We start from the raw sequence: 53277 nt of genomic DNA on the forward strand, positions 1-53277 counted from the left end.
CTACACCCTCCTTGCCATTGATTTTAGATCCCCTGTTGGTCCCTTGCCCCTGATTTTGTTGTCTCCCCACTCCCTTTCCTCTGCCTCCTCCTCTCCCATGTCCCCCTAGAACCATCAGTCCCATTGTGTTGTCCTTGTTTGTCTTGCCTATCTTATATAGATAGACATAGAGAGAGAGAAAAGGAAAAAGCCCATAAATAGTTCCAGGTCTGTCTGTTGGCCTTTAGGAATGTTTTCCAATCGGGTCTGATGAGGTGCCAAACCCTGCCCCCTGAGTCAGAAGTCTATTTTGGGGATCCCCGGGGACTTCGTTACTTTGCTCCCCTTACTGCTCTGTTGTGCTCCCTTTGTGTTTTGCCCTGCTGTATGTTGGACAGACCGGACTGGCTTTCTTTGTAGGCATATAAATACTATTCTATCACAGACAGCACTGTACTTAAAGCTAGATCTTGACATGCCCTTTTTGATGTTGGATGGGATGCCATTCCTACTGAATCTGTCATTCATGACATAGAAAACCATACGGTTTTCTCATTCAAAATGGCCAATACCAGCCCATTTCAGCTCGCTAATACTTGGAATATCGATCTTTATGCATTCCGTTTCATTTCGATAGCTTCCAATTTTCCTAGATTCATACTTTGTACATTTCAAGTTCCAGTTACTGGTAGATGTTTGCAACTTGTCTCTTCTCGGTTTGACTCATGCCCCGTCACCAAATGAAGGTCCCAAAGGCTTTACTCCTGAAGCCTTTTGCTCCATCCATGTCATATGGCCAATGTTACTGTGAGAAGGGAGCGCTTTCTCAGTCTTGAGGGTCTCCCAACCCGAGGGGCTTATCTTCTGGCACGATCCCTTTCGACGTTCTTCCGCTAGTCACGCGGTTCTCTGTGTGTGACAATACTCCACCACTAACATAGGGTTTCCCACGGCTAATCCCTCTGAAGGGGACCCTTACTCCTGCTTTGTAGGCCGTTCTTCTTCTGGGAACTCTGCTGGAATCTGTTCACTTTGGGTGATTCTGAAATCTGATCGTCTGATCCTCTGAAAGCTTATCATCACAATGTTCTGAATTTTATACCCAGGACTAGTTTTACAAAATTATTCAAATTTTGAAGGACCCATGGAGGTCACTTATAGTATCTCAAAAAAGCGATAATGTTGCCACTAAAGGGGCACAGAGGTAAGAGTACACCTCAGGTGTAAGAGTAGATTTTGAGCTCCCACTTGACTGTAAGCCCTAAGTTAAGAACAATCTGTTCTTTTTTTAAAAAATCATTTTATTGGGGGAATCATACAACTCTTATCACAATCCATACATACATCAATGTGTAAAGCACACTTGTACATTCGTTGCCCTCATCATTCTCAAAACATTTGCTCACCACTTAAGCCCCTGGCATCAGCTCCTCATTTCTCCCCCTCCCTCTCTGCTCCACCCACCCTCATGAATCCTGGATAATTTATAAATTATTATTTTGTCATATCTTACACTGTCCGATGTCTCCCTTCACCCGCTTTTCTGTTGTTCATCCCCCAGGGAGAACAATCCGTTCTTATCACGTGGCCCTGAGTGATAGTTACCCTCGTGAAGATCACTGAAGATAAGGTGCTATGGCCGAATGTGGTGAAGAAATCAGATGGTGCCTGCCTGGCTATCAGAAAGAATCGTGTCTGGGGTCTCAGAAACGTCTCTTAAAACAAGCAGGCATCTAGGTGAGGTGACAGCTAAGCCCATGCAGAAGAAGTACATTAACCTGTATGATCCAAGGATTGTAAATAACAAAATGCAAGATCAGAGAAGGGACATGCATTAGAGTTTAAACTCTAAGCACCCAGTTTTCAGAAGGCTATGGATGAGAGTGAAAACCCAAAATCCGTTTTCAGAGATTCCGTCCCATGGGGAATAAGCCTCCATTGAATATCCTCAGACCATTGAGCAGGAGTGGGAAAAGTCCTGTCCACAGACAGAGTAGACCAGAAAGTGAATGATTGCAGATATAGTTATATTAAAATTTAACATCTAATCATTTGTTTTTCCTTCTAATCCATTCTCAAGTTATTCTATTTTTATTATTTTCAGATTTGTTTGGAATAAAAGTAATTTAATTCATGTTACTGAATAAGTTGTTTAGAAATGAAAACACAATAAAATTTTATTTTAAAAAAACAAGCAACCTTTGCGAGAGTGTCCACATATATTGCAAGCAGGCCACACCCCCTAGGGAAATTCTCTTCCAAAGGAACTTCAAGATCTCTTTCAAGGGAGATGTGCTTGGATATGATTACATTAGATATCTCGCCCCCAACCACAGAGAATCCTGGCCCAGCCAAACGGACACATCATCTGAACGATCACAGGCTTCTAATTTAATGAATTGATAGGGTGGCTATGTTGGTCCCATGAGGTCACTTGCTAAGTCAGAGACCCATCCTGGATGAGTTATTAAGGCAGGAAGTCACCCCAGGACCCACCCTGGTTGTGTCTGTCTGGGTGAAGAAACTCACGCACTGTGCCATGGGCAGAGACACCGCTGCCCTCGTAAATGGACAACAACTGGCTTTCTTGCAAAACGGCCTCTGCTTAGAGCAATTGCCGACTTCCACGGTGTAAACACCGTCGCCACGGTCCAGTTGAAGCATCCGGTAGGATGTCAGTGAGCAGAAGTACTCTGTAGTCTGCATTGTACAAACTCAGCAGGCTCAAAGGGGCTCAAGGGCCTGGGTCCTAGGAAAGCGATTAGCAAGTGGTAAGGAATCTTCTTCTTCTTGTCCTGCATTATTTATTTAAGTTCAAGTATCTTCGATGGTCCGGGCAGACAGCTGTGCGCACTGGTAGGGCCCGCTAAGGGAAGTGGTGAGGTTTGAGTGTCTGGTGTTTGCCCGTGTTGTGGTGGTGGTTGTTAGGCACAGTCAAGCTGACTCGTGACCCAGCGTGGTGCCGTGTGGCAGAGTGGAGGTGCCCCATCCGGCTCCCTGGGTTGTCATCTTGATGGGAGCAGCTCACCAGCTCTGTCACCCACGACGGCTGAGTGGCTCGAACCACGCACCTTGGGGAGAGCAGCCAAGTGCACGAGTGCTGTTACCCCCAGGCCTTCTCCCCCCCATCGCTCTTAATGTAACCTAGTTTCTTGCGACTTCTCACTGCCTATTTGTTAATGATTAAAAACCAGGTAGCCCCGAGTGGGTTCTGCCTGGTGGCGATGCGCTGTGTGTCGGAGCACAATGGTGACCCACAAGGTTTTGAGGACCATGCTTTTCTGGTGGAGATTTCCAGAACTTTCTTCTGAGGCACTCTGGGTGAGCTCGAAAAACCAACTTGTAGATGATCAGCTGAACGTACTAACCGTTGAATGTTACCGGAGTCTAAGAACTGGCTCCAAAGAATTCTTGGCATTTGAATAACCAGCTCCCACTAGCTGGTACAAGTTGACTACAGTATGATGCGAGAGGGGTCAGCAGCCACCGGGTGTGAGAGGCTGGGCCTGCGCCGTTAGAGAAGACTACATTTCCCAGAAGCCTCCTCTCCCAAGCCCTGTCTCCGGCTTCCAGAAAACTGTTGCCTGGAGACGGGCTAACAGACAGTGCAAGCTGCCCTTCAAAGGGGTAAGGAGGAAGCCTGTGGCTGCACCAGGCCTGATGGGGTCCTGGGGCTGGTGGTGGTTAAGAGGGCTTTTTCAGCCTGAGGGTCTCCAATCCTAACTTTCTGGGGAAGTGTGTGTGTGTGTGTGTGTGTGTGTGTGGTGTGTGACACATTTAGAAAGAGGCTGCTGTTGGGCTCTGGGGAAATGGGGCAGCTCCAGGGAAGGGCTGATGGGTAGGGGAGGGTCTTGGGCTTCTGGGGAGGGTCCAGGAAACCGAGGCAGGGCTGCTTTACACACCAGCCTGCAGTGAAGAGGCTGCCTGGTGCCGGGAATCAAGACCTGCAGGTTCTGGGATCGGTGCCCTCAAGGCCTCAGCACAGGGCCTGCCCGGTTGTAACTGTCTGCTGCCCTTGGGCACCCCGGCCTCATCCCCATCACGCTTCTTTCTTTGCTCACCCCTCAACCCCACCCCCATCCCTTCTAGGCCTTACCCTAACTCATTCAGCCACTTAGAACATGGCTTTCACAGCTAGAGATAGAGGGGTTCAAATCTCAGATATGCCACTTCCTAGCTCTGTGGCCTGGGTCAATGCACTTCGAATCGTTGGGCCTGAGTCTGGGCCCATCTGCACTCTCCTCGCAGGGCCTACCTCTGAGCAGCCTGGAGGGAGGGGTGAGAGGCTCTGGGTAAAATGCTTGGCATCATGCCTGGCACACAGTAGGTCTTTAGTAAGCGCATGGCCATGGTTACTACCTCTCTCCCTGGACCCATCCTCTCTGTGCCCACAGGATGGGCAAACAGATCTGGTGGCAGATGGACACAAAGTGAGGTGTCCTGCGGTGGTGCCGACCCACCCAGGGCTCTGTTAGCGCTGATCTCCAACAACCTTCCTGAGCCTGGGGGCACAGCATGCCTGAACTTGATAGAAATCATGGGCCCTTCCCCTTGTGTGGCAGATAGGAAAACTGAAAGACCTTCCACCTTGGTGGGATTTCTAGGGGACCAGTGGAGGGGGGGTGCTCATGGAGACTCACTTCCTTCTAAGGTGCAGGGTAAGTCATAGCTCCTGGCCCCTCCTGTAACACTGCCTGGCAGCCCCTCTGGATTCAGAAGGCAACATCTTATTCACCTGGGTGTGCTGCTGCTGCTTTGACCCAGGTGACAAGTGGTCCAGAAAGCTGCTAGTTCTGAGTGGGACCCAGAGGGGCAGAGTCTGTGCCACAGGTCTGGGCTGCCGTGCAAGCCGCCCTGCCCCTGCCCCTTGATTGATCTGTGCCAGAGAGAGAAGTTTCTTGGGGTCTTTAGTACGCTCCTGTTGGCCGATCAGGAGCCCTGGTGGCACAGGAGTTAAGGCTAAGATGCTAATGGAAAGGTTGAGGGCTGAGCCCACCAGCTGCCCCGAGAGAGAAGGATGTGGCCATTGGCTTCTACAGGGACAGCCTTGAAGACGCTGTGAGGGCAGTTCCACGCTGCCCTGTAGGACCACTGTGAGTTGGACTAGATTTGAGGGCAGTGGGTTCTGTTTGTGTTCCTGGTACTTGAAGCACAGTGCAGTCCCCTAGCAATGCCCTGCCTTCCTCTGAAGAGACTTCAGGCGCTTGGTAGGCGCTCTCCTTGGAGAAACAGCCTTGATGTGTTACTGGGCGTTTACAAGATCGGGTTGGGGTCCCGCTATTAAGTCCGCAGCAAAGAACACCTAGGCCAGGCCAGAGAGAAAGAAAAGGGGAAGTCTATTCTTGCGCTTCCCGGATACACAGACTCCAGCTGGGAGTTGGAGAATCAGTGTTTCTGGGTGGGAGAGGAGAGAAGGGAAAAGGAGAGAAAGAGACCGGAACCCTGAACTCCCAGGCGAACTCCACGGCCCCCATTGGGGGGACCCGAGAAGTCATGTTCATCTGTGGTGGAGAGCGAGTTTTCAGCTGGTGGGGGAAGAGTAAAGCAATAAAGGGAGGGGGTAGAAATAGCAGGTGGGCAAATGAGGAGGGAGGGGGAAAGTGTTAAGGCTGCAGGAGCTGTAAACCGCCTCCATAAAAATTCCTCAGTAGGGTGGTGCTCTGATCCTTTGGCGCCCAGGTAGATGGCTCCTCCATCTTCGGCCCTCTGGAATTACTCGACAGGGCCAGGCAGGCGTCTTCTAGTGCCTCCGACCAGTACCTGACCCAACATTAACCTGCCTCAGCCACCAAGCTCACTGCTGGTGGCAAGTCACTGGCACCCCCAAGAGCCTGAGGTGGCAGGACTGGGAGAGGCAGCGGCGGGGATAGCCTTTCTTTCCATCCTGGCCCCATGTGCACAGTTAGTCTCAGCTCCATCCTGCTCCGTTCGCCCCAGTCCTCATTTATTGCCCCTGACCATCCCCTGCCTCACAGCCTGCAGGCTGGTTCTCCTGTCTGGACCTGTGAGGTGGGGTCCAGAGGGCTGTGCTGGGCAGGGCAGATTGCTGGCGTGGTGCTGGCTGACATATAGCCGACACCCACTGAACTCAGCCTCACCAACAGAAGCTTACTGCTCACTTGGAAGTGTGCAGGGGGCCCCTCCAGGCCTGAGAAGGTAGCTCCATCAGGGAGCCAAGCTCCCCCTATCTTGTGTTCTGCCTTAGCAGGCCTCTGGTCTTCAGGTGTGTTCATCCCATGGCTACACAGTGACTGCCCCACCTTCCATCCTACGTCCCTGTTCTAAGCAGGAAGACAGAAGGGTGAAGGTCTTTGCCAGCTGGGTCAGCTCTTTTATCAAGTCTTCCCAGCAATTTGTTCACATCTCACTGGCCCAAACTTGGGGGTGTTACGGGGCACCTCAAGCTACAAGGGAGCATTTTCAACTGATCGCATTGCTCCCCTCCAGCAAGATTGGGGTTCTGCAGTAGGGAGGAGGAGCTGGATTTGGGGCTTGAGACCCAGTAGTCAGCTTTGTTCTGGCCACCCTGGGGCCTTTGAGGGCACGGGATTCCTCCGGATGGCTCAAACATGACAACCAAGTTTGGGTTGACACAGAGCTTGGCTTGCAGAGTGCAGACTGGATCTCTCCACCCCCACGCTGCCCTCAGCCAGGTGCCCTTGCTTGGCCTTTGCCTTCTCTGCTCCTCCGTTCTCAATTTGATGAGTTGGTTATCATTCATCTGTCATCTTTATTTTATTTTGCTCTTTCCTGTATCACCTAATTATTAAAGTTTTCTTTATACCAATTCACGTATCGGTCTTGGTTGGTGGGTGCTGTGAAGTCGGCTTTTGACTCCTAGAGCCCCCAAGGGACAGAGTAGAACTGCCCCATGGGATTTCCTGGGCTGTCTTTTCTTCTTTTACTTATTTTTAAACTGATTGAAAATTGGGTGAAGATTTGCAGAGTAAATCAGTTGTCCATTCAACAATTCATACAGATTTTGTTTCCTGTCATTGATTACAATCCTGAAACTTTTTTTTCCTGACCTCCCTCTTATTGTATATTGCCTTCCCCTTCACCCTAGTACATGTCTATCATCTACTTAATAATTAACCCTCCATCCTCCTCCCGACCCCTCTTGCTGTGGTTTGGTGTCATGCAGTCAGTCCCAACTCATAGAGACCCTGTGCCCAACAGAACGAAACACCGTCCGGTCCTGTGCCGTCCTCACAATGGTCCTTCTGTCTGAGCCCTTCGATGCAGCCACTGGCAATCCACCATGCTTCTTTTAGTGAAATAACCTTTTCTTGATTTTTTTTTACACAAATGGTTTTGTGCAAATGTTTGCCATGTTGTGGTTGACTGGCTTCTCTCAGCACACCGCCCTTCAGTTCCATGCATGTTAGGAGTTGTTTCGCAGATTCATCATTATTCCGTGTGGTAGTCCAGGTTGACTAGAGAAACAAATCCAGAGACACTCATAGCTATGTAACAGAAAACTTTATATCAAAGAGCAATTGTACATTAAGAAAACATCCCAACTCAGTCCGGGTTAAGTCCATAAATCTGATATTAGCCCCTAGGTCCGTTACCAGTCTATAAATTCTTCCTCAGACTCACGCAGCACATGCGATGATGCTGAATGCAGGAAGAAAGATCACAGGTCAGTGGGTGGAAAGTCTTGTGGATTCAGGGGCAGTGGAAGCATCTAAGCGCTGGCGTGGGTCTCCACGTGGCACCCCAGCCCATCAGCGTAGCCCATCTGACTTACCACCAGAGAGTGTCTCCAGTCTCCAGGGAGGATTACAGGAGTTCCCAGAATCCTCAGGAGAAGGCCATGCCCACACAGAGGCCTCATTGGCTATGGCCTGATTGACCGGCTAGACTCTACCCCTTTGCAAGTTGACAGGAGGTGATGAAACTGCCACATTCTGTAACATTGTATTGTAGTCCATTGTATGCACCCTAGTTTGTTTATCCATCCTTCTCGTGATGGGTGGGCTTTCAGGTGGTTCCCATCTTTTTGCTACTGTGAGCAGTGCTGCCATGAACATAGGTGTGCGTGTATCGCCTCGTGGTGCAGCTCTTATTTCTCCAGGATACATACCAAGCAGCGGGATTGCTGGCGTACATTTATTCCTAACTCTTGGAAGGAAGCGCCCTCCCCTTTCCCACAGCGGTTGGACACTTACAGTCTCAGCAGCAGCGCAGGAAGATTTCAGTCACTCCACACTCACCACCACTTGTTCTTCTCCTGTTTTTAGACTTTGCTCGGTGATTGATATCTCATTGTGGTTTTAATCGGGAATCTAATGGCTAATGGCATTTCTTCGTGTGTTTTTTTTGTCTCTTGAATGTATTCTTTGGTGAAGTGTCTGTTCGTTTCTGCCCATTTTAAAATCGGATCATTTGTCTTTTTCTTGTTGAGGTGTTGAAGTTTCCTGTCCACCTTAGAGATTAATCTCTTGTCCAATATGCCGATACCAAAATATAATTTCCCAGTCTGTGAGTACCCTTTTTATTCTTTTGGTAAAATCTTTTAATGGCAATAACTAATCTAATATTTCTTCTGGTGTTTTCAGTGTGCTTGATAGTGCATTTATACCATGTCCTAGGCCCCCTAAGTTTGACCCTGCTTTCCCACTGATAATCTTTCCAGGTCTAGGTTTTACATTTTAGATCTTTGATCCAATTTGAGTTAATTTTTAATACAGCATGAGATCTGGGTTCTGTTTCGTCTTTCTTCTCATGGAGATTCAGTTTTGCCAGTATCATTGTTAACTAGATGGCCTCTTGTCTCCTTTAATGAGCTTTGGCTCTTGGTCGAAGATCATGTGTCCACAGGTGGATGGATTTACTTCCGGACTCTCACTCATTGGTGTCTGTGTCTGTGTCTTTTGACAACCATGACCATGCAGTGGGCTTTGAGATCAGAAAGTATGAGGTCTCCGATGGCTCCTATTTTCTAGAGTTTTGTTTGTGTAAGGTCTCTTTCCTCTTCATATAAAATTGGTGATTTCCCCCCCCCCCATCTCTTTAAAGAAAGTTGCTGGAGTCTGTATCAGAATTGCTTTACAGCTATAGATGGCTTTGGGCAGTGCCGACATCTTCACGATGTTGAGTCTTCCTATCCATGAGCATGGTATGTTTGTCCATTTTTGTAACTGTCTTTTGGTTTCCTATAGTTGTAGGGGCTTTTTTTGGTACAAATCTTTTGTTTCTCGGGTTAGATTTATTCCTACCTATTTCATCTTTAGGGTGGCTGTTGTAAATGGTATTGCTTTCTACTGCCTCTTGGTTAGCAAGGAGGCCTGTTGGTGTGGTGAGTGATGTGTTGAGGTGTTAACCACAAGTTCAGCCACAAGTTTGAAACTGCCACCTGCTCCGCTGGAGAATGGTGGGGCCTCAGACACCCGCAGGGGCAGTTCTGCGCTGTCCTACGAGGTCGCTATGAGTCAGCATGGACTCAGTGGCATGAGTTTGGTGTGTCTGTTTCGGCTAGCAGCTGAGTGGTTAACCTGCACCACCAAAGCAATCATTGCCATCGCGTTGATTCCCACTCACAGTGACCCACGGGAGGGGGTAGAGCAGCCTGACACTGTGTCCAAGGCTGCCATCTTTATGGAAGCACACGGCCACATCTTTCTACAGCAGAGCTTCTGGCGGTGTCAAACCGCCGACCTTTAGGCTCTCACCAGAGTGCTCAACTCCCGTGCAAACAGGGCTCTGCGCTGTACCGCCGGGTCTCCTTCATCGGTTTAATGGATATATTTTGACGGGAGGTTTTGTAGCCCTGCAGTCACTCCTATCGCGGTAGCATCACTCACCAAGAAGAAGGGACTTGTCCTAACTAATATGCCAGAGGAGACTGGCATTTTAAGTCTGGCTCACCTACTCCTGCCCAAACAATGTCTTTGTGTTAGAGTTTTGGAAAGACACTTCTCCTTGATCCAAAGGAATTTAAACAGAATCATGGCCTCCATTAATCTATGATCGATGCCACCTAAAACCAGCTCCCTGCCCCCACCCCTCACCCCTGGACACAAGTGGCCTCGTTGGCTCTCCTTCCTGGGCCAACAGTGACCATTCTGAGTGCTCTTTTCTCATTCAGAAACCCGGAGCTGCCAGCATGGAGGTCCTGAGGGAGAAGGTGGAAGAGGAGGAGGCCGCCGAGCGGGAGGAGGGGGTAGAATACCCCCCCAGGCTCGAGAAAATGACAAAGCCGCCCCGGAAGGAGACAGCCACCCTGACGCAGGAGATGCTGAGAGAAATGGAGCAGAAGTTGGCAGAGATCGAGGTCCCCACTCCAGGGGAGGCCCTGTGAGTGTCCCCTTTGTGGGCTGGGGACGGGGAGGCAGACAGAATGGTGGTGCCTGGGCTGGGCGGCACCAGCCCAGGACAGGAGAGTGAGGGCTTGGCTTCCATCCTGCCCGGTGTGAGTCTCACTAGCTGTGTGACCTTGGGCAAGTCAATCAACCTCTCTGTGCTGGGTTCTTCCAACTGCTTCAAAGAGCGGCGGATAATCACGGTCCCTGTCTTGCACGAAGTAGTGTGGAGTCAGGAGGAAGAGGGGAGAGTCCATCATGGATCAGGGCCCCGCGAGCCACGGGCAGCCTCGCAAGCTAACGTCATCCTTCGTGCTGGCGCAGGGAAAAAGACACCATTGACATCTCCACGCTGCCCCTTTCCTACAAAACCAACACACCCAAGGAGGAGCAGCTTCTACAGGTGGCAGACAACTTCTCCTCCCAGTACAGTCACCTGTGCCCGGACCGAGTGCCCCTCTTACTGCACCCGCTGAATGAGTGCCAAGTGCCCGTAAGGCTGGGGAGGGCATTGGGCAGGGAAGGGATTGGGGCAGACAGTACAGGGAGGGGCAGGGATGGAGTAGGGGGAGGTGGAAAGCCGTGGAGGTGGGGTGGGGATAGGGTCGGGACGGAGGGGAGGGGGAGCCGCAGAGAGCAGGGGCATCGGGTGGTAGTCAGAGGTTCCAAGGTCTCCATCCAGAGTCAGACCTCACCCAGCTTCATCAACTCAAATGCCAGCAGCCCCAGAGGGAAGCGCAGGCCCAGATCAAGAGCAGAGGGAAAGTGGAATCTTGCCTGTGAATCTCTCGATTGTAAATGCTGGCAGCTCATGCATGGGCCGAATGAAGCAGGTCTGTGGACCCCTGCCAAGCCAGTGGGCAACTGTTTTGCAACCTTTAGATTCATTCCATTTAAAAATGGGGAAACTGAGGCCCAGGGAGGCTCAGAGACTGGGGCCAGGTTCACTTCTCTGCCCATCAGTGGACAGACTGGCCTCTGGGGCTGGAGACTGCAGCGGATGTGCAGCTGCTTGTGGCCAGAACCTCCCAATGGCCCAGCAGGGGTGGGGAGGATTACAGCTGGGAAGGAGATCAGCCTCCCTCTGATGGGGAAGCCCAGGAGGCACTTCTCCTATCCCCTTTGATTCTCTCTGCATCTAATAGGCTCTTTTCATCATCTCAAAAGGGATTTAATGGATATGGCCCCTTTAATATAGAAAAAAGAAAACCCTATTCTAAATGGAATCATATCCACAGGAGTAAGGGTCAGGATGCCAGCACCTATTTTGAGGGATCCAACTCCATCGTAGGACCCCTGGTGGCATGATGATTTGCGCCTCGGGCTGCTTATCACAAAGTCAGCAGTTCGAAACCATGAGCTGCCCTGCAGGAAAAAGACGAGGCTTTCTATTCCCGTAAAGAGTTACAGTTTCGGGAACCCACAGGAGCAGTTCTGCCCTGTCCCGTAGGGCCCCTCGGAGGGGCCATCTACCTGAGGGCAGTGATTTTTGTTCTGTTTGTAAACCCCATCTAAACACCAGGTCCGTTCTTTGCAGAAGTTCGTGAGCACGACCCTCCGGCCCACACTGATGTCCTACTCCGACCTCTACAACTGGGACAGCTGCGCCCAGTTTGTCTCCGACTTCCTCACCATGGTGCCCCTGCCTGACCCCATCAAGCCGGTCAGTGCCACCCACCACAGGCTGCACCCTTAGGCCCCTGAAGTTTAAGAGGGGAAAACAGACCGAGGCTGGGAGATGGCAGCTCAGCTGGGCTCAGGCCACACAGCCTAGGAGCCTGTCTACACCTGGGGATGGGGGTTGGGGGCGTGTTCGAGTGGGCGTCGAGAGGGCTGGGCACTTGCCCAAGGTCTGGAGCAAGTCTGGAGGGCGTGGGTCCCCCTTTCATGGTTCCAGCTCTAAGCCTCGGGTCCCCATTAAGAAGGGAGAAGGGAAGGAAACGGGAGAGAACTGATAAAGGAAAGAGAAGACAAGGTTAGCAAGTGACGGGAACCTGGGAATCTGAAAGGCACTCCAAGAGCATCCGGCCCAGAAGCAAGCTCAAAGCCTCTCCAGCGCGGAGGTGGCTCTGCAGTAGCACACAGTCAGGTGTGCTTTCCAGCCAGGGTCCCGGTCTTAGTGGGGTCCCTAACACAGCCAGGCGGGCTGTGACTGGTGGGGCAGCTGGTGCCAGCTGTGCTGACGAGCCTGCTCTGCGCAGCCCACGCACCTGCACTCCCCCACCACGGTGCTCAAGCAGCAGAAGGGCAACTGCTTCGACTTCAGCACGCTACTCTGCTCCATGCTCATCGGCTCCGGCTACGACGCCTACTGCGTCAGCGGCTACGCCTCCAGGGACCTGTGCGCCATGGACCTGACGCGGGAGCTGTGTCCACTCACCACGAAGGCCAAGGAGGTACGGCTGGGCTCAGACCACCCGATGACCCCTCACCAGTTGCGAGTTCCCGCTGCTTCTAATACAACCGAAGGGTGGCGGATGTGGGTGGGAGGTAAGACGGGCCACCCGCGGTTTGGCAGTTCCTTAAGAAGTTGCTGTTGAGGGACTCCATGTGACAAGGGATTTCTTGGCTGGGACAGCTACCAAAGCAGATGGACACATCTTTTTCCCACAGAGCCGTTGGGTGGGTTCTTAGGGTCACCTCCCTTTGGGTTAGCCTAACCGTCATCCCACTAGGGCTCCAAGACATTCTATTACCCGGATGAACCTTGAAAACATGCTGAGTGACGCCAAAGGACCAATGCTGTGGCCCAGGTGTGTGGATTATCCTTGTAGGTAGATACAGGTAGACCGGTGGTTGCGAGAAACCAAACAAAGTTCACTGTCTGTTCTGAGTCATGGAAACCCTACAGGACAGGGTGGAACTGCCCCTGCGGCTTTCCGAGACTAAATCTTTACAGGAGTAGAGTCTCATCTTTCTCTCGAGGAACGGCTGATGGCTTCGAACTGCTGACCTTGCAGCCTCAGAGCGATCTTCTGTACAACAGAACAAGGCCTGAGCCACCAGCACCATGGTTCCCAGAGAGAAGGTGCACGTTATCAAGGATTTCATTTTACTTGGATCCACAGTCGATGCCCGGGGAGCAAGAGATGGAATGACGGAAAACCACGCTGGTTACAACTGCTGCAAGAGGCCTCTTCAGGACGTCCGTGGAGGACCAAGGCACACCTGGTCCAAACTGTGACATTTTGCTTTTTATGATCAGTGCGAGTTTTCTTTTTCAAAGAGCTTTTTATTGTGAATCGGGTGGACGTGTACAGCACGGATCTATTTCCCACTCAATGATTCGGGAAGATTTTGTTTCCTCTTGGTTGGCCACTGACTAGAGAAACAAATCCAGGGAGACTCGTGTGTGTAAGAGAGAACTTTATATCAAAGAGCAATTGTACATTAAGAAACCATCGCAGTCTAGTCCAGATCAAGTCTATAAGTCTGATATTACCCCATATGTCCATACGAGTCCATAAATTCCTCTTTAGACTCATGCAGCACATGCAATGATGCTGAATGCTGGAAGATCACAGGCCGGTGGGTGGAAAGTCTTGTGGATCCAGTGGCAGTGGAAGCATCTCAGCTCTGGCGTGGCTCTTCTATGTGGCTCCTCCAGCTCCAGGGCTCTAGCTGCATCAGCATAACTCCATGTGCCTTGTCAATAGGAACTTCTCGCAGGAAGACCAGCAGAGAGTCTATCAGCCCTCCAGTGAGCTATTTATCTCCTTCACGCCTCCAGATAAGGTCATCAAGCTGCGACCTGATTGACAAGCTCAACTCCACCCCTTCTCTCTAATAGTCTCAACTGACACCAGATGATGTAACTACCACAGCCACCATCCTCACAATGGATCATCTCTCATCTTACTTCCCCGCTGTGTTTTCTGTTTCCCTTCCTCTGCCTCACCGAACATTTATGGACTTTGCCCTTGGGGGAAATGCTGCCCTTCTGAGCTCAAATGGTTAACTATTCCAAGGTGTTCACACCTCTTCCCTTCAGACCTGTTTATTGTCAGGCTGAACACTGAGCCATGGGGGTGAATTCTGCTCCAGACCTGAAGAGTGACAGGGTTCCCCTAGTCTCTCTCTGACAAGTAAGCCTGGTCTTTTCAATCGCCTCGTGGTGAAGGGGTTACCCATTGGGCTGCGAACTGCAAGGTCAGCAGTTCGAAACCACCAGCCCTTCTTTGGGAGAAAGATGAGGCTTTCTGTTCCTGTCAACAGTTACTGTCTCAGAAACTCACAGGGGCAGTTCTACCTTGTCCTGTAGGGTCACTGTTAGCAGCATCGACTCCGTCGGCGGTAGTAAGTTGGAGGGAGTTTTCATGTGCGTGTGGGAGCCGGACCAAGGAGCAAGGAAGACCGAAGAAGAATGAATGCCAGTGGATGATGGTGCTGCAAAGAAGGGCGGCTGTACCAAGCACTGCCGTGGGAAAGACGGACTTGTGTTAGATGAAGCCCAGCGAGAATGCTCCTTCGCGGCGGGGCTGGGGGCACTTCCTCTGGCATACTGGGGACCTGTGTCCAAGAGGGCTCACTCCTTGGAGCGGGCCATGTCAGAAGAAGCCAGCCTCTAACCACCGAAGGGTCCATAGATGCAGTTGAATGGCGATAATGTGGAAAGGTTATAGCAAAGTCATAGAGCATCGGAAAGACAGGAGAGAGGCTAAAATAAAGGAGTCAGACACATTTTATGGTAGCATGCTCACCTCAGCTCTTCTTGGTGGTCCGTGCAGAGGCGGGAGAAGAGAGAAGGGAGAGAGGGGGTGTCTTTACTAACGTGAGATATTTATAGGTAGCCATAAGACGTACATATTCGGTAGTTACATGTGTCACAAGATGGGTGGTAACTACATCAAGGTGAGGAAACCTAATACCTGCATTGGGGGAAGGAATAAGGGGGGCTGGATGCCACAGCGGGAGCAGATGTCTGCTTCTATGGGGAGATAACACCCCCGTGTGCTCACTTCAAGGCAGCATCGCTGGGGAGAATCTGTGGGAATGATCTTTAAAGCAGGATCATGTACTTGGACTTCACCTCTAACTTACCAAAGTGGAGGCTTTCCTACCGTGGACTACCAGTTTTCCAGATTCCCTCTGTGATCAGTTAGGGACTAGCGTCCTCGTCCTATTTCCCCCAGTGTTAGTTTCCCACAAGGAACTAGTACTTGATAAAGCGGAGCGTCACGGAAAAGAAGACCGTCCACAAGACGGATTGCTCCGGCGGCCGACTGATAGCAGTGATTCAACCATCAGCGCCTAATGGGAAGAGCACACGTTGTGCCCAGGGTGCAACTCTGAGTTGGAACCACTCCGTGCACCTAACAACTACATTCTACGGATGGGTGTGTACAGAGGAACGTCGGAGAGGAAATAACATGGCCAAAGTCACCCAGCTGGTCAGTGGAAACCTAGGGAAGGAAGCCTGAGTGGGACCCTGAGCCCCCCTTCGGCAGCCTCCCCAAGGGTCTTTCCGGAGCACTTTCTGGGCACACTCACGCGCACATGGGCACACAAACAGAACCTCATGGCGCTCCCTGCCTGGCGAACTCTTACTTTAAGGTCCACCCGTGAAGCTCTCCAAAGACGAGGTCCGAAAATCTGCACACGCATCCCCCAAGCACTTGCCCTGATGGGGTCACACAGCTCACGGGGCTGTGGACAACTAGGAGGAGAGGCTCGGCCTTCCTCTCGGAGGCATGCGACTGCATCTGCTCTTCAGAACAGCCCTCCTCCTGACCTGGGGGCTCCTTAAGCGCCTCCTCACTTGACAGATGATGAACCTCGGGGCCAGAGAAAGGAGAAGGTCCCAGAGCTCAGAACACCCCGCTCCTGGGAGCCAGAGATTGGCCACCTCCGGTCAGAGGGGCCGCAGCTCCGTGTGTGCTCGGGGCTGGCGGGGCTGGCGGGGCTGGCTCAAAGCCACTGACCCTTCTCTCTCCTTGGGTGGCAGGTGGTCCTCGAGGAGGAGAAGGCCCCATGCAAGAAGTACGCCATAAGACCCCCCAGGGACCTGAGCAGCAGGTTTGAGCAGGAGCAGGAGATGAAGAGGCAGGAGGAGATCAAAGCAAAGGAGATGAAGCGGCTGAGGGAGGAAGAAGAGCGCCTCCTGGTGGGTCCACAGTGCTAGGTCCCCAGCCCACGCTCGCCTCAGGTGGCTGACAGGTGGCAGGGACGTGATGGATTTCATGGACCCCAGTGCAGGTCTGACACTCCTTGTCCTGGACTCGTTACTGGGTCCATACCTACATAACCCTCCCATCCATCCAATCATCCATCCATCCATCCATCCATCCATCCATCCATCCATCCATCCATCTATTCTCCTTTCATCATTCAACCTCCTAGATCCGCTTCCAGCATCCATTCTCCCATCCTTCCAAGAATCCTCACATCTCCTCCCACCACCCCTCCAGCTTTCCCTCTTCCCCTCCATCCTCCTATCTCTGCTTCCATCCCCCCACATTCTTCTCATCCTCGCCCTCTCCCCCGACTCCTTTCCACCTCCCATTGATGGAGTCTGTTCTTTGGTCTCAGGCCCCGAGGTTCCAATAACGAACCCAACACAGTCATCTAGTCCTGGACCACCCAGAGGGAGGTCAACAAGAAAGCCACACGGGATTTCTCATGACCTTCCTTTGGCTGAAATCTCACCCAGAAGTACAGCACATAAAGCCAGTAAACTCCAATTATCCTAGAACCCCAGAGTCCAGTTTGTAACCATATCGGATCCCCCATCTTTAAAAATAACGTTTTCTTGGTACTTCATACACATAGCATATACAATTCAATAGTTTGATCATATCAAGAAGGCTTATCCAACCATTACCACAATCCTCTCATCTTCTTCCTAAGAAAACAGGCTCCCCTGGGGTGATGTCCTCAAGCCAGTGGTGCAATCTAGATCAGGACTCAGCTCTCCCGACCACCCGTCCCCACCGTCTGGCCATGGCCACCCTCTCTCCTATGCAGGAGGTGGAGAAGATGGCACCGGACCCCCTGCATGGCCTGCGTGTGCACGCCTGGGTCCTGGTGCTGTCGGGGAAGCGAGAGGTGCCTGAGAGCTTCTTCATAGACCCCTTCACAGCCCGCAGCTACAGCACTCAGGATGAACACTTCCTGGGCATCGAGAGCCTCTGGAATCACAAGAACTACTGGGTCAACATGCAGGACTGCTGGAATGGCTGCAAGGTGCCCGGGACGGGGGGGTGAGGGGCGGGCAGGCACAGGAAGGGGGTGCGGGAGGGGATGGTGGTCAGCTCTGTGGGGAGGAACCAGCCACCAGGCCCCAGGGCCCCTATATTTGGTCCCCATTGCCACTGCTGTGCCCACAAATAACCCTCCTAACACAACAGTTAGCTCTCTTTTGATGGGTGTATATTTGTACTGTGGATCGTTGGCCCATGTTGAAGAGCCTTCTGCGAGCGCTGTACTGAAGTGTAGCAGCCAGGCGGGTAGGGAAGGGCAGCCCACCTGAGTGGGCAGCTCAGTGGGGCCTCAGGGGCCACAGGTACCGTCGAGTCCACAACGACCCATGCGGTCACCATCTGGTCTGGGTAGCCTCTGCCGGTCCCTCAGTGGCTGAGGATCTGGAAGACCACCAGACCTTTCTTCCCGGGGCCTTTGAGTGGATTCGGATCTCTGACCTTCAGGTCAGCAGCTGAGCGCCTGAGCCATCTGCATCACATGTCCCCACGGGCAGACCTGCATTCTTAACGCATGGGCATGGCACTGATTGGCTTGCCGACCTCCTCTAGCTGCTTCCTTCACTGCAAGAGTGTACAGACGCGTGCACGCAGTGTGTATCTGTCACTGACTTCTCACACACAGGACACACCTGCACAGCCAGGGCCAGCACCACGGAAGTTCCTCGTGCCCCCTCCTGGTCACTGTCCCTTCCCCAGCTAGTTCTCTCCTGGCTCCTGACGGCATGCAGCTGTTTCCTCTGCTCGGGAGCTTTATGTAAACACCATCAGACAGTCTGTGCTCGTGCATAGATTCCGCCCAGCACCGTCTGGATCAGATTCAGCCAGGTTTTGTGTGTAGCTGTTGTTAAGCCTGTCACTGTTTATTGATTTCTCGCTGTTGACGATGTCGGAAGATATTGACTAGTTCTCCAGTTGGTCAGCATTTAGATGGTTCCAGTCTGGGTTTATTTTGAATCGCGCCGCGATGAACCTTCTTGTACGTGTGTGTCTGTTGGCGAGATACCAATTTCCGCTGGGTAAATCTCTGGGGCGGAATCGCTGTGATACCAAATCTGCAGATGTTCGACTTCAGTAGCTTAAAGGCGTGCACCGATCTACATGCCCACCGGTGAGTTAGAGGTGCCAACCCTTGAGGTGGTCTCTCTCTGTCCTTACAGCATGTAGGAGCACCGCCTGATGATTTCATCTGAAAGTGCAGCAAGTTTGAACTCAGTTGTTCAGGGTGTTCTACTTACACAATCCTCTAGACGAGCCATGACAGTGTGGTCCTTCCTTTTGAGCCCTTCTGGTTTTTCTCTCTCTCCCTTTCTTCGTGACGTGTCTCCAACATAACGTCAAGCACAGGTGGGAATTGTTTAGGCCTCTCTGTCTCATTCCTGATTAAGAAGGAAAGCCTTCGTCCCTTAACAGCTCATTAGCCAGATGATGTTGACTGTCGGGTTCGGTTGGTTGGTTTCCTGGACGGTCGCCCACTTGTTATGAGTTAGGAGCCTTGGCAGGGAACGCAGTTGAAACCAAGCTCACTGCCTCCGAGTCCCTTCCGACTTGTAGCAACCCTATGCGTTCGAACCCACCAGTCCTTAAAATCAGACAATGAAAGGCCTTAACTTCAGGGCGGCGCTCCCAGACAGAGATGGACCAGGAAGAAAGGCCTTAAACCCACCAGGTTGTGGACCACCAGTCTGGGGGCAACCCATCGTGGGGAACATTTCGCTCTGTGGCCGACTCCGTGGCCGCTGGCAACAATACCTGCGTCTGATCAGGATGACAGAACCCCGCACAGGATTTCAGGAAACACAGCACCTGTGCCATCTGGTTCCTTTGTGCTTGTACCTACCATCAGTTCTCCTTCCCCCCACGCCACGCCCCCTGCCCCCCTCCATCCCAGCAGGAGCAGAGTGACCACCCTCGGAGGGCCTTGCCCAAAGGGCTCGGGCCGGGCATTAAATACTGAGATTAGGGTCTGCTACAGGAAGGCTTCCTCCTCGGACCCCCAAGGGGTCATTTTTTTCTTTGACCTCCTTCTGGAACACTGATCCCGGGGAAGTGGCACAAGGTCCCGGGGTGATAGGTTAGAATGTGTGGTGCCCTCCAACTCCCCCCCTCCCTGCCACCTGTTAGGAACTATTTGGGAAGTGAGCCACTTGGAGGAGATGGTGCCCCTGATGCCCCCTCTCTGTCCTGCGCTGAGCCACGTGCTGCTGTTGTCTAATGCAATTGAGCCGATACTGACTCTGGCCAACCCCACACGTGTTAGAGCCGAACTTCTCTGGAGGGTTGCTGAGCTTCTTCCCAAGAGCTCAACAGTTCAGTCGTCTAGTCCTCTAGAAAAAGAGTTGTGTATGGATCACCGGAGTCAGGTCTGGAGCATCCTCTCCCTTCTATGCCCATTGTTTGCTTCCCATTTCCCCCAGCCTCCCCACTCCCCATTCCTGGTGTGCCACAAACCAGTCATCTCTAGACATCTGCCCATCCTGTTCTTCATCTACTGGAAAACGTGCCAAAACAAATCTGTTTTTTAAAAGATAAAAAGAAAAGACCAATGACAATATTAAAATAGAATCAGAGGGGGGAAAAACCTCGGTTGAGGGAAAACAGGACATACTGACAACTAGAACGAATCCAAAAGGGGTCACGGGGGTGGGGTGGGGGGGTGGGATCTGGTGACCAGGCACCACCTTATAACCTCATTCCATTGGCCAGAATCAAGTTTACAATAGTCTCGGTCTGACCGCGAGCTTATTCACGTGCCTCGACTGTGCTCAGAGGGGATCCACCAGAGGCTTCCTCTATGTGGGACCCTGCAGATGGATTTGGGGCTTCCACCATGAGCCATGGCCTTCTGCAAATTGGGTGTTCACAATTTAAGGGTGGATACCTTTCCCTCCTTCAGATTTGGATTACATTGTTAATTATCCTTGGATCACACAGGCTGGTGTGCTTCTTCCATGGAGACTTAGTTGATGTCTTACTTAGACAGCTGCTTGTTTGAATACAAGCCTCTAAGAAGCCCGGAGGCTATTGTTGTTTTTTTTCGATGCTATTGTTTTTGATAGCCGGGCACCATCCGCTTTTTTCACTCACTTTGCTGTAGCACCATATTTTCAGTGATCTCTTTACGAAGGCAAGCATTGGGCAGAGCCATGTCATAAGAACTAATTGTTCTTGGATCAGGGGTAGCAATCCATTCACTTGTCTCTGGATTGTGTATGTCTCTGGTTTACTTTAGAGGCCTCGTTATCGTTCCCCATAGAGTTTTCTTGGTTGTAATTCCCAGACCTTTCTTCCTTGCTACCACTGGGTAGGTTTGACCTGACAGCCTTTTGGCTACCATCCAAGGCTGGGGAGACCTTTTTTGAAACCTGACAGCCAGGTGCCCTTCTGCAGGGTCTCTGGGCTCGACTTGCCTGTGCTCCACATGCTGGGACCCTTTCCGGTCACTCAGGATGACCTCCAGACCCAGGTTCATGCCAGGCAGAGGTTTCTAATTGTCTCGGGGAGACCAGGAGTGGAATCATCACAGGCCAATTGCACACTGGAAATCGAGTCCTGCCCCACTTCCCCACCTGTTTCCCTGGCCAAAGAAGGGTGGGTTCTCAGCAGTGCCTGGAGCTTTCAGTCTGGCCTCTGAGGCCCGGCCCCTGGTCCCTTCTCTACTCTGGGAGCAGGTTGGGTGGGGTGGCTCTGGCAGGAAATTCAGGGGCTTCCCCTTTCCCCCCACCCCTTCAGAACTTGGTCTTTGACCTGGGAGATGCTGTGAAGTGGGAGTACCTGCTCTTGGGGACCGATAAGCCGTACCTGTCCATGTCTGATGAGGAGGAAGAGGGGGTGAACGACTATGATGACGACGATGTGGGAAATCTGGTACATCTTGGTGTGGCTATATGGGATGAGGAGGCGGGGCAGGGGTGGGGCAAGGGATGGGGCAGAGGCTCAGGTTGGGGTCACTCCTTCCCCGCCAACAAGTGTCTGGAGGGCTAGGGGACTGTGACAATTTCCCAGTAACACATTCATGTAGCCAAGAACACCACCACTTGGCTTTCCGTTGGTCGTCCTGTGGTGCCATGTGTGTTGCTCTGATGCTGACAGCTGTCACTGATATTACAAATGCCAGCAGGGTCACCCAACGTGAAGAGGTTTCAGCAGAGCTTCTAGAGCAGCAGTTCTCAACCTGGGGTCACCTGATTCATCACAGCAGCAAAATGACAGTGATGCAGTAGCAACGAAAATAATGTTATGGTTGGGGGGGTCACCACAACATAAGGAGCTGTATTAAAGGGTCGTAGCATGAGGAAGGCAGAGAACCACTGCTCTAGAGTAAGAACAGACCACCAGGAAGGAATCGGCTGCCCACTTCGGAGGAAGGAGCCGCTGAAACCTGAGGCCAAGCTTGGGAGCACTGTCAGATACTGAAGGCCTGCATAGTGGAAGCAGAACACTGCCAGAGATGGTGCCCCGGGACGACCCCTCGGGTCTGAGGGCACCCAAGATGTGACCCAAGAGGAGCTGCTTTCTCAGAGTGGAGTCCACTTTGGTGATGTGAGTGGGGAGGAGAAGCCTGTAGGAATGGAGCCCAGGGGGTCCTCATTTGGTGATGGGGTGCGACTCAAGTTAAGATCAAAAACAGCTGCAAAACTCTGCTAATGATCGGCACTTGAAAGATGCAGAAAGTATGAATCTGGGAACATTGGAAGTCATCAAAAATGAAATGGAAGATTGCTATCCTAGGCATTAGTGAGCAAAAGTGCACAGTATTTTCCATTTTGAATAGGAAAATCATGATTAACTATACTAGAAATAACACAACCAAGAGGAATGGAGTTGCATTCATTGTTAAAAAAAACGACACTTTAAAATCAATCTTGAAATATAATTCTGTGTGTGATAGGACAATATCTATCCGACTTCAAGAAAATCCCATCAATACAACTATTATTCAAATTTATGTACCAACCACAAAAGCTAGTGTTAAGAAATTAAAGAATTCTACCAACTTCTTCCATCTGAAATGGCTCGAAGATGCATTCAAGATGTATTGGTAATTACTGGAGAGTGGAATGCCAAATGGAAACGAAGAGGAAGGAACAGTATTAAAAAGTATTTGGCCATAGAATCGAAGCTGGAGATCGCATGATAGAATTTTGCAAGACCAATGAATGGCATGTTCATAGCAAATACCCTTTTTTCAATAACACAAAAGGTGACTGAGTGTACACATGGACTTCTCTGGATGGCATACATGGAAATCAAATGGACTCTCTTGGAGGGAAGAGACGATGGAGAAGCTCAATATAACCATCCACTGCTCACCTGTAAGTTCAGGTTAAAGCTGAAGAAAAGCCCATGAGAGCTGAAATAGGATCTTGAGTCCAGCCCATCAGAACTTCGAGACCAGCTCAAGAACAGATTTCCGGCACCGAACACAAGTGACAAAAGACCCCCGGAGCTGGGGGCGGGCATCAAGAGCATCATTCCCGAAGAAAGCAAAAGGGCTCTAAGAAGACAGGAAACAAGGAAAGACAAAGTGGATGTCAGAAGAGGCTCGGAAGCCTGCTCTTCATGCAGAGCAACTAAAGGAGAAATGGAAGAAATGATGTCAAAGAGCTGCATGGAACACTTCAAAGGGCCGGAGCGGCCCAGGCGGCAACCGCACAAAGCTAGGGCCCCCGTCTCCTCCCGAGGCTGCAGCCCCTGCGTGCTCTCCCCGCTTGTGCTCTCCCCGCTTGCTGGCAGCCAAGTTTGACAGCGGAGACCAAGTTCTTTCTTCCTCTCGGCTCCCCAAACCTGAGCGCAGCCTCGGGCGTCCAGCCCCACATCCAGTGAATCAAGCACGTTGAAAAGAACAGCAGCCAACATGGGCCTCACGGGCTGCCCTACCTGAAGGTTCTCAAGCTGCAGGTGTTAGCACCACCGACAAAGAGATTGAAGTTCTCTATATTCAGAATGTAACTTTTGAGGATGCTGGGGAACATACGTGCTTGGCGGGTAATTCTATAGGGATAACCTTTCACTCTGCATGGTTGACCGTTCTGCCAGCTCCCGTAAGAGAAGAAGACATTACCACTTCCCCAGACTACCTGGACTTACTGCATCGGGGGTCTTCCTAACTGCCTGCATGGTGGTGACCGTCACCCTGTGCCCCCTGAAGACAGCGGCTCAGCCGGCTGTGCACAAGCTGACCAAGCACACCCCCCTGAGGAGACAGGGAGCAGTGTCTGCCGAGTCCAGCCCTCCATGAACTCCAACACCCCATGGGTGAGGATAAAGGCACGCCTTTCCTCCTTGGCAGATGCCCCCATGTTGGCAGGGGTCTCCGAGTATGAATTGTGGGAGGATCCAAAATAGGAGTTTCCAAGATATAAGCTGTCTCTGGAGAAGCCTCTCAGGGAAGGCCACTTTGGGCAAGTGGTCATGGCCGAAGCTGTGGACATCCACAAGGAGAAGCCCAAGGAAGCAGCGAAGATGCTGAAAGGTGACACCACCGAGAAAGGCCTTCAGGGCCTGGTCTCAGAGATGGAGATGACGAACATGATCAGCAAACAAAAGCATCATCGCCTTGGAGCCTGTACCCAGGATGGGCCTCGCTATGTCATAGTAGAGTATCCCCCCAAGGGCAACCTCCAGGAGTGCCTCCTTGTCCCCAGGCCTCCTGGGATGGAGTACTCCCACACATTAACCATGTGCCAGAGGAGTAGATCACCTTCAAAGACTTGGTATCCTGCACCTATCAGCTGGCCAGAGGCATGGAATACCGTATATACTTGAGTATAAGCCACCCCGAATATCAGCCGAGGCACCTAATTTTACCACAAAAACGGCATTAAAAATGTGCTGAAAGACGCGGCTTATACTTGAGTATGTACGGTACTTGGCCTACCCAAAATGCACCCATCGAGACCTGCGGCCAGAAATGTCCTGGTCACAGAGAATAACATGATGAAAATAGACTTTGGACTCACCGGAGACATCAACAACAGACCACCCAACAGGCGGCACCCGGTCAAGTGGATGGCCCCCAAAGCCTTCTTTGTTACTCTGTACCCACCAGAGTGCCATCTGGTCCTTTGGATGTTGACATGGGAGATCTTCACTCTGGGGGGCTGTTTAACCTGCTGAAGGGGGGCATCCCATGGACAAGCCTGCCAACTGCACCAATGAGCTGTACATGATGATGTGAGACTGCTGGCACTTGGCACCCTCCCAGAGACCCACCTTCAAGTAGTTGGTGGAAGACTTGGATCGGATTCTCACGCTCACCACCACCAAGGACTACTTGGATCTCACACCACCCCTCTAACAGTATTCTCCTAGTTACCCCGACACAAGGAGCTCTTGTTCATCAGGAGATGACTCCGTCTTCACTGTGGATCCCGTGCCTTATGATCCGTGCCTTCTTCCATACCCACAGTGTTAAAACATGAGCGGACCTGTTCTCCTGTCCTTACTCGGGATGGCAGTGGGAGCCGCCTACACTGAGCAGGGAGGCCTTGCCTCTGCTTGTATAGATGGATCAGAGGAGTAAATCATGGGCACAGTCATCATCATCATCATCGTCCTCCTCCTCATCGTGCATGTAAGGAGTTATACAGTCAGGAACTCTACCAGGCCACCTCTGCCTAGAAAAGAAGAATGTTCAGGGGACCCTGAACTGCCATGGGCCCACCACGTGACCCCGTCTGCCGTGCTGCCCGCAGGCACTGGCCAGGGACCGTGGCACTCTAGGCAAACACCAGTTCTGCCACCCATGTTAATTTTGTAAGAATTGGAGAAAATATATGTCAGCAGAGCACAGATGCAGTGCATAGGTGTGGGGTGTATGTAAATACATTTAAATTATGTATAAATATATATTATATATTTACAATGAAGAAAATTTTTCAAGGGGCAGCTCAAGAAGACAAAGTCAAATGTTATCATGAAATGTGCAAGGTCCTAGAGTTACAAAACCAAAAAGGAAAAAGACACTCAACAAATCAGAGACTGGAAGAACTGCAGAAAAGAAAATACAAGCCTTGAGTTGCATTTTGAAAGATTCTATCGGCAAAATATTGAATGATTCAAGAATATCAAAAGATGATAGAAAGAATACACAGAGTCACTGTACCAAAAGGAATTAGTTGACATTCCACCATTTCAGGAGGTAGCATATGAGCAAGAATGAACGGTGCTGAAGGAAGAAGTCCAAGCTGCACTGAAAGCCTTAGCTCCAGGACTTGATGGAACACCAATTGAAATGTTTCCACAAGCCGATCAAACACTGGAAGCTTTTACTCCTCTATGCCAGGAAATTGGGAAGACAGCTACTTGGCCAACTGACTGGAAGACATGCATATTTGTACCCAATAGAATGCTCAAATTACAGAACAGTAGCATTGATATCACACACAAGTAAAATGTTGCTGAAGATCATCCAACACGGTTGCAGCATCACATTGACAGGGAATTGCCGGACCTTCAGGCTGCATTCAGAAGAGGGCGTGGAAAAAGTACTATCCCTGCTGATATCAGACCGATCTTGGCTGAAAGCAGAGAAATCCAGAAAGTTGTTTGTTTGTGTTTTTTACTGACTATACCAAGGCATTTGACTTTGTGGATCATAATGAACTATGGAAAACCTTGAGAAGGATGGAAATTCCAGAACACTACATTGTGCTCATGAGGAACTTGTACACGGATCAAGAAGCAGTTGTGTGTACAGCCCAAGGGCATATTCATGTTTCAAATCAGGAAAGGTGTGCATCAGGGTTGTATCCTCTCATCATACTTATTCAATCTGTATGCTGAGCAAATCATCAGAGAAGCTGGACTACGTGAAGAAGAACGTGACAAGAATACAGCCAAGGGGCGGGGGGGAAGAAGAACGTGGCATCAGGGTTGGAGGAAGGGTTATTAGCAACCTGGGATGTGCAGATGACACACCCTTGCTTGCCGAAAGTAAGGACTTGAAGCACGTATGGATGAAGATCAAGGAGTTCAGCCTTCACTATGGATTACAACTCAGTGTCGAGAAGACCAGCATCTTCACAACTGGACCTATAGGTAACATCCTGATAAAGGTTTAAATAGAAAAGGTTTAAATTGCCATAGATGTTTATCTTGCTTGGACCCACCATCAACACTTATGGACGCAACAGTCAAGAGATCAAAAGACACATTATTGGGTCAATCTGCTGTGCACTTGTTAGAGTATCAGAAATCAAGGGTGTGACTTTGAAGACTGGGTGCACCTGACCCAAGCCATGGTACTTCCAATGGTCTCATGTGCATGTGACACTTGGACCCCGAACAAAGAAGTCTGAAGGAGAATCGATACATTTGAATTGTGAGGCTGGAGAAGAATATTGCAGTCCTACGGACTGCGAAAAGGACAGGCCCCTGTTGGAAGACGTCAGGCCAGAGTGCACCTTAGCGACAAGGATGGCAGACTTTGTCTTATATATTTTGGAGAGCTTGTGGAGAGGCCAGTCCCTGCAGAAGGACCTCATGTCAGTAATGTGGAGGAACAGCAAAGGGAATAAAAAAAGAGGAAGTCCCTCAAGAAGATGGAGTGATGCAGTGGCTGCGTCCATAGGAACCGCTGTGAGGATGCGCAGGCCCGGGTGGTGTTTCCTTCTGTTGTACACAAGGTCACTATGGGTTAGACTCAACCCCATGGCACCTCTCAATACCACCACCGCCAGCCTGGATCATGCCCTCCACCTACAGATTGCACACCGAGACCCACACAGGTCCGGTAAGCAGCCCAGGGTCACACCTGGGCTAGTGCAGCGTGAGGGCTTGGATGCAGCTCTCCTGCCCACCCCGCCATGGTCTGCTATGTTGAGCGTTGCCCTCTCCCTGTGGAGAGCATACTCTTGGCGTGTGGGGCCCTGGGAGCCCCACACAAGCCTGGGGGCAGAGAAGCATTTGACTGGGGAGTCTCAGCACTCCCTAGCATCTGCTCCCAGGGTCACTGGGGTTGTGACAGCCGACCAGGGTGACGCTAGGTCAAATACCACGTCCTCCTAAGTCTGAAGAGGGGAGAGAGGTTTTCTCACAGGAGGGCTGGGGTGCCCCAGGACTCACGAGTTCATCATAGTGTATTCTTTTACTTTTTTTTTTTAATCACTTACTGTTTGCACATGTACCCTGCCTACACAAGCATTTTGCCAGGGAGCAGGGAGGCCTCCCTCTGGAGTCCGCAAACCCTCGCGGACTAGCTGTCGTTTCTCAAAAACGGATGGCTACTTCTCTGAGCTCCCTGGGATCAACCTGGGGAAGCGTTTCTGATGGACAGCATGCATGTTTCTATGGAATGCTCACTACCCCTTCCACCCCACCTTTCTCCCAGGGCAAAGAGGATGAGGAGAAGGGCTTCGACATGCCTCACTCGTGGGTGGAACAGATCGAAATCTCCCCAGAAGGTACTGTGTGTCCACCCTCCCCAGGCCCAGCTCCAGGGCAGTGACCAGGCCGGGCTGCACTGGCCGCCCTTTGCTGCCGCATCCCTGGGAGGGGGCCACAGCCTGCCCCTGACTCATGCCCTCTGCATACAGGAGGCTGTGGCCAGTTAGGCCCACATGAGGCAGGGATGCCAGGGCATGGAGGGGTAGGCAGAGAAAGCAGGACGGGGTACTCATGGCCCAAGTAGAAACATGATGGTGACTCATGCCGGGGCACCCAGATCCACAGGGAGGCCTATGTGCAGAGGGTGTCACGGGGCCCAGAGGAGGACCCTGCCCCCCACTAGTCCAGCTTAGGGGCTGAAGGCTAGGGTGGTGTTGGGGGTAAGCAGAGAGGGTCCCGGGAGGCAGGAGCCCCCCCAAGGTAAGGGTCAGATGGAGTCAGCTCAGGGTGCGGAGGAGGGTAGAGGAGGCCGGACAATGCTTTAGACAGGCTTGGGAAGCGTATGCTGGGTTCTGCCCCAGCTTCTGTGGGCCTGGGCCTCATCTTGGTCTGAGAGCACCGCTGAGAGGGGTCGAGGCCTGGCCAGGGACAGGAAGGGAGGACCGGGGAAAATTCCACAGCCGAGAGCCTGCCCTGAGTGGATAATGAGCCAAAGCAAACCGTGTGCGGCATGGAAGTTGGTAGTGAAGTTGTTTCTTATACCAGGACGTTGGAAACCACCTCAGTGTCCAGCCATGGGGGATCGGGTAGATCACCGATGGCCGCTTCTCTGTGGAGCTGCCTTCTAGCTCAGGCCAGGCGGCCCCAATCCATGGGAAGAGCCCTCAGCCCCACTCTGTGCCCACAGCATTCGAGTCCCGCTGCCCCAATGGGCAGAAAATCATCCAGTACAAGAAGGCCAAGCTGGAGAAGTGGGCCCCGTACCTCCACAGCAACGGCCTCGTGTGCTGCCTGAGCATCTACAGGGATCTGGAATGTAAGGGGGCAGCCCAGCTGGGGAAGGGGGGGCAGGGGCAGGGGCTGGGCCAGGAGGGGCTCCACGTGGGGGCAGGCGAGCTGTGAGTGCTCGGACCAGTGCTGCAGGAAGTGACCTGGCTGCAGCTCACTCACGTCATGGCTCCACAGGCACCGACCTTCTGGAGATCAAGCAGTGGTACCAGAACCGGGAGGACAGGCTGGAGCTGAGGCACATAAACCAGGAGACAGGCCTGAATGTCGACTACTTCAAGCCGGGCCACCCCCAGGCTCTGCGTGGTGCGTGGGCCCCCTTGCCAGCCAGCCAAGAACAAGGGGAGAGGGTGGGCTCCACACTCCTTAGAATAGCCTCCTTGCATGTGTGTGTGTATGTGTGTGTGTGTGTGTGTGTGTGTGTGTGACGGGAGGAAACCAGCAGCCCTGGAGCCACAGGGTCCTTGGGTGGCAGGCAACAGAAGCTGCCTCTGTCCCCCAAAGCAAGCCTGAAAGCATGGGGAGGCTGGGGGCAACTCAGAAAACCCACAGAGACGTCACAGCCGGGACCACTCCATAGTTGGCGGTGGGCAGGAAACACCCAAGAGACACAGTAGAGACAACATTTAAAGGCGGTCAGGATACTGAGCAGGGAACCACCCACTACCCCCCACCCACAGGCAGTGCACAGGGTGGCAGATAATGTGTGGATGCGGCCATGGGCCCCGACAGCTGGCAAAGCTGGGAAGGTCGTACTTTGAGAGAATCCACAAGCCTCATCAAGAATTCACCGAGTAAACACTTAGGGCCAAGGTGCCTTTGAAAAAATGATTACAGACCCCCCCCCCCAATACACACACACATACACAACACCTACTTGTTTTTAAAATCCAACTGACACAGATAGATAGGGATCCCTTTACACCCCCTCAAGTTGGCAAAGATGGAAGGAGAGAGTTCTGATTGCTTGTATGGCCAAGTGGGCGAAGCAGCCGCCACCTCCCCACCCCTGGCTGGTAGGAGATGGAATGGCCCGGTTTTTCTGGAGTGGCCTTGCACTGGTTCATGCTGAGCCAGCGTCCTCAGTGATTAGCAAGAACAAAGAAAGTGTGTCACAGACATCCCACATGGAGTTGTTTAGAAGAACAAACAGTTGGTCACAAACTAAGTAGCCAGCAGGGGATTGGTTATCTCACTAATGCATACCCCCATGGGGAGCTGCCTGAGGAGGGTCTCAGGTCCTGGTGCTGACCCGCCCTGATACAGTGCACGCCTACAAGTCCATGCTGCCCGAGAATGACCGTGTGATGGAGTTTTACGAGTCGGCCCGGGTGGACGGCCTCATCAAGAGGGAGGAAACGCCGACCACCATGGATGAGTACTTCCTGGGCCGAGCGGACTTCCTCTCCTCCCGCCATGTCAAGTTCGGCCCCAGGGTCAAGAAGCTTGCTCTGAACAGCCCGGAGTCCAACCCCCGGCCTGTGGTGGTAGGAGCTGGCTGGGTCTGGGGACCAGGGGGTGTAGGTCACCTTGGGGTGGAGAGCACACTGGCTCTTAGGGCCATGTTCCTGAGCACTGGGAGCCAACTAGTTGACCCGGAAGCACGTTCCCCGGGTGGCCTGGTGTCAGGATAAGCCAGTGAACCAAAGCAGAGGGCAGAGCAGGACTTCGGAGGGTTTCCGAGGCTGGCCGGCCGGCCATCTATCACGCTTACAGGGCGGCAGACATTTCAGGTTTGCAATCTGACACTTCACCGCTGCACCACTAGGGCTCCTGACCACTGGGCCAAGGGGGCAGTGTTGTTATAACACACACACACACACACACACACACACACACACACACGAACTTTCGGGGAAATCCGTAAAGAAACGTAAAAATCTCTCAGAATGGCATCTGTCAGGTGTTAGTTACCATGCGTTCATGGGTCTAACTGTAAGCCTCTTTTCTACCTACCTTAATGTTGGGGGGAGGGGGGTGCATGTTAACCACTGAACATCGCATTTGGGTGGTTTTCTTCCATGTCATCAGAAAGGATTTGGCCCCTGAGTTTAATGGTCCCACACCAAAGCCACTCTTTCTAGCAGTGACCAGCCTGGAAAGATGGTGAGCTCCCCGGCTCTAGAGGTGTGCAAGTGAGCACAGCAGAGTTTGGGTGAAGAGCTAGCACGGAACAGAGCTGGAGTTGCCTGGCCTGAGGGCTGGGGGGGGGGGTGTTCTGCTCCAGGGGAAGTCCCAAGCTATGGGAGGCCCCGCCCGGTGCGCCACTGCCTGCACGCAAAGCGCCCTCCCCCTGCCTTCCCTCAACCTGTTCTGGCCCTGCAGAAAATCACTGAGCGCTTCTCCCGCAACCCCAAGAAGCCTGCGGACGAGGACGTGGCGGAGCGCACGTTCCTGATGGTGGAGGAGCGCATCCAACTGCGCTACCACTGCCGCGACGAGCACATCACGGCCTCCAAGCGCGAGTTCCTGCGGCGCACCGAGGTGGACAGCAAGGGCAACAAGATCATCATGACGCCTGACATGTGCATCAGCTTTGAGGTGGGCCCGGGGGCGCTGGCGGCTGGCTGTGTAAGATCTCCAGTGGGTTTTACCTCCGCACTTGGCTTCGCCCGAGAAAGAGCTCACGCCGAAACCCGTTTTTCAATCCAAGTGGCTTTTTATGAAGGATGGCAGAAGTACACGTTATTTCAGGGAATCTTGCAGAGCCCTGCAGAAACCGCGGTGGGGCTCACAACTGGTCACGGGAAACCTCGGAGGACCGCTTGCCCACACTTGGGGAACGGTGGGGAGGGATCCCAGGACCGAGTAGGGAGAAAGGACAAGAATTCGCAGAGGTCTGAGCACAGGGCAAGAGGCCTGGGACCAGGCGGGGCATGAGAGAGCTCTGGGGGAAGAGAGGATGCGGTCCTGGGGTCCTGGCAGGGGGATGTGTGTCCTCGAGGGGGAGGGAGACCTCACCCTCCGACATGCCACTGACCAGGAGCAGGGTAATAAAAGAGGGAAAGAGGAAGTCCCAGAGCAGGCGCCCTGACTTCATGCCTGGCTGCGGGACGGTGGGGTTGAAGGTATTGGTTGACCCCCATTGGCTGTGTTAAGCCCACCTGGGAGATGTCATGGGCACTGGCCTAGTTTGGACCACCCAGGTGTACCTCCCACCGGGCTGGGGGCTTGAATTTGAACATGCTCAGTTTGGGTCTTGATAAGTGTCGAATGGTTGCCAGATTTCTTCCCAACCTCCTTTATGGGGGCCATTGCAGGCATGGGAGTGACAATCCCCCACCCACACCTCATCCCTGTATCTAGCTACTTAACAACTTCGGACAGATGGGTGGGGAAGGGGAAGTCACCAGGGGTCCTCTGCCCCAGCCCAGCAACATGGGACAACCAGGACAGGAAACCTACTTCCCAATCAGAAATCTGCCCCCTCCACCCCATCACCTTTTGGGAAATCAAGGCTCCCCTCTCAGGGATCCCTCTCTTTGCAGCCCCTTTGAAAGTGTCTGCCCCTTCCACCAAGGTGGAGAACCCAGTGGGCTTAGACACCCTCACCCACCGCTCGTCTGGGCAGAGAAGACCCCACGTCCCCAGGACCCACGCCCGGGGGTCTGCTTTTCTTTCTGGCTCCTAGTATCTGGGTGTTCACACAGGAGGAAATGTGACGGCAGAAAAGCTAACGGGTCTCAGGTCACATAGCTAGAAAGTGACAATGGGCAGATCTCAGCTGGGTGGCTGGGCCCATCCACCCACGACCACAGCCCGAGACACAGTCGGGGTCCCCGCTGGTTGCTGCCCCAGGTGGAGCCCATGGAGCATACAAAGAAGCTGCTCTACCAGTTCGAGACCATGATGCAGCTCAAGAGTGAGGAAAAGCAGTGCAGACACCAGGCCTGGGAGTCGGAGCTGGAGGTAGGGCCAGGTGGGGAGGGCTGGGCGTGGCTTAACCACCAGGACTGGGCGTGGCCTTACCACCCAGGGCTGGGCGGGGCTTTACCACCCAAGGATGGGCGTGGCCTTACTACCCAGGGATGGGTGTGGCCTAACCACCTAGGGCTGGGCGGGGCTTTACCACCCAGGGCTGGGCGTGGCCTTACCACCCAGGGATGGGTGTGGCTTAACTAACACCCTGGCTCCCCACCCCAGGTGCTGGAGATCCTGAAGCTTCGAGAGGAAGAGGAAGAGGCCCACACGCTGACCATCTCCATCTATGACACCAAGCGAAATGAGAAAAGCAAGGAGTACCGGGAGGCCATGGTGAGCCCCCGCCCTCGCCGACCCAGACCGTGGCTTCTGGAAAGCTGGCTTCTCGTGGACCAGCCCTGTGAAACCCCCACCCGCCCCCTCCCGACCTCCACCAAGCCCTTTATGGAGGCTGGCGTTGGCGATAGTGCTGTGTTCTTCCTCAAAGAGCCCTCAGAAGCCAGGCCAGGTCTCCCCCTGCCTCCAGGGGCTTCTGGGCCAGGATGGGGTACACTGCAAGGGGTAGGAGGAGAGCTGGGACAAAGCACCCGGTGACTGCCTCAACCCCCACCGCACTTCTGAGCCAATTCTGTGCTAAAGGAAAGGCCGTGAGTTCAAGGCCACCCAGCGGGGGCACAGGGACAAACTGCTCTTATTGAAGACTGCAGCATAAGAAACCCTACGGGGCAGCCCCACTGGCACTTGGGGTCAGAGGAAGTTGGACGTGACCAGGTGGCACCTCACAATTCCACCGCCACCTCCATTTGTTGGGCAAAGTGTGTCAGGCACCACCACGCTACTCGTTGACAGCCCTGATCCCCGCAGAGCCACAATGCACAGAGGAAAGGAGGGTTGGGCTGCCATCCTCAAACGCGGTGGAAGAGACCAGTCTACAGGTCCCCCTGAGGGCCCCAGCGCTGGGCACTGGATTTGAGGCCACGTTTTGCACTGTCACCTTGTTGGGCCACTCGGGAGGTCTCAGAACTCCGCCCCTCCTCCCCCAGGAGCGGGTGATGCACGAAGAGCACATGCGGCAGATGGAGACGCAGCTGGACTACCTGGCCCCGTTCCTGGCGCAGCTCCCCGCGAGCGAGAAGCTGACGCGCTGGCAGGCCGTGCGCCTCAAGGATGAGTGTCTCAGTGACTTCAAGCAGAGGCTCATCGACAAGGCCAACCTCATCCAGGCCCGCTTCGAGAAGGTGCGGGCCGGGCCCTGGGAGGGACAGGGACGGCAGGGACTCTTGGCCGCTTCACCTAGGAAACGGACCCAGGGTTGTCTGCTGAGCCACCTCCCAGACCATGTGGGTCATGGGTGTGTGCGCACGCGCCAGGAGTTTCCCCAGGGTGAGGGCTTCTGTCTCACTGTGTTTGTTGGATGAGTGGGTAGGTGGGTGAATGAATGCACGGAGATATGATTCAATGACTGGATGCACGGGTTAGATGAGGGCATGGGGTGGTGGATGGATGGTAGGTGAACAGATGGATGGAGTGGGTGATTTGGATGAATGGGGTGAATAGACAGATATTTGGGATAGATGGGTGGATGCGTAGGTGGATGGGTGGATGGATGGGTGAATAGATGAATGGAGTAGGAGAATTGGATGAATGGGGTGGGTATATGGTGTAGATGTGTGGATGGATGGGTGAATGGAAGGATGAGTAGATGAATAGATGGATAGAGTAGGAGAATTGGATGAATGGGGTGAGTATGTGGTGTAGATGTGTGGATGGGTGGATGGGTTGATGGGTAGATGAATAGATGGATGGAGTAGGAGAATTGGATGAATGGGGTGAATAAGTGGATATATAGGGTAGATGAGTGGATGGATGGATCAGGTTGGTCATTGGATAAGGTAGATGGGTAGTGGATGGATGGATCAGGTTGGCCATTGGGTAAGGTAGATGGGTGGGTGGATAGATAGAGTGGATGGATGTGTTGTACAACTCCTAGTCCTTGACCCATTTCTGCAGGCCAAGTGTATGCCATGTACTTCCCATATATTATCTATTTAATTGCAAACAGCTTCATAAGGTTGGGGGTGGGTGTGATGAGTTTCATTTTTCCAGTGAAGAAGTTGGAAGCTCTGAAAGTGTAGGTAACTTATCCAGAGATGCTCCGTTGTTCTGACCCCTCCTCTGACCTTCAGGATGCCCCTCCATACAGGCCCTCACAGCTCTTGGTGCCGGTCTCGGTGCAGCCAGCCCCTGCCTCTGCCTTTCCGACTTCCACGGGTGGGGGCAGTGGGCTCCTGTGTGCAGACTAGTGGGGTGGTAGCCTGGGTGAGAGTCGGGCCCCATCGACTCTCTCCTCTCCTCCTTGGGTCCCACAGGAGACCCAGGAGCTGCAGAAGAAGCAGCAGTGGTACCAGGAGAACCAATTGACCCTGACGTCCGAGGACGAAGACCTGTACCTGAGCTACTGTTCCCAGGCCATGTTCCGCATCCGCATCCTAGAGCAGCGGCTCAACCGGTGAGGGGGCGGGGAGGGGGCCGAAGGTGGGGTGGGTCTTGGCTGCTGGCTTCAAACGCCATCATGCCTTCTCGCTCCACCTTCTGTTGCAGACACAAGGAGCTCGCCCCGCTGAAGTACCTGGCCCTGGAAGAAAAGCTCTACAAGGACCCTCGCCTGATGGAGTTCCTCAAAGTCTTCGCTTGAGGAACTTCCGGGGTGGGGTGGGGGCTATTTCAGCAGAAACAGCCAGCCAAAGCCCCTCTCCTCCACAGCCCGGCCCTGGGCCTCCTTCCCAAGTGCCCCCACTGCCCCAGCACCTGCTCTGCCGCCCTCTGTGCCTGCTTCTCATGGGTTTCCTGTAAATAAACACTTTAATTTGCCGTGGGTACCTCCTATTTCACAGCTCCAGCACCCCACCCCCTTCCCTTCTTACACCGCCTTCCTCACTTCCCCGTGGCCACCTCCTCGTTTGCTGCTGTTCCAGCTCATCTGGAAGGTTGAGTCTTTGCAGCATCTCTGAGCCCTGAAGCACACACACAAAACCATACGAGGCCTGCTGCCCTGGAGTTGATTTTGACTGGGGACAAGTGCCCTGCACGGTCCTCTAGGCTGTGATCTTTCTGGAAACACACTGCCAGGCCTTTCTTCCGCAGTGCTGTTGGGTGGGCAGGTGAGTGCAAAAAGATAGCTGGACCTTCATGTGACTGGGGGCCCAGGTGTGTGCGCTGGGGTTCTGGGTCTGACATGCGGCTGTAGGGGCCTGAATTCTCGGTCCTCTACGTAACAACAGTTTGCTCCTCTGTGGAGTGGGGACAGCAGTGTTGTATTTAGTGAGGCAAGCCTTGCATTGCAGAGAGGCCTGGGACTCTCTGTAGTACAAAGCACCTACTACCTACTTCAAATTGGACGATACACGTGGAAGGTGGTTGTTGCATAATCTGTCAACTTGCGAAGGGGTGGAGTCTAGCCTGTCAATCAGGCCACAGCCAGTGAGGCCTCTGTGTGGGCATGGAAGCAGGACACACAGACTCTCTCTGCTTTGTCTCCCTGTGAGACATTCCTGATGACAAGCCACATGGAGCTACACTGATGGAGCCAGAGCCCTGGAGCTGGAGGAGCCACATGGAGACCCACACTAGCGCTGAGATGCTTCCACCATCACTGGATCCACGACTGTCCACCCACTGGCCTGTGATCTTTCTGCAACCGGCATCATTGCCTGAGTTGCGTGAGTCTGAAGAGGACTTTATAGAGTGGTATCGGACATATGGGATAATATCAGACGTATGGACATGATCTGGACTGGGCTGGGATGTTTTCTTAATGTACAATTGCTCTTTGATATAAAACTCTCTTCCATCTATATGAGTGCCCTGAATTTGTTTCTCTAGTCAACCCAGACTAACACAGTGGTAGAACGGTGTTCCACTTACTAGTCGACAAAACCCACTGCCAGCAAGTGGATACCAACTCAGTGACCTTGTAGAACAGGGTAGAACCGTCCCTGCGAGTTTCTGGCACCGTTAGCGGTTTATGGGAGTAGAAAGCCCCGTCTTTCTCCTGAGAAGCTGCTGGTGGTTTATTCGTTGGCAGGGGGATTCAATACTGTCACCACCACCCAGAACCGATCAAGCTGTGAGCCGGGACAGAAATGGGAGGCAAAGAGACATAGATGTGTACCTCCGTCAAATGAATCTGATTGTGGTGATGATTGTACAACTCCTCGATGTGACTGAACTACTGAAGTGTATGATCTGTGAATCACATGCCCACAAAACTGCTAACAAATATTTACAGCCTCTGAAACCCTGTGCAGTCATTAGTTCTATTCTGTCCTGTAGGATCACTGCCAGAGTGGACTCAAAGGCATCGATGGATTTTAACAACAACAACAACAACAACAACAAGAAAACCACAGCCAATGATGCTCAGATAAAAGCAAAGACTATTGCAAGTGAGGATATCAGTGAAGAAGCAATAAGGAAACATCTTAACAGTTTGATTGTTTTTTTGCCAATTATGATTTAATACTTTTTCATTACTATTTTTAAATTCTTATTAAAAACATAGGAACAGATCAAATGAAGTCACTAGAACCAGTGGATGGAAATCCATGTCCTACCAACCCCTGTCCTCGACGCATAGTGACCCCAGAGGACCGAGGAGAACACACACAGCCCACCACCCTATAGGGTTTCCAAGCTGCAGATCTTCACAGAAGCAGACTCTCACATCTTTTGCCCACAGAGTGGCTGGTGGGCTCGAACCAGCAACGTTAAAGCTGAGCCCTTGAACCTCTGTGTCAAATTGCGTGGCGCAGTGTCTGCTAAAGCGTACGTATACCAGATGGCCCATCATATCTCTTCCTCATTATCTGCCCCGGAGAAATGCATGCACAGGGCCTAGAAATAGAATGTTCTTAGCTACGCTCCTAATAATAGCCTCAAACTGGAGACTCTCCAAATGCTTCTCAAAAGTCCAGTGGCTATAGCGGTCTGTAGAGACAGGAGACAGTGGCTAGACTGATCGTTGCATACAGTCTTAGCAGGGGAGGGTGGGGGAGGGAAATGGGGAGCTGACAACAATGAGCACAAGAAGAAAATGTTCTGATATTGATTGTGGTGAGGATGGCACACGTTTTCATATGAGTGAGCAATTAAAGTATATATGTGACGTGCATGCTAATAAAGCCATTTTAAAAACAAGAACAAAAATTACAGTAAGCAAAATAAAAATAAAGGGGAGAAAAAGAGAGTAGAGTGGCTCCCTCAATTGTAATCTGAAACCATTCTTGGTGGTCTTACCTGGAGCTGCTGGGCAGGTAGGCAGCTGTGCTGCCAGACCTCCCACAATACACAGGGCAGTGTCTCAGAACAAAGGATTGCCTATCCCTCAAAAGGCTAACTAATAGTACTGCAGCCAAGAAACCTGCTGTGGAGCAAAGAAATGAATGAACTGCAGTGCCATGGAACAACAGTGTGTTAGCTCGGGTAGACTGGAGAAACAAATCCACAGGACTCGTATGTGTGTAAGAGAGTAATTGTACATTAAGAAAGCATTCCAACCCAGTCTAGTCCAAGCCCATAAGTCTGATATTAGCCCATATGTCCAATAACAATCTATAAAGTCCTCTTCAGACTCATGAAAGACATGCAACAATGCCAAAGGCAGTAAGATCACAGGGCAGCAGGTAGAAAGTCTTTGGATCGAGTGGCATTGTAAGCATCTCAACGCTGGCAGGGGTCTCCACATGGCTTCTCCGGTTCCCAGGGCACAGGGTCTATCAGCGTAGTGCCATGTGTCTTGTCAGTAGAAGCATCTCCAAGGGAGTGAACAGAGAGAGCGCTTGTGCCTCCAGAGAGTGGGGGGGAAAGGCCAGACCCCCACAACTAATCGCAGGTTCGATAGGCGCAATTGTACACAAAGAGTATAACAAAGTCATAGAAAACATGAGAGATAAAAGAGATTGAAATAATGGAGCAGACACATTTCATTGTAGCATGCTCACCTCAGCCCTGCTTGGTGGTCCAAGTGGACAGAGCGGGGGAGGGGAAGGAGGACAAGGGGAAATGGAACAGGGGAGTGAGGACCAGTGAAAGGAAGGGGAAGCAGTCCAGAGGCCAAAAGGGGGAGCCCAAGAGAGCTCTTTATTGCTAACCCAGGCTTATATTCCTTTGGGGGGCATGCAAACCCCCTAATTACAGGTAAAGACATATGTCACTGGAAGGGGTTGCACGATCGGTTATACAGCAATGAGAGGGGGACAATCTAGGGATAAACACGCAATAGGAAGAGGAGGGATTGGGGGCACACATGTGACAAGAAGGGCCATCCTAGATTCAGGATGGCAGCCTAACTTTGGATGTTACTGAGCAGCTCTGACCTGGTCTCTGGATCTCCATAGAAACCATTATCAGTACGGTGCAAACCCCACCTACAGGGACCAGGCTAATGGTCACAAACCTTTGTAGCCCATTGCCCTTAACAGCAGGGAGTGGGCCCTACCTGTGGTGGGCCCAGACAGTAGTGTGGCAACTGACTGCTTTCAAGGAGGATGTCTTTAAGCATCTGACTTCCCACCATATGCTGGCAAAAAGCCTCTAATGTTTGGCATGTCTTTGGGGGAGACAAAGCTGGAGGAAAATCTCTTTATAATCCCACAAGAGAGGAAATCCAGGAATTCCCAGAATTCTCAGGAAAAGGCCATGCCCACATAGAGGCCTCATTGGTTATATCTTGATTGACAGGCCATACACCACCCTTTCACTCGTAATCCTCTCAAAGGGACACCAGATTATGTAACTATCACAAACAGTTAACATAGAACCATTCAAATGTCTCCAATGTAATGTTGTCCAGTGAAGCTTGATGACCACCATCCCCCCTCACCCCCAAAGCACACACTCTAGGATCCCACTCACATAAAAAACATTTAAAAAAAAAAACAGGCAAAACTAGCCAAGGGTATCTGAAGGCAGGAGAGTGGCCGTTCTTGGGGTGTGGGGGTTAATGAAAAGGAAGGGGAAGCCCGAGGCCTTGGGGTGCTAGTAATATTCTGTTTCCTGACCTGTGTTCTGCTTTGGGGTATGGACAGCCTACACATCAGTAAAAAGTGTTTCCAAATGCTGGCCATGAGTCTAGCCTGGGGGTTGGCACACTGCAGCTCAAGAGCCATAGGCGAACGTGTGGCTCTGAAGTAAAGTCGAAAAAAAGACTTTTAGGATATTATTCAGAAAATAGTGATTCATTTGTTCCTAATATATATATTTATGGCTCTCAAATAATTTTTAAATTGCTGTGAGGGACAGGATGGGCTCTTCCATCTCAAAAAGTCACCGCCCCCCCGGGCTAGGCAAGGCCCCCGATCGAGCTTTCAACTAATTCATGAGACACGAACAACTAATTCCTGAGAAACAGCAGGGAGAGGACAGAAACTGGTCTGCCACGTGGGACAATTTACAAGGTCGGATTCGCCAAGAGAACATTGGGCCACTACACTCAAAGGAGTTTAAAAGAGCCAAAGTGTTGAATCTTGATTGGTTCCTGGTCTGAAAAAAATAACGTTATCAAATCTCTCCTTGGCCTGACTGGAGAAATTGGAACATGGGCTTCCTGTTAGAGCATGACTAGTGTCCCAGTATGGTGATAACCATGGTTATTATGTAGGAGAAGAGCTTGGTGGTTGCTATTGCTCGGTGCCGAGGAGGACGTCCAGATGCATAGCAAGCCTGCTAGGGTCCAATAGAAACACTGCCCAGCCCGGCGCCACCCTCACAATTATTGTTATGTCTGAGCCCATCCTGTCAGCCACCATGTCCGCCCATCTTGTCCCCATCTTGTCGAGGGCCTTGCTCTTTCCCACTGCCCCGCTGCTCTACCAAGCATGGGCGTCCTTCTGATAACAGGTCCAAAATATGTGAGATGAAGCCTCACCATGCTTGCTTCTAAGAAGCATCCTGGCTCTCTTTTTTTCCAAAAGAGATGTCTGTTCTTTCGGTCGGCCGGGGTACTTTCAATCTTTTCACCATCACCATCGTTCAAATGCTTTTAAGCTGCAAACTCCATCCCGAGTGTCAGTCAAGGGGGGAAGGATGTGAGCCCTTGTATTAGTCTTTCAAGTTTGGTCCTGTAAGTTTCTCATCATAAAAAGTTGTGATCAGACAATTCTGTACCTCTGGTCCTCCTCTTCAGATGCCCATCTGCTGATGCCGAGGCTGCTGGTGGAACTGTGAACAAGTGCCATCGCTTTGAAAAGTGATAAAGCGAGGTGTCAGATGACTGGGGATAGAAAAGCCAGCAATTCCTCTGCTGGGTATTTATCCTAAAGAAGTAAAAGTCCTAACACGGACAGACATACACACTCCCTAATACAAATGCCCAAGACTACAGCTAGGTATCCCAGTTCAAGTGCCTCGGAAGTTTCATTTCCCAGGATGAGAGCTGATGTCTGTCAGAGCAAAAAGAGGCTATCTGTCTGCAGGCTGGCAGTCCCTGGCTTTCCTGACCCACTACGGGTTCATAGATCTCCACAAGTCAGGATCAATAAATAGGAAGGAGACGGCCCTTGGTCCACAGCGGCTCCTCTCTTCAGCCAGCAGCCAAGTCCTCAGCCTCTCAACCATGACTTGGTTCGGGCTCACCTTAGTCCTCAAAGCAACACCGCTGCTTTTCAACACTGTAAAGAGGTCTTTAGCAACAGTTGTACCCAATGCAATGCATCATTTGATCTCGTGACGGCTGCTACCAGGAGCACTGACTGTGGATCTAAGCAAGACGGGATCTTGACATCTTCACCCGTTCCTCCAGTGATCATAGTGTGACTTATTGGCTCAGTTGTGAGGATTCTGGCTTTTTAAATATTGAATTGTAATCCATATGGAAGGCTGAAGTTCTGGATCTTCATCAGCAAGTGCTTCAAGTCCACCTCATTTTCAGCAAGCAAGGTTGTATTATCTGCATATAGTAGGTTGTTAATAAGTCTTCCTCCAATACTAATGCCACATTCTTTCTCCTATAGTTCAATTTTTCTATTTGCGCAGCATACAGATTAAATAAATTTGGTGAGAAGATACAACCCTGATGCACACACACCTTCCCTGACTTTAAACCATGCAGGATTCCTTTGTTCTGTTCCAAAACTGCCTCTTGATGTATGGACAAGTTCTGAATGAGCACAAAAAAGGGTCCCAGAATTCCCATTTTTCTCAATGTTATCCATAGTTTATTATGGTCCACACAGTGGAATGCCTTTACATAGTTAATGAGGTAGAAGTAAGTAGACATCTTTCTGGTATTCTCTGCTTTGAGCCCAGATCCATTGACATCAGCAATGATAACCCTTGTTCCACATCCTCTTCTTAATCTGACCTGAACCTTTGGCAGCTCCCTCCCTGTCGTTGTAATGTAGCAACCCTTGTTGAATGATCTTCAGCAAAATTTTATTTGCATTTGATATAATGATATTGTTCTATAATTTGTGCATTCTGTTGGGTCACCTTTCTTTGAAAGGGTACAAATATGGATCTCTTCTAGTCAGGTGGCAAAGTAGTTGTCTCCCAAAATTCCTGGCATAGACGAGTAAGAGCTTCCAGGGCTTCATCAGCTTGTTGAAACATTTCTATTGGTATCCTGTCTAATCCAGAAGCCTTATTTTTAGCTAATGCTTTCAGTGCAGCTTGAACTTCTTCGGTCAGCACCACTGGCTCTTGCTCACATGCTACTGAAATAGACAAACTCATATCACATTTAAGCAGACAGAACTGTCACGAGACCCAGCCTCTGCTTGGGCTAAAGTAATATCTTAGCATCACAATGGAATGCAGGTTTGTAAGTGTCCTGAGAGCAATTCTTGCATGAACTACCCTTCTCTCCTTATCAGGAGACCCTGGCAGTCTTTCTCTCAGGGACAGCAGTGGTCATTTCCCACCCCTGCTGGGAGGGCAAGCTGGAGAGGAAATCCAGGAATGGATCATAAAACAAGGCCGCTGAAACTTTACCTAAATATACTTTTGTTTTACTTCTGTCAAGACCACTTAGTGATTTATGTATTTTAACTTGCTTTTCCTTTTGCTTTCTGTATTCTGCCCTCTGTGGATAACAGAAAAGAGGCGTGGCCAGGGAAGACAGGCACTGCAGCCTGGTGCAGTGGTTCTCAGCCTTCCTAATGCGGTGACCCTTTAACACAGTTCCTCATGTTGTGGTGACCCCAGCCATAATTATTTTCATTGCTGCTTCATAACAGTAATTTTGCTACTGTTATGAATAGTCATGTAAATATTTGATATGCAGGATGTTTTTTCATTGTTACAAATTGAACATAATTAAATATAATTAAAGCATAGTGATTAATCACAAAACAATATGTAATTATATATTGTGAAATATTTATGTGTTTGCTGATGGTCTTAGGTGACCCCTGTGAAAGAGTCGTTCAACCCCCAAAGGGGTCTCTACCCACAGGTTGAGAACCGCTGGCCTGGTGGAAAGTTCTGTTAGGTAGGCTAGCGTAGGGTAGGGACATCCTTTAACACATGCCCAGAGGTCCAAGCTACGGAAACAAAGGAGTGGCACACTGCACATGCTCAGAGATTCAGGTTTCCCGCCGGGTTCGCATGGGTGGGCGCTGCACCTGGATTGGCCCACCTAGGCCAGGTGAATTCAATTCAGCCAATGGGGTCGACTAGGGGTCGTCGTCCACGCCTCCCCGCGGAATCCTTGAAAAGGCAGGAGCCCAGCTTCGACCTGGAGACTTTGCGTGACTCTGCCAGCAGTTTCCAGGCAAACTGTATGTTCGGGAGGAGCCCTGTGGGTGCCCGTGGAAACCTGAAACTTCTTCTAACGCTCACAAAACTCACTTGGATCACAAACCAGGCTTCGGAGTGAATTCTTTCTCACGCAGAGCCAAGGACCGAGGTATATCTATCCCCAGAGAGACCTAACAGTTCCTTTTGAGCGTCCCCCACTGCAGTCCGGGCTGGCCTGATTAAATAAAGACTTTACATACTTCTAATTGGACATTGTAATGGTCTTCTTTTATCCGAACCTGCAACTCCCTCCTGAAGTGGTGGAATGTCAACTTATTTTTCGCTAATGCTGTGCGTGCAGCTTGGACTTCTTCCTTTGGGACCTTAATGCGCTTCTATAATTGTGGGGTTTTTCTGTGACTTCTTTGTGGCCATTGCAATGAATAACTGAGCCCAGCAGAGACGTAGAGTGGCCTGGGAGGAAAGGCTGGTGGCTGAATAGGTAAAGGGAGGTGGGGGTGGGGAACAGGGACGGGGGAGACATGTCGGACCCCTCTGCTTTGTGGCAATAAGGAAGCAGAGGAGGTCAGATTTGACCTCCATGCTGCTTTCTGCACCAACTTGAGATGAATCCTTTGACCTCTAGCACCACAAAAATCAGTCAATAGCAGCAAGAGACTGAAGCCAGTTTCTGGGAAGTTGGAAGAGGGCGGTTGTGTGTTTTCAAAAGCCTTGGATTCCATCGCTGGTCTGCTTGTCTCCGAGCTGTGGAGCAGCTGGTTCATCCAAAATGTGGAGTCTTGCCTTGAAGATACTGGCGTTGATCAACAATCACGGCAAGGTGAGTAGAAAGACCTAACGGAATGTTTTTTTAGAAGACTGGTCCCCAGAAAACACTCACAGCAACCAGAACTGTATCCCAGTGCTTCTCAGATGGCAAGGATTACAAAGATGTTATAGTCGGCTGTTTTCTTACAATTGTTGACATATATAAGTGGGAATTCTCTTATGAGGAAATGTTACCTGTAGGTTACCTGGCTCCCCTCTACACACCAAGGGCCACTTCCTATTGTTTTGCACCTCAAAAGGCTCTGGGGGGCCAGAGGTTAATGGGCATGTGAAGACACCTCATAGCATGACAAGTTTCTAGTCTCTGGCTTTAGCCACTGTTGGCAGACCTGGCTGACTGGGCAGAGCTGATGTACATTGCCTAGTTTTATGGTTGTGGAGACTCACAGCCAGCCTTATTCTAAAGAAAGCCCAAAAAACCCTGAGTTTGGGACAGCAGATACACATTGTTACACATGTAGCTTTTATGATCATGAAACAAAAAGCCCCGGGCCCCCCCACCTGGAGTTCAAGTTCAAGGGCCATACCTAGGTGTGGCCTCTACTCAACCCCAAGGAGGAGAGAGACTCCTAATACTTAGGTGTGGCAGGTTGAAAAACTGACCTAAGGCCAATCTGGGAGACATCCTTGTATTCAGGGGCTTACAGATCAGGATGAACCACACTGTTGCTTCTAGCAAGCACCTGGCTGGACAAGAGTTTCCTCTGTATTATAGCTTTAATTCTGAGCACCCATAGCCTTGCAAAAGGCAATTGAGAGGCTGGGGATTAAGCCTCCACTGAATTCTTTCTGATCTTTTACTACAGATGTAGATCATCTGGGGAAGTAGATTGCCTCCACCCCTCTCCAGCCAGCTCGGGGAGGGGCAGCCTCTCATAGAGGCTTGCCTGGGTGTGTCCTGCAATGGAGGCCACAGTACTGGGGAGACAGCGCAGCAGTCACATAGTCAGGAGTCTATCAGTCTAGCCCCTTGATTGGAAGGTCTTGGACCATTCTTGTAATCCCTTCCGTCTAACATAATGTCTTGTAGTAGCTCTAGGAAAAGCTTAAACAGCCTTAACAAGAGTGAAGCCATTTTGAGCTGACAGAAGCCATTATGAACTATAAATGAACTAGCTGATATTAGGGAGGCAGGCTGTGCTGACAAGGGCAACGGACTGTCCCGAAGGAAATGTATGTTCAGAAGGCTTGGAAGAAGGGTATCATTCAAGTGGGCAAAAGGACCCTGAGGGGGTGCCTGCGTAACTGAAGTGGGGTGTCATCTGGTGTGCTCACACCTGGGGACCTAGATTTTGCTGAGATGCTGTGTATGGCAAGAGTTATAACATAGTTGCTGCACTGGATGGATGGAGATATATCCTTGTTGGACCAGCAAAACAAGAGAAGTTGTAAAAGTGCTAGTTCAAAATACCTCACCCCATATTTCGGCCTACCCATCGGTACTGGGCCACATTTCTTAGCACAAGTCACTGGGGATGTTGCTCAAGCACTGGACGTCACCTGGAAATGACATTCGATCTGGCCATCACTGTCAAGTGAGAAGGCTGAGAAAATGAACCAAACTCCCCAAAGGCAAATAGCAGGACTTCTTCCCCAAGAAGCAAGGTCGGCACAGAGAACGATTTTGCTGACTGGCCTGTTGCAGGTGCAGACCAACTAGAGATCAAGGAAAGCTGGATCCATCAGAGCTCCTCTTGGCCGACAAGGAACCTTGAGCTAATAGCTATCAATTATGTAATTAGGGAAGGAGGGTGTTCGTTCCTCTTTGAAATGCTTGTCTGCTGTGTTCTTTACTCCCACAGGTTTTCCCAGTTATAGCAGAATGCTCCTGTTCATTCCTTCCAAGAGAACAAGTTCTCCTGGGAGCCTGAAGAATCTCTTATTGTTTCTTTTTCATATGTGTTCGTGTCATTAGGTGGTCTGGTGGCATAGTGGCAACCCGCTGGGCTGCAGTGTGCAAGGAACAAAGTCTGAAACCACCGCCCTGCTCCATGGGAGAAAGATGGGGTTTTCTAGCTTGTAAACAGCTGCAGTCTCAGAAACTCACAGGGGCACTTCTACCCTGTCCTATAGAGTTGCTATGAGTCGGCATTGACCCGATGGCAGTGTGTTTGTTTTCCTTTGTGTTTTCAGCTCCAGAAGTTGCAGGCAATTCTCCAGGTTGAGCCAACCCCTTGTCCACACTCTTCCTGATTCAAGGCAGCCAAGTTTCCTGCAATACAAATTAGTGAAGGAACAATGCCGTTCAATGAACAAAACATGGATGGCTTCAGGGGGGTGGAGTGGGAGTCGTGGGGTGTGGTGTGGTGTGTGTGTGTGTGTGTGTGTGTGTGTGGCAAAGCACTCATCATATGAAAGCACACTGTTTTATAAAGTTCTTCCCCAGGAGTTGAAGCGACCCAAAATGTCTTTTCACATCTCCAGATGCCAACGAGAAAGAAAATCACAGGTCACCGGCCTAGAGGCATTAACACACCGACAAACGCACCCCTGGAAAGAGAGCTAGAGTTAAAAGGGTTGCCATCTTTGTCTCGCTGGCTGCTGCTTCACCTGCAATCATGTGGAACTGTATGTATGGCATGATTATGATGTAATCCTCACCCTACACAAGGAACATGAAAAGCTTCTAGGGCAGACAGAATCTGCCCCCGCCCCCACCCCCACCCCCGTGTCTCTGTGCATAAGCTTAAACACCCTTCCTTATGGGCGCTGTCGGCCTTGGGCGGGTAGCAGCACCTGCCCGCCATCCATGCACCGAGGCCCTCGCAGGGGCGCTGCACTGGGGGGCTCCGGAGCCCCCCCACTCCGGCACTGCTGCCAGAGGGCAACGAGAAGCTGAAACTGAGGCAAAATGCTGACTCAAGACGCCTCCCAAAGTTGCCCCACTTCAAGATGGGAGGCCCGCGGCTTCACGCTGCTCCCGGTTCCCCCTTTTCATTGGCTCTCCGGGAACTGGTTTTCCCAAGAATACGAACGTTGATTGGTTCTATCAGGACGGTTGCTGCAGCAATTGGCGTAGCTGCCACTGGAGGGCGTGGCGCAGAGTTTTCAAACGCCAACGGACTACGAGAAAGCGAAGCTAAGGCGGTGGGAAGGAAAAATCCTTGAGGCGGAGGCGGGACCAGAGAAATGGGAGTCCGCATTGGCTCATTAAGGCCTGGTGGGCGGCTCTTGGACACTCCTTCCGTGTGATTAGTCCGATTCAGGAAGAGAGGGCGGGGACGTAGGGGAAAGCGGCAGAAGCGCCTGCTGCGATTGGTTAAACCTGGCGGGGGGCGGTGCGGCTTCGGCGACTGATTGGTGTAGAGGGTGGAGTGGGCGGGGCTCTGGACCGGAGGTTTTGTTGTGAGGGTCGGTTGTCAAGCAGCGGCCAATCAGGGACGGGGATTGAGGCAAGTGGGGGTCGCGCCGAAAGCCGGGCCTCGACCTCCTGAGCCGCAGCTGCAGGTGAAGTGGGAGAGGGGGCCAGAAGGCTGGGGCGTGAGGGCCTCCCGGTTAGGCCAAGCTAGGCGGGACCGGGCTGGGCTGCGGCAAGGAGGGCTCCGGGCCGGGGAAGGCAGAATCCGAGCCCCCAAAGCTGAGAGGGGTGGGACGATTGGCCGAGGCGGAGGGACCAGTCCCAGCCTCCAGTCCAGCAGGACCGGTGCGGGGCCCGGAGAGGGCCCCTGGAGGGGCCGGAAGCAGGTCTGGGGGTCCGCAAGAGGATGGGTTCGGAGGACCCGGAGAAGACGGAATGAATGGGGAGCCCCGATAGCAGAAGGGCTAGGGAGCTAAAGGGGCGCGAAGAGACAGGGCCCCAGTTAGAGGGCCCAGGGGATGGGATGTGCATGGATGGACCCACAGGGGGCCTGAAGAAGGGAGAGAGAACGAGGGAGGCCCGGAGGGGCCGCAGAAGGGGCATGGAGTGAGGGGAGGGCTCATGGGGAAGAGGCGCGGTGGGCTTAAGGGAGGGGCTAGGGCCCTTTCCTTCCTGTTCCAGGTGGCCTTACTGAGTAGCCATGCGGACATCTGGAGGCTTGCCCTCCACCCCGCTACAGTGGGGAATTGCAGGGGGTCAGGAGTGGGTTTGTAAACTGCTTTCAGGGAGCTTGGACTCTTAGGGTCCTCTCGGAGGTCTACCCCAGAGAATGACCTCAATGGCCCGTTCTGGGGTACTGCTCCTGGCCCCTGCAAAGCTACTCTCTGGCTCCGCCCTGCTTCCTATAAGTCTGGCAGGACTGGGGCTTCTAGAAGTTCTTCTGACAGGTGCTCCTGTGGTTCTTCTTGCCCCACGGCTGCACCTGCGCTTTAGGTAGCCAGCCTCCAGCATCCATCATCCCTTTTCCTGGGAGGACCTTCTCTCAGTGTTCCAAGTCACCCTGCCCGAATCTGCAGATTTGCAAACCTGCTACTTTGCAGTTCAGCCCCTGCCAGACTTAAGCACCTATTTTCAGGTAGCCTTGTTGATCAGGCAGCTACAGGGCTACAACCCCAGAGTCCCCCTGAGGACCTCCTCTCCCACCCTGTCTCCTAACAGGCCCCTGCCTCTGTTTGTGTTCCAGCCCAGTGTTGAGATGACTCAAGCTTGACCTTCCATGGTCCTCGGCCCCAGCTGCAGCCAAGCACAGGCTGCTGCCGTTGATGGTTTAAAAGCACAGAGGAGTAGGGGGGGCGGCCAGGAGATAAGGCATTCCCTCTGCCTGGATGTGTGGGAACTCCCTGCCAACTTGATTGGTGGATCTGGGGGGGATCCACCCCCGCCCCACGTGGAAAGCACCGACTGTTTGCTGGGTGGGCCTGCCGGTGCCCACCAGCTAAAGAATGGCCACCCCTGTGGTCACCAAGACGGCCTGGAAGCTGCGTAAGTGGATCTTTCACTCCCCCCCACCTCCTCCTCCCCACGCTTGACCCCCTGAGCTGTTCTTGCCAGGCCACTAGTAAGATGGATCAAGATAGAAATCATGACTGGCAGTTCATAGCTGAGGGCATTTGACCCCCCTGAGCTGTTCTTGCCAGGCCACTAGTATGATGGATCAAGATAGAAATCATGACTGGCAGTTCATAGTTGAGGGGCATTGGGCCTATGACCTAACTTTTCTGAGGTTCAGCCTCTCTTCTGTAAAGTGAGAGAGCCGCATTGATCGTAGAGTTGCTGGATAAGGTGAGAGTGCTGTATTTGATCTTGGAGATGCTGGATGGTCACGTGGGATAATGGATCTTAGGCTCTGAGCACAGGGACTTGTACTCACGTGGCCCATCATCAGGGTACTGGTCTTTGTCAGGAAGCAAAAGATTTCCAGTTAGATTGACCCGATGGGGTGAGAGTGTCCGATCGATGTGTTCCCAGACCACCCACAAGTCAAGCTTCCGCCATCAGATGGAGGTGTGTTGGGGTGCTAGGCTGAGCAGAGTGGATGGGGGAGGGGGAGGGGGGTAGGAGAATGATGGCCCAAGCACCACCCACTCCCCCTGGTCCTTTGCACTGATGTTCTCAGGTACTGTTCGGTTGGTTTTCTATCCCTAGCAAAACGGTGTGACAACAGAGGAGCCTATAGGCACCTCCAGGCTGCCCTGGTAGTGCTGTGGGTTAGGCACTGGGCTGCTACCCACAAGGTCGGTGATTCAAACCCACTAACTGCACTGAGGGACAAAGACGAGGCTCTCTGCTCTCATAAAGCTTTACAAACTTGGAAACCTTAAGATAGCGTTGCCATGGGTCGAAATCCACTCGCTGGCAGTGGGTTTGTTTTTAGGGGAGGTTTTGGAATCTTCATGAGAGCGGATCACGTGCAGGGCGCCCAGAGGAGCTGCTGGGCAGGTTTGAACCGCTAGCCTTTGGGCTAGTGCTGTCCCTGAGCCGCCCGGCCTCCTTTCCTCTGTCTAGTGGCTCTCTAAGTTGGGATCCTAAAACCCTTTCATACCCCTTTAAAGACGATTAGGATGCCCTCCCCCAAAGAGCATGGCTCTCATGGCTTGTGACTCACCCCAGCTGCAAGGGCTTTAAAAAGTGCGTGGAAAAGGCCGATGTCTTGTCCTTCCATTTCCCCACACTTAGAAGCCCACTAGTGTGGGTTCTGTTATCAGACTTATTCCTGAGACCTTTCTAAAACAGTTTCTGTACAGTCAGACGTGATGAGCAAGGTGCCCTCACACCCCTGTGCCTTCAGAAATGTCCCCGATACCCTTTGGGTTTTTTACGTAGACACCTTTCATCCCCTGGAGGGCCCCAGAGCTCCCTAAATCACACCTGGAGAACTGCTTCCCTGTGCACTGAAGGCTCGTCTGGCCCTGTCTGTGGGGCTCGGTTGGCATATATTTGGTCTGCCTGCATCTCCGGCTCCAGCTAGCACCAGGGCCACAGTGAGCTGGCACTGGCCAGGCAGTTGGAGTCCTACTGGGCCTTGGAGTGGCCTGAAAGCCTAGGGTCGCCCACCTTGAAACATGAGGCCCGGGGCTAAGCCATTTGCTCTGCCTCTGTTTCCTCATTTCCAAAAGGGTCCCTAGAGCCCCGGACTCTGGGGGGGCCCTCTTGTATGAGGGCCCCCAGGATGGAGTGGCATTTCACCTACTGAGGTTCAGCAGCTGTCCTGAGTACAGCCAGGAGTTGGGGAGCACTGAGACACCAGGTGTGGCAAGATGGGCAGGCAGCACTTGATAGCCACACCAACCACCCAGTGAGATCTCTCCCTAATTCAGAGCTGAGTCAGTGAGCGAGGTGGTGCAGGGTGGGGGAGTATGTTGACTTCCTGAACAGCATGTGCAAAGGCCCTGAGGCAGGAAGCACAGCGGGGGCATCGGGCTGCACCCTAGCAGCATAAGCCATCACCTCACCCAGGGCCACGCTGCGGAGGGGTTTAGCAGGGAGGCAGTGGTCAGGTGAATCAGGGGCCTGCTGCTGGTTTCGTTCACCGTGCACTCTCTGTGGGTGGAGACCTCTGATTCTTTGCTGGGGTGGGGTGGGGGCAGTTAGGCTCAGTGCCTGGACACTGCTTTGAAAGTGTTTGCTCTTCAGACTGGGCCAGAGGGGGCACTCTCGAGCCAGTGCTCTGGCACACCCCTAGTCCCTCTGTGGGCAGACATCAATCACTGACCCTCCCCAGTGCCAGGCCAGAGAAGGACCCCAGGAAATGTACTTTAAGTGACCGGTGGTAGTGGGGCAATGATCCAGTGAGGCAGGGCCTGTGGGGACTTCCTAGGCTGGGTGATAGTGGCGCCTCAGGTGTGTCTTGGAGAAGAAGAGAGGTTTGGGGACAGGGCGCGTAGGAAGCAGGTGGCTGCCCTCTCTGGGTTGGGCGGCCATGTTGGCCTAGCAGAAGCTCCTGCACAGCCCTGTGTGTGATCCGAGCCCCCCAGGCACCTGCGGCGGCCTCACTGCCAGGCGCGAAAGCTCAGCGCTGAGGTCTGGAGCGGGCACAGCTTCCTTGGACCCAAAGGACGGGGTTTCTGAGGCCCCAGCCAATGCTCCGCCTGCTGGGACCTCTTGCTGAAGGGGGCTGGGGCCGGAGCTAGGTGTCACCTGAGGCAGGACATGTTCTATGAGGTTGAGCCTGGCCTGGTGAGAGGCCCCCGGAGCTGGTGGGCCCAGTTCCCCATCTCTGACTGCGAGGGGCCTGCGGTGACGTCCCAGCCGCTGTCATGTCACGTTGGGTTTCCCCTCTGCCCTCCCATGTGGTGGAGAGACCTGACTTCTTGCTCCAAGGAGAAGCCCCCTCCCCTGGGACTGCCTCAGTGGCCTGCACTGTTCTCTTCATGTCTTGCCCTTGTGGGTCCCCTTTGGAGTGTTGACAGTATACAGTATACAGTTACACCCCTTGTCCTCACTGTGTCTGACCCATCGAGGCCAGGGCCACCATGGCAGCCCACACGGACCCCCGCCCCCAAGCACCCCAAACCTCTCAGTGTGCTTGCTCTGGCTCCCTCAGTGACTAGCACACAGCCTGCTGACCGGCCTGGGAGCGCTCCGGACTCGGCAGCCGTGGGCATGCTCTTGGGAGTGCTCTGAGAGCCTGGAGCGATGCGCCCCTTTTAACCAACAGCTGGGCTCCGAGAAGCTGAGCCACTCACCAGACCCCGCCCCGCAGCGTCCAGCGCCCAGCTCTCCCTGTGCAGCCGCTCACCCGGGCTGCCTTGTGTAGAGCTGACAGGAATGATTCTCAGGGTGTTCTCCGAAGTGGAGGGTGGGGAGGGAGGTCGTGGGAGCACCGTGTCCATGTGTGTGCCTGTCGTCCTTTCGCGTCGTCAGAAAGCTGTAAGGAACACTTCGAGCTTGTCACTTCCCCAACTTGGTTTCATAGCTACATGGAAATAGCACGTCCATGTGATAGTCGGGGTCAGTATTGGCGGTTGATGTGCAGTAGGAGGTGGGGGAAAGACAGTAAACCATGGTGAGGCTTCAGTGGTCGGTGTAAGCTATGAAATAATAATAATTTATCAAGGGGTCATGAGGGTGGAAGGTGGGGAGGGAGGGTAAACAGGAGCTGGATACCAAGGGCTCAAATAGAAAGTAAATGTTTAGAAAATAATGACAGCAACATATGTACAGATAGGCTTGATACAATGGATGTATGGGCTGTTATAAGAGTTGTTAAGAGCCCCCAATGAAATAATCTTTAAAATTAATTAATTAAAAAAGTGTTTTTAAATGGTGAGGCTTAAGTCCAGACAGTCGTGTCCATCTTAGGCCCTGTCCAAGGGTCAGAGGCTCCTGGGGGTGGGGCACCCTATGGGAGACAGCGAAGGGGCTGGGGGAGGAGGAGGCTGAGCTCCTGCCCCGCTCCAGGCTGCAGGTTCTAGAGCCCCCTGACAGTCCTCTCTGCCTTTTTGTAGAGGAGATCGTCGCCCACGCCAGCAATGTGTCCTCGCTGGTGCTGGGCAAAGGCTCCGGGCGGCTGCTGGCAACAGGCGGGGATGACTGCCGTGTCAACCTGTGGTCCATCAGCAAGCCTAACTGCATCATGGTGAGCTTCGCTGCCGGC

General features: G+C 52.2%; 2 protein-coding genes and 1 pseudogene across 5 annotated transcripts in view; all 3 read left to right on the forward strand.

Moving 5' to 3' along the window:
• Nucleotides 1-10090: 10090 nt before the first annotated feature.
• Nucleotides 10091-36179, forward strand: DRC7 (dynein regulatory complex subunit 7). 3 transcript variants are annotated; one of them, XM_004704644.2, is made up of 17 exons: nucleotides 10091-10281; nucleotides 10611-10779; nucleotides 11824-11949; nucleotides 12488-12682; nucleotides 16231-16389; nucleotides 17250-17468; nucleotides 21215-21349; nucleotides 27816-27888; nucleotides 28719-28847; nucleotides 28997-29125; nucleotides 30086-30306; nucleotides 31145-31360; nucleotides 32618-32728; nucleotides 32963-33073; nucleotides 33784-33978; nucleotides 35110-35249; nucleotides 35342-36179. In XM_004704644.2, the coding sequence occupies exons 1-17, from the start codon at nucleotides 10091-10093 to the stop codon at nucleotides 35433-35435; spliced, it is 2613 nt and encodes an 870-aa protein (XP_004704701.1). In that variant the 3' UTR covers nucleotides 35436-36179. The 3 variants fall into 3 exon arrangements, with proteins under 3 accessions (XP_004704701.1, XP_045149636.1, XP_045149637.1); XM_045293701.1 differs by lacking the exon at nucleotides 21215-21349; XM_045293702.1 differs by lacking the exon at nucleotides 16231-16389.
• LOC115870703 lies at nucleotides 22762-25155 on the forward strand (annotated as a pseudogene).
• Nucleotides 36180-47681: 11502 nt separating the features above from the next.
• Nucleotides 47682-53277, forward strand: part of KATNB1 (katanin regulatory subunit B1) — an 18794-nt gene continuing 13198 nt past the window's right edge. Inside the window, exons 1-3 of one of the 2 annotated variants that reach the window (XM_004704643.2) lie at nucleotides 47682-47770; nucleotides 48865-49163; nucleotides 53129-53259. In XM_004704643.2, coding sequence (XP_004704700.1) covers nucleotides 49124-49163; nucleotides 53129-53259 — 171 coding nt within the window. In that variant the 5' untranslated portion in view covers nucleotides 47682-47770; nucleotides 48865-49123. Of the gene's footprint in view, nucleotides 47771-48367; nucleotides 48757-48864; nucleotides 49164-53128; nucleotides 53260-53277 lie in introns of those variants that run through there. The other variant, XM_045293661.1, reaches the window with a different exon arrangement.

The sequence above is a fragment of the Echinops telfairi genome, unplaced genomic scaffold, assembly GCF_000313985.2.
Source record: "Echinops telfairi isolate 266 unplaced genomic scaffold, ASM31398v2 ScPeMD7_2291;HRSCAF=2852, whole genome shotgun sequence".
Lineage (NCBI taxonomy): Eukaryota > Metazoa > Chordata > Mammalia > Afrosoricida > Tenrecidae > Echinops > Echinops telfairi.

What these genes read in the sequence shown, in the direction of transcription:
- DRC7 (XM_004704644.2), top strand. Translation starts at nt 10,091, where the DNA reads ATGGAGGTCCTGAGGGAGAAGGTGGAAGAGGAGGAGGCCGCCGAGCGG. An exon ending in TGAATGAGTGCCAAGTGCCC is followed by an intron (nt 10,780 to 11,823) that starts GTAAGGCTGGGG and finishes CGTTCTTTGCAG; the next exon opens with AAGTTCGTGAGCACGACCCT. An exon ending in CCAACCCCCGGCCTGTGGTG is followed by an intron (nt 30,307 to 31,144) that starts GTAGGAGCTGGC and finishes CTGGCCCTGCAG; the next exon opens with AAAATCACTGAGCGCTTCTC.